The sequence below is a fragment of the Pelophylax lessonae genome (genome assembly GCF_965119305.1).
Source record: "Pelophylax lessonae genome assembly, chromosome: 1".
NCBI classification, from domain to species: Eukaryota; Metazoa; Chordata; class Amphibia; order Anura; family Ranidae; genus Pelophylax; species Pelophylax lessonae.
In genome coordinates this window covers 687,578,832-687,650,920 of record NC_138768.1, presented here as the reverse complement: position 1 = coordinate 687,650,920, position 72,089 = coordinate 687,578,832, and positions in this window count along the sequence as shown.

Genomic DNA, 72,089 nt, shown 5'->3' with positions numbered 1-72,089 from the left:
TGTTATTTTTTCAAAATTGTCAAATTTTTTTATTAAAATCGCAAAAAATGAAAAGCGTAGAGGTGATCAAATACCACCAAAAGAAAGCTCTGTTTGTGGGGAAAAAAAGGACGTAAATTTCGTTTGGGTACGGCGTTGCATGACCGCGCAATTGTCAGTTAAATTTGCAGTGCTAAAATTAAATTCTGGATAAAATGAGAATCACAATTTATTTGCTTAGAATAAAGATCACGATTCTCGACATAACATAATCTTTTACATTATACAAAAAAATTGGGCTAACTTTACTATTTAGTCTTATTTAAATTCATTAAAGTGTATTTTTTCCCCAAAAAACTGCATTTGAAAGACTTCTGTGCAAATGCAGTTTGACATTAAAGATTGCAGCGATAGGGCTTTATTTCTGTAGGGTCTCTGCTAAAAAAAAAAATATATGTAATGTTTGGAGGTTCTAAGTAATTTTCTAGCAAAAAATACTGATTTTAACTTGTAAGCAACAAGTGTCAGAAATAGGCTGTGTCTTTAAGAGGTTAAACTACCCTCACTTACAGATTGAAGTTCACTCCTTTGATCTAAAAGAACAAAATTATACAGACCTGGTCGCCTGACAGGTCGCCTTCCATAGAGAAGCTGCGGACCCGTTCTAATAGGAGCGACACAAGTCGCTCCGACTTAGAAAAAGGGTCCGGAGCTTCTTTGGGGCGACCTCGGAGCGACCTGCATAGACTTCAATGTTATGAAGTCCGTGCCGGCCGCTGCCGGGTGCCCCGGCAAGTAGCGTCGCCCCAGTGTGAACGGGGCCTTAACAATGTTCATAAACATTTGGGAAGGCTCTTTTTTTTTTGTTTGACAGCTGTGAGTGAGCAGAGAACAGCTCTGTAAAAATTGAGGACACGCAGTTTTAAGATCGTGGGGGGGGTGAATCATGAATTTTTAAAGATTAACCGTGCAGCTCTAGGGAGTAGGGCCGAGCTTTGCTCTGTCTCTTTTATTGGACACAAAGAGCAGGGCTCGGGAGCGAGCACGTACAAGTACCCCCATGGAAAGCAGCTTGTTATGGTGGCATTTGATTGGGGGTGGTTGCCAGGAGCGCTGGCGGGGGAGACTCGAAAATTGGAGGATCGAAATTGCACAGAGCAGGCAAGTACGACAGGTTTATTATTTTAAAATAAAAAAAAAAATAAAAATGTAAAGCTTTATAATTACTCTAACATAAAAACACATTTAGCGCTGGTTCACATACACGCAACGCTACTTCCCGGGGCGACCTCCGAGATCGCGGTGCGAGCAGCGCGCCACGACCTCGGAGCGGCCGCCACGGACTTCATAACATTGAAGTCTATGGCGGTCGCCTCCTGGTCGCCCCAAAGAAGCTCCGGACCCTTTTTCTAAGTCGGAGCGACTTGTGTCGCTCCTATTAGAACGGGTCCGCAGCTTCCCTATGGGAGGCGACCTGCGGCGACCTGTGAGGCGACCATGTCGCCTCACAGGTCGCCTTAGTGTGAACGGGGCTTAAGACTTTAGAACCACTAAATTAGTTTAGAATAGTCAGAATAAATAATTTTGGATTGGTTGTGGTTGTTTGCCATTTTAATAAAAAAGCTTTACAAACACCTTCATGTAGTCCTTTGGAACTCTTTACACCAGTCAGTTGCGGTTCGGTTGTGCTTTTTAAAAGTCTTACATGCTGCATTTTAGCAGCATGTTTGGTAGAGATGCACTAAAATTTCAGCCCCCCGAAACATATCGGCCGAAAATGGTGTTATTGGGATTTTGTCGATGAAAAAAAGGTGCCCGAAAACACACGTGATATTTTGCCACAAATTCACAGCGATTTTGCTGCAGTTTACTTTACCATGAATTTGCTGCGATTTTGCCACGTTTTTTCTGTCCATCATGGTCAAGGGTGCCTCGAGACTGTCCATCATGGTCAAGGGTGCCTCGAGACTGTCCATCATGGTCAAGGGTGCCTCGAGACTGTCCATCATGGTCAAGGGTGCCTCGAGACTGTCCATCATGGTCAAGGGTGCCTCGAGACTGTCCATCATGGTCAAGGGTGCCTCGAGACTGTCCATCATGGTCAAGGGTGCCTCGAGACTGCCCATCATGGTCAAGGGTGCCTCGAGACTGTCCATCATGGTCAAGGGTGCCTCGAGACTGCCCATCATGGTCAAGGGTGCCTCGAGACTGCCCATCATGGTCAAGGGTGCCTCGAGATTGCCCATCATTGTCAAGGGTGCCTCGAGACTGTCCATCATGGTCAAGGGTGCCTCGAGACTGCCCATCATGGTCAAGGGTGCCTCGAGATTGCCCATCATGGTCAAGGGTGCCTCGAGACTGTCCATCATTGTCAAGGGTGCCTCGAGACTGTCCATCATTGTCAAGGGTGCCTCGAGATTTTTCATAATTTTAAAGGGTGCCTTGACTAAAAAAAGAGGTTGAAAAACCCTGGCCTACGATCACAAAGGATTAAAACACTGAGAAAAAAAAAAAAAACAAAAAACACACGCAATGCATCTACAAGGGATAGAGCCTGATAAATAAATTGGTTGAACAGGGTCTTTATTGTGTGTAAAACCCGCATCCATGTAGCTCATGAGAAGAGTATCCCCTAACATAAGGTTAAAGGAGAACCCCACCATTTTCAAACAAATAACCCACCAAGGACAAAAAGCAAATATTCCTTTTTTTTTTTTTTTGCTTTGAAGCACTGGGATCAATTCCCTGCCTCTTCCAAATTAGGTCTGTAGACAGGCACTGACCTTCAGCTACAGGAAGCATCAATGGACTACAAGAGCGATGACATCACAGCACTGATGCTCTACTGAGAACTGCAGTCACTCTGCCACGGAGGCAGATAGGACTTGATTTTTTTCTTTGTCATTCACAGATTGCTCTGAATAAATAGAGCCACGCACAACCACACCCAATTCAAATATGGCAGCAGATGGTTAGGCAAACTGCCAGATATTGTAAGGGGCCGCGTTAAGTATGGATGCAACATGAAATATGGTCAGAAAGATGTAATCTGATTGGGTGTGAGAAAACTCTCCGTATTAAAATAAATGGATTTTTGTAAGATCTTACCGTAAAATCCTTTTCTCTTAAGCTCATTGACAGACGTAGTCTTCTTGATTCTCAAGAGCTGGGTTATGTTGTCTCCGCAGGAGTAGGACTAGGCAGAAAGACAAAACGTTCTGGCTCCACCTTAGGGGCAGTCCCTGAGGGTATATCCTCCCTCTCTCTGCTACAGGGAATCAGTTCTGTTTAAAGCAGTACAGAGAATTTAACCCAACCCAACTCAATGATAGAGGGGCGGGTACTACGTCTGTCAATGAGCTTAAGAGAAAAGGATTTTACGGTAAGATCTTACAAAAATCCATTTTTCTCTATCGCTCATTGACAGACGTAGTCTTCTTGATTCTCAAGAGCTGGGACATCCAGAAGCAGTGCCACAAATGAGGGGTGGGATTGACAAAATCAAATCCAATCTAGAAGGCCCAACCGGTGCCAAACTAGAAGTTTTAAAGGCTCATTATAAACAAAGAATGAGACTAAAGAAAAAACCCTCGAGGTAGACCACTGGTCTCCTCAAATTGCGGCCTGCAAAACCTTGCGGCCAAACGAGGCATCAGACGATGCCATTACATCAACTTTATAATGTTTAGAAAAGGTATGCACCGACGACCAGGTAGCCGCCTTGCACACCTGGACCACTGACGCCTGATGGCGAAAGGCCCATGACGCACTAAGTGCCCGAGTGGAGTGCGCCTTAACAGGGAACGGGGGCTCCCGACCCTTAATAGAATAAGCCTGCACTACCGTCTGTCTGATCCATCTGGAAATGGTCGCGGCAGATGCAGGCAACCCCTTTTTGGGTCCATCTGGGATCACAAAAAGTGAATCCGTCTTGCGAAATGAGTCTGTCGTTTTCAAGTATACCCTGATCGCCCGAACCACATCCAAGGAGTGTAAAGCAAACTCTCGCGGATGACTGGGCTTAGGACACAGGGAAGGTAATACAATTTCTTCATTCAGATGAAATTCTGAAACCACTTTTGGTAGGAAGGATGGATTCGGACGAAGAACCACCTTATCTCTATGAACCACCAGATATGGTGAACGACAAGATAATGCGGCCAGTTCTGACACCCTGCGTGCAGAAGTAATAGCCACCAAGAAGGCCACCTTCTGGGACAACGTGGGTAGAGGAATCTCCCTAATATCTTCAAAGGGAGGCTAAATTAAGATCCCAGGGGGGTAACGGCGCGTGCACTGGCGGAGCCAGATGTCGCACCCCCTGGATGAAATTCCGCACCAAGGAATGAGTAGCCAAAGGCTTCTGAAAGAAGATGGCTAATGCTGAGACCTGACCCTTGATAGTACTCAAGGCCAGTTTCTGCTCAACCCCTTGTTGCAGAAAAGCCAATATTCGACTAATCGAATAAGACCGAGGACGGAACCCCAAAGGTTCACACCATGCAATGTAGGACTTCCATGTGCGATGATAAATCTTTCTGGAAGTCGCTTTCCTTGCTTCAACTAGAGTAGGAATAACTGAAGCTGACAAACCTTTGTCCTTCAGCACCTGGGTCTCAATAGCCAGGCCGTTAAAGCCAGCGATCGTAAAGCAGGATGGAAGATCGGTCCCTGAGACAGTAGATCCTCCCTGAGAGGAAGTCTCCATGGGACGTCCGCCACCAGTCTGACCATGTCGGCGTACCAAGCTCGACGAGGCCAGTCCGGAGCTACCAGGACTACTGGGATTCCTTCCTCCTCTATCCTGCGAAGAAGTCTTGGCAGTAACGCGAGAGGAGGGAAGGCATATATTAGCTGGTATTGCCCCCACGGGGCGATCAGTGCGTCTGCGGTTTCTGCTAGAGGATCGCGGGAGCGAGCCACGAATCTCTGAACTTTCCTGTTGAATCGTGATGCCAACAGATCCACATCCGGGGTGCCCCACCGTAGGCACAACTGGTGGAAAACGTCTGGATGGAGGGACCATTCCCCCTGATCCAGGGTCTGACGGCTGAGATAATCTGCCTGCCAATTCTCCACCCCCGGAATGAACACCGCAGAGATTGCTGGAACAAATCGTTCCGCCCAGCGAAGAATGCAAGCCACTTCTTTGGCCGCTCGGACACTCTTGGTGCCCCCCTGGTGATTGACATAAGCCACGGCCGTGGCATTGTCCGTCTGGATCCGAACCGGGCTGCCCTGGAGCTGCTCGGTCCAGTGAATCAGACAAAGTCTGATCGCTCTCAGTTCCAATACATTTATCGGTAACCTGGATTCTTCCGGGGACCAAAGTCCCTGGACAGATAACTGACCGAGAATTCCTCCCCATCCGGATAGACTGGCATCCGTGGTCACTATCGTCCAATATATTGGCAGAAATGACTTTCCCTGGCTGAGCATTGGAGACCGAAGCCACCAAACCAGAGACTCTCTGGTCTGTTTGCTCAATCGTATCTGATTGTCCAGGGATTCCGGATTCCGATTCCATCTGAGAAGAATCTCTTGCTGAAGAATTCGGGTATGGGACTGGGCAAATGGGACTGCTTCGAATGAAGCCACCATCAACCCCAGAACCCTCATGCAAGTCCGAAGGGAAGACCAGTTGTTGGACAGTAACAACTGGACTGCTGATTGAATCTTTCGGAGTTTCCCTACCGGAAGAAAAACTCTTGTCCTGACTGTGTCTAGGATTAGACCCAGATATTCGAGCCTCTGGGTGGGAACCAGAAATGACTTTTGCTGGTTCACCAGCCACCCGAATTCCTGTAAAGAACTCATAGTAATTTCTATGTTTTGTAGCAAGGTCTGAGGAGACTCTGCATGAAGCAGAAGATCGTCTAGGTAACCAAGGATCGATATACCTCTTTGGCGCAGAAGTGCCAACATTGGGGCCAACACCTTTGTGAAGACCCGCGGAGCCGTGGCGAGACCGAAAGGTAACGCCACAAACTGATAGTGGTTCTCCTCTACGGAAAAGCGTAGAAAACGCTGATGTCCTGCGAAAATGGGAATGTGAAGATAGGCGTCCTTGATGTCTATGGACGCTAGGACATCCCCTGGATGCAGGAAGGCTGCTACCCTGCGAATGGACTCCATTCTGAATCTTCTTATGTTGACGAAAGAATTGAGTGCTCTTAAGTCCAGAATTGGACGCACTTTGCCCTCTTTCCTGGGTATTGTAAACAGGTTTGAATAAAACCCTTGAAACCGTTCTGTCCAAGGAACGTGGACTACCACTCCTTGTTGTAGTAAATCTGTGACTGCTCTCCGCAGATCTTCTAAACGATCTGAGGATAGTCGGATATTGGAAGGGAAGAATCGCGCCGGTGGGAGAGATCGAAACTCGATCTTGTACCCTGACCTTATGACTTCGCAAACCCATTTGTCCGGGATTCTGGAAAGCCATGGATCCGGGAACCGGCGAAGACGTCCCCCCACCCCAGTTATGGGTGGGGGCGCACCTTCAGGCTTTGGGTGGTTTATCTTCAGGTCTGGAGGGGGCGGGCTTTTGCTTGCCCGACCAACGACCCCTGACGCCTCCTGCAGGAGCTTTGGAGGACTTAGTTTTTTCACCCGCTGGACGAAAAAACCTCTTGTGAGCAGAAAAAGAAGGCCCTCGTCTTTGACGAGTTCCTCTACCTTTAAAATTTTGCGGTAAAAAGGTGCTCTTTCCACCGGTGAGATCCTTAATGATCTCATCTAAGTTGGCTCCAAATAGACGCTCTCCTGAAAAGGGATATTAGCCAATGCTTTTTTGGAACCTTGGTCGGCTAACCAACCTTTTAGCCACAGTGTACGCCTGAGAACCACTGCTGAGACTGATGCTCGCGCCATTAATGGAGTGGCGTCTAACGCCGCATCACACACAAACTGTAACCCCTGTATCATTTGTTCCAACAAATCTGATACCGCCTGAGGGACCTCTTCTAAGTCCCGGCGTAACCACTTGGTCCATTCAGTTACAGCCTGCGAAACCAGACCAATAGCTATTATAGGTCTGAAAGCTGATCCAATCAAGGAAAACATGGTGCGAGACATAGCTTCTATCTTGCGATCCACTGGATCTTTAAAAGACGGAGCGTCTTCTAAAGGAATAACCGTGGCTTTATTCAATCTAGCAATTGGTGAATCCACCACAGGTGGTTCTGTCCATTTCTTAATAAGGGTTTCCTCAAACGGATAACGCCTGTCAATGCGTTTAGAAATAGTAAAAGTGCGTTTTGGCAGACGCCATTCTTCTTCGATTGGATTGCCAAAACATTTGGGCAATGGAAAAACCTTCGCCACTTTGATGCGTTTTTTAGTCCCAAAAGGGATTTCAGTTTCAGCTATTTCCGATGGAATACCCTGTAACCTTAAGGTCTCTTGAACAGATACAATGAGTGCGTTTACCAACGCTTCCTCTCGGGCTATGGCAGATGCCGAAACATCTTCCTCACTGTCTGAAGAGACAGGACCCGAGACACCAATCCCAGATGAAGTACCTGCAACTGCAGAAATAGGCTCAGAGTCTGAATCCGAGGTTTCAGATAATAAGGGGTTAGGCGGGGGTCGCTTTCTTGCGCCCTGTCCCTGACAAGCCACTTCCACCCGGGACACAAAAGTTTCCATAATAGCTGACAATGATTCAATTGTCAATGGGGTGCTGGAGGATCCCGCAGACCCCTCGAGGGGATCCGGAGGAGATACATGAGTGGCAGGGTCCATGTTAATACAGGACACCTTTGCCAGCAAAATAAAAAACTTTTTTTTTTTTTTTTTTTGTGTGTCTCCCCCTAGCGCAATAGCGCCCCTCAGAGTACCTGCTTCTCGATCCCAGAGAGAGAGAGAGAGGAACCCCCAAGGCTCACCAACCGATGCAGTGCAGTTTCCAACCAACTGCAGTCAGCGTCTGTCTTACACAGACTGGAAGGAGCTGTTTGCTTTTTCCCGGGTAGAAGGCGTGGCTCCGCCCCCTGTGTACGCCTTCCGGCGTTCCCAGCCCTCCACGAGGTAGCTGGGCTCACAAAACATGGCCGCCCCCATAGAAGAGACATAAGACTCCAAAAACATGGCGGCCGGCGTGACCTGAGGACATACATGCATTCGGTCTACGGCAAAATGGCGGCGGACCGCCGAAATCGTCTTCCCAGCACATCCACCTGCACTCTGCTAAGAGGTGATATATGGATCTACAGAGATACACTACACATAAGGTAGGATTATACCTCCTATGTCTGCTGTAATGTTACAGTCTGCTGGGTAGAGTGTTAGCTCTTAAACCAAGTCCACTTCCCACAAACACATGCTGTATTACAAGGGGGACTTGTAAGTATCAGATATATACTGACCATATATGGAGGGGCCCATAATACATACTGCCTCATAACGAGGAAAAAAAGGGAACGTTTACTCACCATACCGAACCGACAGGCACCCTCTCTTCACAATACCCTCTCCACCGGGGTGGGGGTTTGTGGACGCCTCGACTCTCTGGTACCTGGCGTCCAAGCGAGACTTTTAACTCGCAAAGTCAGTCTCTTCACTGGGACTCCGTCGCGGCCGACCCAGCGCGGAGCTCTGGTCTGCACGCGCTCGTAGGCAGAAACCGGGGTGACCACTGGATCTCAACATCCAGCCCGTCGCCCGGCCCCGCATACTTACTTGAATATGTCGCGGCCGACCAAGCGCAATGCCATGGTCTGCGCGCGCTCGTAGGCCGGCTGGGGTGACCACAAGTGTCGCCCAGTCCGGCATTTTTGCTTGAAGATCTCACAGGAAAAAAACACTGGAGAAAACTACCTAAAAAATGTCTTTTTCTTAAAGAAAAAAAGTCTTGCCAGGACCAAAAGATCCCAGCAAGGAACTTAGGTCCTTACTCCTGACTAGACAGAAAAAAACTGATTCCCTGTAGCAGAGAGAGGGAGGATATACCCTCAGGGACTGCCCCTAAGGTGGAGCCAGAACGTTTTGTCTTTCTGCCTAGTCCTACTCCTGCGGAGACAACATAACCCAGCTCTTGAGAATCAAGAAGACTACGTCTGTCAATGAGCGATAGAGAAAGGAAGGTTGTGCTTCTTGTCTGCATGTCATGGTTTACTTTTCAATTTTGAGCAGACTGTCCCTTTAAGGTATAAGATATCAGACTTCTAGAAGGAGTAACACACTGGAAGGGAGATAAAAGTAGAAAGCCTAAAGGGCCAAGACAAATAAGATTCTGTCCATTACTCCCCTATCCTTCCCTAGCCCAACTATACCATTTGGATTATTATTACTTTTGACAACTTAGCCTTTTAGAAGGAAGCTGCCAGACATGAGCTGTATAGCATACATACCATTCGTGATATCCCTTCACCACTGCTAACTCGTGGTTTTTTATCATTTCCCTCTGAAATGTATAAATAGCCACAAATAAAGAAATCAACAAACAAACATCACGTGTATGTACACATGAATCTATGGGATTAGTGAAGAAAACAAATGTTTCATACTTCAGTCAGCCATACATTTACTCTCTTAAATCCAGTTAAATAGAATAATTTCACCTTTGGCAAGGACTAAATGTCACGCAGAAAGCATAATGATTTCTAAGTCACTAGCAGAGAGCAAAAAGCACAGACAAAGGGTTAAATCAATTCATTGTATGTACTCTGTACTGATGTCTTACATGATGACCTTGTTACTAGACATCCTTAGTTATCATACCTAGTGTTTTTGTTTGAGTACATTCAGCAAAGTCCAGAAACTCCTGACAAATAGTACACAGAGATTTACATCTTTACAATTGATGGGCATGTTGATGCCTTGGGCATATGCAACATATTGATCTTGCATATCCAATTTAAATAGGACACATACATGCAACATCCTTCACCCTGTCTGCAGGGGTTTCACTAAATAAATACGGCTGTCCATTATCAATTTTGCATTATTATATATGGAGCTATTGTCTTATCTAGCTACTTTAGATCAACATAAATTTACATTTCAAAAGTTCAGGATTAATTTCTGCCTGTATAGATCAGAGTTCACTGAATGTAAGGAGCCAGCCTATGTTATGGCAGAGGACTATACCTCCTTGAGCAACGGAATGAATATTAAAGTCCTATTCCAAGCACCAGAAAAAAAAAAAAATACCCTTGCAGTGAAGCCTCTCCACACAGGGGGAGTTAAAGTGATTGTAAAGTCTTTTTAACCACTTTACCACCGGAGGATTTTGCTGTCTTACGTCTGGGCCACTTTTTGCGATTCTGCGCTGTGCGACTTTAACTGACAATTGCGCAGTCGTGCGACGCCGTACCCAAACGAAATTTACGTCCTTTTTTTCCCACAAACAGAGCTTTCTTTTGGTGGTATTTGATCACCTGTGCGATTTTTACTTGTTGCGCTATAAACAAAAAAAAGAGCGTAAAATTTTGAAAAAATAATATTTTTCACTTTTTTTTTATATGAAATCCCCCCCCCCCCCAAAAAAAAAATGTAAAAATCAAAATTTTTTAAAAATTTTGGCCAATTTGTTTTCTGCTACATATGTTTGGTAAAAAAAAAAAATCACAATAAGCGTATTTTGATTGGTTTGCGCAAAAGTTATTGCGTTTACTAACTAAGGGAAAGATTTCTGTCATTTTTGCTGTTTTTTTTTTTTTTAACGAGTAATGGCGGCAATCTGCGATTTTTTTTGTGGGACTGCGACATTGCGGCGGACAGATCGGACCCTTGACTGACATTTTTGACACTTTTAGGGGTACCAGTGACATTACTACAGTAATCAGTGCTATAAATATGCACTGTTACTATAAAAATGACACTGGCAGGGAAGGGGTTAATTTTATTGGAGAGGGAGGGGTTAATGTATGCCTGGTGCTTACTAACGTATGTGGGGGGAGGTGACTGAGTGACACAAGGAAAGATCTATGCTGAACCCTGCAATCTGTCACTGTCTGTCGCTTAGGAGATCCGCCCGCTTTGTTTACACAAGCGGGCAGATCTCCAAACTTGATTCCCCGACGATCAGGGAAGAGCGGCGGTGATCACCGCCGCTCCTCCCCTGGCCCGACTCTCGCTGTGACTGAATACAGTGGGAGCGAGCCTCCGGCAGCGCGCGGGAGCGAGCCTCCGGCGGCGCGCGTGCGCCGCCCACAAGGGGAGGAGTCCAGCGACGTAAGTCTACGTCGCTCGACGGGAACTAACCACTTTGCCGCAGTAGAGCTCGAGTGAGCGGTCGGCAAGTGGTTAAATAACATGTTATACTTTCCTCCTCTGTTGCAGTGGCGTTGCACAGAGCAGCTTGAATCCTCCTCTTCTCGGGTCCCTCTTCCCTGCTCCTCGCCCCTTCCTGGCTAGTTCCCCCACAGCAAGCAGCTTGCTATGGGGGGTACCCGTGCCGAACTGCAGCTTCGTGTGTCCATTCAGACACGGAGTTGCTGTTTTATCCTGCCCCTTTCCTCATTGGCTAACAGACTTTGATTGACAGCCGTGGGAGCCAATGGCACTGCTGCTGTGTCTCAGCCAATCAGAAGAGAGAGTTCAGGATGGCGGAGGGACTTGTGGACATCACTGAACAGAGACGGGGCTCAGGTAAGTATTAGGGGGTGCTGGGGAGGCTGCTGCACACAGAAGGCTTTTTATTTAACCACTTCTGGACCGGGCCTTTTTCTGACACTTGTTGTTCACAAGTTAAAATCATTTTTTTTTTTTTGCTAGAAAATTACTTAGAACCCCCAAACACTATATATTTTGTTTATCAGAGAGCCTAGAGCAGGGATCCTCAAACTACATCCCTCCAGCTGTTGCGGAACTACACGTCCCATGAGGCATTGGAAAACTCTGACATTCACGCACATGACTAGGCATGATGGGCATTGTAGTTCCTGAACAACTGGAGGGCCATATTATGAAGACCCCTGTCCTAGAGAATAAAATGGAGATAGCTGCAATATTTTTTATCACACTGTATTTGCGCAGCGGTCTTACAAGCGCAATTTTTTTGGAAAGAATTCAGTTTTTTTAATTAAAAAATAGAAATAAAATGGACTAACTGTTTTCCTAGAATGTGAAAGATAATGTTAAGCCGAATAAATAGATACCCAACATGTCATGCTTCAAAATTTTGCACGCTCGTGGAATGGCGACAAATATTGGTACTTAAAAATCTCCATAGACGACACTTGAAAAAATTTCTACAGGTTAACAATTTTAGAGTTACAGATGAGGTCTAGGTCTCAAATTATTGCTCTCGCTCTAACGATCGCGGCGATACCTCACGTTTGAAAACTGTTTACATATGTGAGCGCGACTTGCGTATGCGTTCGCTTCTGCGCACGATCTAACGGGGACAGATCGCTTTCATTTTTTTTCCTATTCATGTTATCTTTTATTTTTACACTGTTTAAAAAATAATAATTTTGATCCCTTTTATTCCTATTACAAGGAATGTAAACATCCCTTTTAATAGAAATAAGCATGACAGGACCTTGAATGTGAGATCTGGGGTCAAAAAAACTTTAGATCACATCTACACTAAAAAATAAAATAAATAAAATAAAAAAGTCTTTTTTTTTATCTTGAAAAAAAATGGTCTCTTTAAATCCGTTGCTAGGAAGCGATGTATGACGTCGCTGCGGTCCTCCAAAACCATAAAGTCACTCGACTTCCTGCCTGAGGGGACAGCAGACCAGATCGTTTTCCACGCTACCGGCGGGTCTGGTAAGCTGGGAAAACGACCGGGAAGTGGCGGGGGGGGGGGCACCTCTCCCGCTGCCCATAAGGGTGATCCTGCAGTGAATCTGCGGCTGGAACCACTCTTACGTTGAAAGGCGGACCGCCCCGTGGTTTAAAAAAATACCAGGATTGTATTTATCATCAAAGGACTGACGTAAAACTGCGGTGGACGGTCCGTAATTGGTTAATGCATAGAATGTATGAAAGAGGTTGTAAACCCTCTCTTATAACTTGTACCTATAGGTAAGGCTTTAATAAGGCTTACCTATAGGTACTGTAAATATCTCCTAAACTTGCGCCGTTTAGGAGATATTTACTTTTAATGCAGCCAATGACGTCATCGGCTCATGCGCTCTGAAGGAACAGCCACCCATGCCGTTCCTTCAGAGCCCCATGCAGTGAATGGCAGCTGCCGCGCATGCGCGGGAGTGATGTCATTGCGCCTCCGGCCAATCAGATGGCCGGACAATGCGAACGATGACAGCCGAGCATGTCGGCTGTCCTGTCGCTGAGTGGGCAGCACTGCGAGGCTTCGTTCTAAGGTGTTTCATGAGCTAGTATATCTCTAGCAGTGTTTATTGAGTGAATTTTATAGATGTGACAGTACATATTTGCTTTGCAGCTCCTGAAGAAGCAGATAAGGGAAACATGTCGCGCAACAAGCATTGTTGACAACATAAAAAATAGAATATCTCACAAAAGTAATTACACCACTCACATTTATGTAAATATTTTTTTATATCATTCCATGTGACAACACTGAAGAACGCCACTTTGCTACAATGTAAAGTAGTGAGTGTACAGCTTGTATAACAGTGTAAATTTGCTGTCCCCTCAAAATAACTCCACACACAGCCATTAATGTCTAAACTTCTGGCAACAAAAGTGAGTACACCCCTAAGTTAAAATGTCAAAATACCTGCTGCATTTTTTGTCAGTTAAAAAAAACTGCACCAAAAACGCACCTCCCCGTTGAAATGCACTAAAAACTCACTAATAAAGCACCCATGTTAGGTTTTTAAAACATTTTTTCAGACATGTGACCTATGAAAAACAAACCATCAGCACAGTAAAATCGCGGTAAAGCCACAAACTCGTGGCAAACTTGCGTGCGATTTCAGCACAATTATCGTCATCTTTCTCTGTTATCAGCAAAATGCCAAAACCCCCATTTTCAGCCACCAAAATTTCGGTGCATCTCTAAGGCCCCATGCACACACACACACAGGGTGTTTTTGCAGCTGCTGTTAGAGGAGTGTCAGACTTTTTTTTTTTTTTTTGCAGCTTAAAATCGCCCCTCCATGTTATTCTATGGCCTCGTGCACACACAGGGCTTTTAGAAGCTCCAAGTTTCATAGGCGTTTTTGAGCTGCAAAAAAAACCCAGGACCAGTGCGTTCTGGAGCTGCAGCGTCAAGCAGTAAAAACGTCTGATGCTGCTAATGGCTGATTAACGTTGCTTAACGTTGCTTATACAGCGTTAAGCCAAGTTATATGTTTTTTTTTTTAAATCAATGGTTCCCTATGGGAGCCCATTGATTTGAATGGAAGTCACATCACAAGTCGGATCAGGATGATCCGACTTGTGGTGCGACTTGCGCTCTGAGAATCTTGAGGGAGAATTGCACGCCAAAATGGGAAGAAAAAAATGGCATGGGGTCCCCGCAGGTTCCAAACCAGGCCCATCATGTGTGACATAAAGGGGTGGGGTCTCCTGATGATGTCACTGGGAGGCCACACCCCTAATGGCTATATAACAAGCTGCGCAGACTCAGAGCCGGCATAATCACCGGAGACATCGTTGGAAGAGGACCGGAGAAGACCAGAAGAGCGGAGGGGAGAAGACCAGATGAAGATTTTTAATACATTTTTCAAAACGTCTCCTGTCATTATTTACATACACTGCCTTTTATGGGGTGAATGGGTAGGGGTACAATGTACCCCATACCCATTCACATAGGTAGGGGGTCCGGGATCTGGAGGGCCCCTTGTTAAAGGCGGCTTCCAGATTCCGATAATCCCCCTGCACGCAGACCCCCCACAACGATCGCCCAGGGTTGTCGGCAAGTGGCCCTTGTCCTCATCAACATGGGGGCAAGGTGCTTGGGGGTGGGGGGGGGGTGCAGAGCCCCCCCTGCCCCAAAGCACGCAACCCCCCCCATGTTGAGGGCGTGTGGCCTGGTATGGTCCAGGGGGGGTGGGGCCGCTTGCTGGTCCCCTCCCCTTTCCTGGCCTGCCAGGCTGCATGCTCGGATAAGGGTCTGGTATGGATTTTGGGGGGACCCCACGCCGTTTTATTTCCGGCGTGGGGCTCACCTCAAAATCCATACCAGACCCGAAGGGCCTGGTTTGGAACCTGGGGGAGACCCCCACAACGTTTTTTTTCCCATTTTGGCGTGGAGTTTCCCCTCAAGATTCTCCGAGCGCAAGTCGGATCATCCTGATCCAACTTGCGATGCGCCTTCCATAGGGAACCATTGATTTTGAATGGAGGCAGAAATAACACGCTGCTAAAAGCAACGTGGCCAAACGTGCAATAACTCCAAAAGGGAAAGCAACTAAAAGCACGTTTTTACAGCTGCTTTTTCCTGGCGTTAGAAGTGGCTCTGCAGCTTGTTTTTTCTGACGCCCTGTGTGTATGGGGCCTAATTATAAATGCAATCCGTGGTGCTCAGGTGCTAGGACAAGCTCTTGTAGACTCTTCCTTCAGCTCCCTGCTTGTACCGTTATACAGCTGAAAGTTACAGAGATGGAGGATCTCTCAATGGAGTATGTGTGCAGTGAACACCGCACCTGTATTTCATTGAGAACTACAAGTCCGTCTGCAGATAGGACTTGTATTTCACTCATTCAAGGAACTCTGAACGAATAATGAAGCAGAACCCCTGAATGCTGTGAGAAGGGGACCTTTTTGGGGGTAGGGGGACTCAGTCACCATGTTATACCCTAAAGCACTCTAATACAGCATTGCCCACACACTATAGTTCTATTTGGCACATTTTTTTTTTGGCGGGGGGGGACACCTGGTTTTGACAGTTCTCCCTCCAGTCTTCTTGGACATGTCCAAGTCTCAGAAGACTGCGAATATTCACAAAGCACAGCACAGTGGGTGGCCAGCTGTGAAGCCGCAAGCTGTTCGTTTTTGTAGCTGTTGACTTTTAATTTTTAGAAATATGTCTGGAGCTCTTCTTTAACCATTTCACACCCACTCTTTAGCTAAAAAACGGCTACAGTGCGGACCTCCAGTTTGGCAGGACGTCCTCCCATGTGCATGCCTCCGGCGCGTCCCTTGAGGTGTGCTATGTGAACGTTGTGTGCTTTGGACACAGCAGATCACAGATCGGGATAAAGGGCCAATCATAGCAGCCCTTACCATGTGATCAGTCCATTCACAGCTGTAGGGCTGCAACTAACGATTATTTTGTCTGTCGACTAATCTAGCGATTTTTTTTCCGATTAGTTGACTAATCTAACGATTATTTTTATTTTATTTTTTTGCTTGAGTGTTCTTTTTTTGATTAGCTAAGCCCCCCTTCCCAGTACAGACCCCTCAGTAAGCCCTCCTCCCAGTACAGACCCCTCAGTAAGCCCTCCTCCCAGTACAGACCCCTCAGTAAGCCCTCCTCCCAGTACAGACCCCTCAGTAAGCCCTCCTCCCAGTACAGACCCCTCAGTAAGCCCTCCTCCCAGTACAGACCCCTCAGTAAGCCCTCCTCCCAGTACAGACCCCTCAGTAAGCCCTCCTCCCAGGACAGACCCCTCAGTAAGCCCTCCTCCCAGGACAGACCCCTCAGTAAGCCCTCCTCCCAGGACAGACCCCTCAGTAAGCCCTCCTCCCAGGACAGACCCCTCAGTAAGCCCCCCTCCCAGGACAGACCCCTCAGTAAGCCCCCCTCCCAGGACAGACCCCTCAGTAAGCATCCCCTCCTAGGACAGACCCCTCAGTAAGCCCCCCCTCCTAGGACAGACCCCCCAGTAAGCCCCCCCTCCTAGGACAGACCCCTCAGTAAGCCCCCCTCCTAGGACAGACCCCTCAGTAAGCCCCCCTCCTAGGACAGACCCCCCAGTAAGCCCCCCCTCCTAGGACAGACCCCTCAGTAAGCCCCCCTCCTAGGACAGACCCCTCAGTAAGCCCCCCCTCCTAGGACAGACCCCCCAGTAAGCCCCCCCTCCTAGGACAGACCCCCCAGTAAGCCCCCCCTCCTAGGACAGACCCCCCAGTAAGCCCCCCCTCCTAGGACAGACCCCCCAGTAAGCCCCCCTCCCAGTACAGACCCCCCAGTAAGCCCCCCTCCCAGTACAGACCCCCCAGTAAGCCCCCCTCCCAGTACAGACCCCCCAGTAAGCCCCCCTCCCAGTACAGACCCCTCAGTAAGCCCCCTTCCAGCACAGACCCCTCAGTAAGCCCTCCCACCTAGTACAGACCCTTCAGTAAGCCCCCTTCCAGCACAGACCGCTCAGTAAGCCCTCCCACCTAGTACAGACCCTTCAGTAAGCCCCCTTCCAGCACAGACCGCTCAGTAAGCCCTCCCACCTAGTACAGACCACTTAGTAAGCCCCCCCCTCCCAGTGCAGAAATAATACCACCAAAAATACCACCAAAAGAAAGCTCTATGTTTTCTAAAGACAATGATAAACATTTGAGTAGTGTTGCATGATAGCACGAAAGTCATTCAAGTGCAACAGTGCTGAAAACTCAAAATTGGCCTGAGTAGGAAGGGGGTGAAGTAGTAAGGGGGTTAAAATGCGACTTATCTCTGTGCAGCCTTTTGGGAAAATCAGTGAGCCAATCACACAAGCAGGAAATGACATTTCAGAAAGCGGTGCCACATAAGGACATGGTAGCCGTTCACTACAGCATTCAACCCGTAAGCATTTGATGACAACCACAGGAAATGGTTTAAGTGACAATGGGCATCATTTGGAAATGGGGCAGCACTTGATCACAGAGCTGATTTTTTATTTTTTTTTTTAACCCCAGCAGCTCATTAAAATGTATCATATCATAAACTGGAGTTGGGCTTTCATTTTCAGATCCCTGTCCCTAATCTGTATGGACTGGATTTGTCAGGGGTCTAATAAGATCATGTCTTCATAAACCCTGCTATTGTCGTGCTATGCCATCACATACAGGGCTGGCATCATTAAAAATAGATCACCTTGGGTGGCTTTAGGACATTTTCAAATCAGTAATGTGCATTTTTGGTCTAGCAGGAAAAGGGTTAAATGGGGGAGAATATAACACCGATCTTAGTACTTTCCATCTTCAGTATAACAGCATTTGGTGTGTGTACAGATCACTAAACACTGCATAAGATCAGAGATCGCTGAAGTATCTATTCCACTTATCTGCTGTCAGTGAAGCGAATGGCTCTAAAAACTCACTCCACAACAAAGCATCATTACACCCTTCTAATCAGGTCCGACAATGTAATGCAATCTCATACACACCATTTTGACGGCCAAGTGACTGTCTGCAACTCCAATCGTCCTCCACTACACTGTATTACACACGTGCAGTTCACTTCCGGAAAAAGCACTGTGTGACCTAAACTACTGTCCCACAGCAACATGAGTCTCTCACAAAGGTTCCGTTTCCAAGCAGTAGCAGCCGAGTGTATGTATAAAGAGATACTGAAGGCTGTGGGGTTTAGAGAGGCTAAACCTACTTTTAAATTCTCTCTCAATATTAAAGGCTAGACTCTTCTAAGATATCTTTTCTCAATATACAAGACACAGCTTTCTTAACCACTTAAGCCCCAGAAGATTTTACCCCCTTCCTGACCAGGCCCTATTTTGCGATTCGGCACTGCGTGAGTTTAACGGACAATTGCGCGGTCGTGCGACGCTGTACCTAAACGAATTTGGCGTCCTTTTTTTTCCCACAAACAGAGCTTTCTTTTGGTGGTATTTGATCACCTCTGCGATTTTTTTGAACATGCGCTATAAACAAAAAAAGAGCGACAATTTTGCAAAAACAACAATATTTTTTATATGAAATTCCCAAAAAAAATATGTAAAAATAAAAAATTTTTAACATTTTTGGCCAATTTGTTTTCTGCTACATATGTTTGGTAAAAAAATCGCAATAAGTGTATTTTGATTGGTTTGCGCAAAAGTTATTGTGTTTACTAACTAAGGGAAAGATTTTTGTCATTTTTGTTGTTTTTTTTTTTTAACGAGTGATGGCGGAGATCTGCGATTTTTTTTTTTTGCGGGACTACGACATTGCAGCGGACTGATCGGGCCCTTGAATGACATTTTTTACACTTTTGGGGGTACCAGTGACATTACTACAGTAATCAGTGCTATACATAGGCACTGTTACTGTAAAAATGACACTGGCAGGGAAGGGGGTTAACTTTATTGGGGAAGGAGGGGTTAAGTGTGTCCCTAGGGACATGCTTCTAACTGTGCAGGGATGTGGCTGTTTGTGTAACAGCAGAGATATACGATCCTACATAGCAGGACCGTATGATCTCTGCTGTTACACAGGGGAGAATGACAGGCGGCTTTGTTTACATTAGCCGCTTGCCTTTCTCCCTCTGTAACTGACGATCGCGAGTGACCAGCGGACATCGGGTTCGCCGGTCACTCGCGCTGAGGTGTCCGTGAACGAGCGGGGGCGGGAGCACGCCTCCGGCGGCGCGCGCTCCCGCTATTGGCTCACAGGCTAGTGACGTATATATACGTCACTTTGCCTGCATGGGGCTGACCGCCGCAGTATATGTACTTGCGGCGGTCTGCAAGCGGTTAAACACCTCAATACTGGGCACTTTCACTCCGTTCCTGCCCAGGTCAATTTTCAGCGCTGTCCCACTTTGAATGATGATTGCACGGTCATTCAACAGTATATTCATATAACATTTTATAACCTTTTTTTTTTTTTTGAGACACATAGAGCTTTCTTTCTGTGGTATTTAACCACTTTAAGACCGGAAGGATTTGCCCCCTTAATGACCAGGCCACTTTTTTTAAACTTGGCACTGCATGAATTTAACTGACAATTGCACGGTCGTGCGACGCTGTACCCAAACAAAATTTACGTCCTTTTTTCCCACAAATAGAGCTTTCTTTTGGTGGTATTTGATCACCTGTGCAATTTTTATTTTTTGCACTATACACAAAAATAGTGACAATTCTGAAAAAAAAAATCAATATTTTTCACATTCTGCTATATGACATTCCCCCCAAAAAAATTAAAATCAAAATTTTTTAACATTTTAGGCCAATTTGTTTTCTGCTATATATTTTTGGTAAAAAAAATCGCAATAAGCGTATTTTGATTGGTTTGCCCAAAAGTTATTGCGTCTACTGTCTAAGGGAAAGATTTGTCATTTTTATTGTTTTTTTGTTTTTTTTCTAGTAAGTAATGGCGGCGATCTGTGATTTTTAGCGGGACTGCGACATTGCGGTGGACAGATCAGACCCCTGACTGACATTTTTGACACTTTTGGGGGGACCAGTGTCATTACTACAGTAATCAGTGCTAAAAATATGCACTGTTACTGTAATAATGACACTGGCAGAGAAGGGGTTAACATTGCGGATTGGTGATCAAGGGGTTAAATGTGAGCCTATGGGAGTGATTCTAACTGTGGGGGGGGGGATGGCGTGGCTTCTGAGATGACCATAGAGACCTGTAATCCTAGAAGGATCACAGGGGCTCTATGATCATTCCAGGGAGAACTGTCAGCTGCCGGTGGCGCGCACTCGCCCTCTAGCCTCCTGCTCGCGACCGCCGTACAGTTACGGCGATTCGCGCAGGAGCGGCTGCATGCCGCAGTACATCTGCGGTGTGAGGTCGTAAAGAGGTTAATCACCATTGCTTTTTTTTTTTTGCTAAATAAACAAAAAAAGAACAAAAATATTTCGGTTATAACATTTTGCAAATAAGTAATTTTTCTTTTTCATTGATGTGCGCTGATAAGTTTGCACTGGTGTGCACTGAGGGGGCTGCACGGATGGGGACTCGTAACCTGCACTGATGAAGAGGTACTGACGAGGCGGCACTTATAGGCAGTACTGATGGGCACTGATTATTAGGGCACTAATTATCATCAGTGTAAATGCTGTACTCACTGTGCCTTGTCATGTAGGTTCTCCTTTCCTGTCTCTGTGAGGATAGGAGAGCCGATAACCGACAAGACTCTTTACATGTGACCAACTGTGATTGGACACAGCAGATCACAAGTTAAAGGGCTGCTGTAATTGGTCCTTTACCCCAATCTGTGATTCGCTGTACCCGATCACAGACACTATGCAGTGCGCATTCTTGGGAGGGCGTCAGAACTGGAGAGCCATGCTGTAGCTGTATATCCACTATAGCGCAGTGGGCAAGTGGTCAAAAAAAAAAAGTTATATATTTTAGGCTACCAATCAGTAAATGTGGTGGAGAAGCATTTGCTTTCTTCTTGTAGGCTTTCTTCTCTCTGATTTCATCTGGTAATCTAGCCAATAACATACCTCCTGTATGTCCTACTCTGGACTAATAAGCACAGGGTGCATCTTTGGACAGCAGCATTGTCCATCTGCGGGGAAGGGAGTGTTAGATGGGCTAGCAGATTTAGATACAAATTGAAGATGAACTTCAGCTCACACTTTATAAACAGTTACAGCAACAGTTTTGTTCATTTTGGAATAAAAGTTTTGAGTAAATAAATAAAAGCTGATCATTGTAAAGACCCTTATCAGTGGTAAATGGTTTGTCTCAACTCTCTAACTGCATACCTCCCAACTTTTGAACTTTAGAATGAGGGAGACTTAAGAAAGGAAGTAACCTGCATTGCGCACAGTGCGGTGCGGCAAAGTGGGTGTGGTCACATTCTTGCCAGTGGGAGGGGCTTAAGGGGCATTGTTAAACAAAACTCGGGCTTCCTTGTACCTAAAAAATATGCTTTGATTATTGTTTCACAAGCAAGAGTCTCATGGATATATACTAACCCCAACACAATCATTATTCACAGGGTGCAAGGTTCAGGAGAGTCCTACATATAGAGTGCAGGGTTCTGGAGTGCGTTATTCACAGGAAGCAGGGCTCTGGAGTGAGTTTTGCAGGGTCTAGGAGAGCACCAGGTTCAGAGTGCCGGGTTCAGAAGAGCGCTAGTTAAATAGTGCAGGGATCTCTAATGCATTATGCACAGGATGCAAAGTTCTGGAGTGCATTATCCACAGGTGCAAGGTTCTGGAATGTGTTACGCATAGATTGTAGGATTCAGGAGAGCACTAGGTATAGAGTGCATGAATATGGAGTGCATTATTATTATTATGCACAGACTGCAGGGTTCTGGAGTGAGTTAGGCACAGAGTGCAGATTTCGGGAGAGTGCTAGGTACAGAGTGCAGGGTTCTGGAATGCGTTATTCACAGAGTGCAGGGTTTAGGAGAGCGCTAGGTAAGGGTTGAGGATAGTGCTAGGTACAGAGTGCAGGGTTCTGGAGTGCGTTATGCACAGAGTGCAGGGTTTAGGAGAGTGCTAGGTATAGGGTGCAGGGTTCAGAAGAGCACTAGTTACAGAGTGCAGGGTTCTGGGATGTGTATGCACAGGGTGCAAGGTTCTGGACTGCATTACGCACAGGGTGCAAGGTTCTGAAATGCGTTACCTACAGGGTGCAGGGTTTAGAAGAGTGCTAGGAATAGAGTGCAGGGTTTGGGGTGCGCTACATACAGAGTGCAAGGTTCTGGGATGTGATATGTACATAGTGCAGGGTTCTGGAGTGTGTTATGCACAGTGTGCAGTTTTCAGGAGAGCGTTAGGTACAGAGTCCATCCATCCACATCTCATTACAACACCCCTTCTCAGCAATAACCTCTGCACCTCCCCCCCAACACAATTCCTCTCCTCTGTCCTAATCTTTGCCTCCCCCCCTCCCCAAAGCTCCATTAAGTGCACACTCAATTTCAGCCCCAGAACTTTAAAGACCAGGTAGGAGAATGGGGATCACCCTGCAGCTCACCAAGCGCTTCCCTCCCTCCTCTCTGCCCTTGAACATGCTGCACTCTGCCAGACCAGCACTTGACCTGAGTGCAGACCAGGGAGGCTGTTGTGTGAGCCGCAGGAGAGTTGTTACTTTCGATTTCAAATAGAGAATCCGGGCTTCTGTGTTTTAAAGTGAAAGTGCCAAACTGTGAGCGCAGGGCTAACCCAGGCTGAAAAACTATGATGCAGGACAAACCTCCCGTATAGTGGGACCTCGGGACAAAGGTGAAGAAGCGGGAAAGTCCCCCCCAATCTGGGACTGTTGGGAGGTTTGTAACTGCTATTTCTGCTGGACAGCTTGTTGAAAAACAACCGACTAGATAGATCACCAGGTAAAAATAAAAGAAAGAAAGTCTAAAAAAGAAAATAAATGCAACCACCATGTCTAAGAATAGGTTAGCTGCAAGAGAATGTTTGCTTTTGGTTTTAATAATATTTAAGGCCAGGGTTAGAGAATTAGTAATGCTTAGTTCTCACAAATGTATGGGTGCGATAAGTGGTCTTGAAGATTAAGGGTATATCATTGTGTGTTTTAAAAGACACGAGAAAGCACTGAGATCATTACAATTATTATTATACTGGATTTACAGTATATAGGGCCAAGAGTTTGTGCAGTGCTTTACAAAATAAAGGGACCCAGTACAGTTACAATTCAATACAGGAGAGTTAGGAGGCCCCTGCTCATTATAGTTTGCAATCTAAAAGAGAAGGCCAAGTGATACAAAAGACAATAGATGTATAAGAATGAGCTGATGGAGAAAGTAAAAGTTCAGTTTTAAAGTGGAGGTGGGATATGTCTCCCTAAAGACATGGCTTAAAACATGCCCCTGATAAGAAGTTAGATCCATTTAATTTGTATGTAGATATACAAGGGTTTATTAGGAAAGTTAATATTACAAAAAAAACTATTTGTGAAAAGCTGATAATAGGAATATTAATGAAAGTAGGATTTATCTACATAGTGGGCTCAAAAATAAATCCACCTTCAATCCCAAATGTGGATCGAACCACTTTGTGGACACTTTTAAATTACTCATAGAACAGGACATTAAATTAATGAAGAAAAATGGAATAGACCAAAAGAGGATATATAGGCAAGGATACGTGAATTAGAAAACATTAAAAATGGGGTAATCCCCCCAGCGGACAAGGGGGGGGGGGGATTGTAATCCTCAATAAGGAAGATTATTATTAGGAACTCGATAAGTTGGTTGTCAGCGAGTCTGTGGTAGTGAGCCCTTATAGATCCCCAGCTCAGTATTCCCGAGGGCACGGAGTCTAAGCCCCAGCCTGCTTCTTCACCAGGGCCCCTGATGGTGGGAATGGACTTGCAGCAGACTGGAACCAGGTAGCGGCCCCCCAGGTAGGCCCAGCTGAGGATGTGGAGACCGCTGGCGTGTGCAGAGTAAACAGGAGACTATAAGGATATCCAAGAGACAAGCCGAGGTCAGGACAGGCAGCAGACAAACATAGACAGAGAAACGAAGCCGCGTCGGTACACAGGAAATCAGATACAGAATATCCTGCTGTATTGATGTACGGTGGGACACCAGATCTTCTCATATTTAGAAAGGGGGTGGAGTGAAGGGCAGTGAAAATCGGATATAAGAGTGACAAGCCTTCCCATCTCTGAAGACGTCAGTGTGCTGACGAAACGTGTAAGCTGGAACGCACTTAGTGACGTCACGTGGAGTGGAACGCAAGCCGGAATCACCGCCGTCCACTACAGCTCCAGCTCGTGACCAGTCACATACATGGCTTTTAAATATTTCTGTTACCATTCCAGGCCCCACAAATTAGCCCACATGCGTTCACCTGACAGCTAAGAATGTTGTATTCTGTGGCTGGAGGTACATTAGGCATTCACAAGATAAATAAGTAAGTGTCGCCCATTCCAGGCCCCACAAATTAGTCCACATGCATTCACCTGACAGCTAAGCACGTTGTGTTCTGTGGCTGAAGGTATATTAGGCATTCACAGGATACAGAAGTAAGTGTCGCCCATTCCAGGCCCAAAAAATTAGCCCACATGCGTTTACCTGACAGCAAAGAACGTTGTATTCTGTGGCCGGAGGTACATTAGGCATTAACAGGATAAATAAGTAAGTGTCGCTCATCACAGACCCCAAAAATTAGCCCGCATGCCTTTACCTGACAGCTAAGAACGTTGTATTCTGTGGCTGAAGGTACATTAGGCATTCAAAGGATACAGAAGTAAGTGTCGCCTAGCCATTACAGGCCCCAAAAATTAGCCCACATGCGTTCCCCTGACAGCTAAGAACGTTGTATTCTGTGGCTAAAGGTACATTAGGCATTCACAAGATAAATAAGTAAGTGTCGCCCATTCCAGGCCCTAAAAATTAGCCCACATGCGTTTACCTGACAGCTAAGAACAGTGTATTCTGTGGCTGAAGGTACATTTGGCATTCACAGGATACAGAAGTAATGCCTCGTTTCCACTGAGCGGAACGGTTCAGGTCGGTACAGTTTGGAAGGGTTAGAATGGTCCGGTCTATTCAGGTGAGCGTTTCCACTGCAAGTCGGGCCACCAGGGACCATGCGGGGTTTACACCAAATGAGGTGTTTGTTTTGCTCTTTCATTTGACGTGAGCATTGAAGTTTTCCTGTCCGCCAATCAGTGGAATGTATCGTGGGACGCCAGTAGCTCCGCCCTAACCGTACCGTACCATTTTCTATGGCCCTACATCTGAAGCAGGACCAGGAATGGTGCGGTTTGCTTCGGTTGTATGGGCCACTTTCATAATGGAAACACTCAAATTAGCGTACCGTATCGAACCGACCCGAACCGATCCGCTCAGTGGAAACGAGGCATAAGTGTTGCCCGGCCATTACAGGCCCAAAAAATTAGCCCACAAGCATTCATCTGACAACTAAGAATGTTGTATTCTGTGGCTGAAGGTACATTAGGCATTTACAGGATACAGAAGTAAGTGTCGCCCGGCCATTACAGGCCCCAAAAATTAGCCCACATGCGTTCACCTGACAGCTAAGAACGTTGTATTCTGTGGCTTAAGGCAGTGTTTCTCAACTCCGGTCCTCAGGGCACACTAACAGGCCAGGTTTGCAAGAAAACTGAAATACATCACAGGTGATATCATTTGCTGCTCAGTGATTGCAGTATTCTAGTGTGCATCTCCCCAAGGTAATACTTAAAGTCTGGCCTGTTAGTGTGCCCTGAGGACCGGAGTTGAGAAACACTGGCTTAAGGTACATTAGGCATTCACAGGATACAGAAGTAAGTGTCGCCCGGCCATTACAGGCCCCAAAAATTAGCCCACAGGCGTTCACCTGACAGCTAAGAACGTTGTATTCTGTGGCTGGAGGTACATTAGGCATTGACAGGATAAATAATTGTCGGCCATGAAAGGCCCCAAAAATAAGGCATTCAATGGACATAAAATGCCTTTTATGCCGCTGTATTTACCGAAGACAAGGACCATGAATTGTTATGGGTGGATGGCGGTCTGGCAGATATTTGTGTGTGGTCTGTCATGAGGAATTTTAATCAAACATGGTCTACTGGTCACATGTCTTGAATTCCTCTGAGATCCATGCCTCATTCATTTTTATAAATGTTAGGTAGTCAACACTGTCATGAGCTAGGCGAGTGCGCTTATCGGTCACGATCCCCCCTGCTGCGCTGAATGTCCTTTCGGACAGAACACTGGACGGGGGGCAAGCCAACAGTTCAATTGCAAATTGTGCAAGCTCTGGCCAGAGGTCAAGCCTGCCCACCCAGTAGTCCAGGGGTTCATCACTCCATAGAGCGTCCACACCGGCCGTTAACAGAAATGTCACAGCTGTCGATGGTTCGGCTGAAAGAAGGATCTCATATCTGAAGTGACCAAGACATCTTCAAACCGCTCTCTTCTTGCAGGTGCTGTTGGATTGCTACCCGCAACTGTCTCTCTGTGACTGGAAATTCCTCTGCAAGCGCACGTAAAAGCAGCAAGACCTGGAAGTGCTGCATTCTGACCGCCCTCTGTGATTGTGGTAACATTTCCCCCATTTTTTGTTTGTAGTGGGGGTCTAAGTACGTTGCCACCCAGTTCTGGTCCTTGGCCTTTATGCTTTTTATACGGGGGTCCCCCTTAAAACACTGGAACATGAAGGCCCCCATTCGCACTCAACTGGAAGTGGTGTAGTGGCCTGCTTCCAGCTCATCATCCAGGATAATGTCGTCCTCGTTCTCCTCCCCCCATCCACGGATAACACCAGGGATCCCAGAAAGGTTTAAAGCATGCTCTTCTTGCTCCTCCTCATCCCCCCAGCACCATCCTCCTCTGACTCCTCTTCAGACTCCTGTTGTTGACTTGTCTCAGATGGAGTAGCACCCACTGGGAATTCATCCAACATTGCAACTTCCTCATCTTCCTGCTCCTCGACGGCTTGATCAATGACACGACGCAATGCACGCTCCAGAAAGAAGGCGTAAGGTACGATGTCACTGATGGCGCCCTGGTTGTGTTTGACCAGTTTGGTGATCTCATCGAATGGCCGTAGAAGTCTGCATGCGTCGCGCATGAGCAGCCACTGGCGAGGTGAAAAAAACCCAAGCTCCCCAGAACCTGTCCTGCCGCAGGGTTCGTACAGGTAACGTTAACTGCACGTTTCTGCTGGAGCAGCCTATCAAGCATATACAAGGTTGAGTTCCATCGCGTCGGGCAGTCACAAAGACACCTGATGGGCAGGTTGTATGGCAGGCTGAATGTCAGCAAGGCGAGCCATGGCTGTGTAAGATCTTCTGAAATGGCCCGAGATTTTCCTGGCCTGCCGCAAGATGTCCTGGACCCCAGGGTATTTGGCAACGTATCGCTGCACGACCAAGTTCAGGACGTGTGCCATGCATGGCACGTGTGTAATTTTGCCCTGTTTCAGCGCGCTCAGCAGATTGGCACTGTTGTCGCACACCACTTTACCAACTATCAAATTGAGCAGTGTCAGCCACTGATCTGCCTGTGAACGCAAAGCTGAAAGGAGTGCAGGACCAGTGTGGCTCTTGGCTTCCAGGCACAACAGACGCAGCACAGTATGGCAACGTCTCACCTGGCATGTTGAATAGGTTTTTGGGATCTTGGGCGGCGCAGCGGAAGAGATGGTAGCAGCGGAAAAGGAGGAGTTGGCCGAGGAGGAGAGGGGGGATGGAGTAGGAGGAGGAGAAGAAGAGGTAGGCCTGCATGGCACTAAAACCAAATCTACACGGGTGCCACGGGGTACATGCTTGACAGCCGTCAGAAGGTTCACCCAGTGGGCAGTAAAAGTTATATACCTTCCCTGACCGTGTTTGCTGGACCACGTGTCTGTGGTCAGATGTATCTTGGCACTGACACTGTGTGCCAGAGATACAGTACATTTACTTGCCGCTGAACATGGCCATATAGCTCTGGAATGCCCTTCTGCGAGAAATATTTCCTTCCTGGGACCTTCCATTGTGGTGTTCCAATGGCCACAAATTTCCAAAAGGCCTCCGAGTCCACCAGTTGATTTGGCAGTAGTTTGCAGGCTATCAGTTCCGACAAGCCAGCAGTCAACCGTTGGGCAAGAGGGTTATCCGGCATCTTCATTTTTTTACGCTCTAACATTTGGGCCACGGAAGCCTGCCTTTTTCCAGAACAACATGAGGACAGCATGATAGAAGGTGGAGTGGAGGACAATTGTGAGGAGAGACGAGAAGGATAAGAGACTGGACGGTGAGAGCCTGGAGTGTGGCTTTGTGGGTTCTGATGGCGTTGCTCCCACTGTGCTCGGTGATGGGAGTCCAGGTGCCTTCTTAAGGCGGTCATCCCTAGGTGAGTGTTGGGTTTGCCGCGACTTATGCATTGACTGCAAAGGCTGCAGATGGCAACACTATTGTCAGCAGCGGACACATTAAAAAAAGCCCACACTGCGGAGCCATGTGCCGGCGTCCTGAGAGCGCCAGATGTGACTGTACATGGTTGATGGCTCGCTCCTGATACATTAGCAGTCTGCTTTGTCCCTCCTGTGCAATGTAAGTTACGCGTGCTTCTCCGCCCTATCTGCTGGTCCATCTCTCCCTCTGAACTCCCCTCCTCTTCCTCTCTTGTGGGTGCCCATGTGACGTCCATAGACATGTCATTATCGACGTCACCTTCCCCACCACTAACATTCGAGATCTCAGAGTAGGCAGCAACAGCGGAGACCAACCTCCTTTGGCTGATCTGGGTACTGTCGTCAGACTGCTGGGTGGCGGCTGTTGCTACCTCCTCTTCCTGATCCGATGCGAGGAATGGCTGTGCATCGCAAATGTCTTGTGATGGATAAAAAAATAATTCCAGTGACTTAAGCGGAGGGTATATGGTGGTGTTGGTGGTGGTGTCTTTGGGGGTGCACACAGCAGAGAGTGAAGAGGGTGCAGATAGAAAGGATGAGGAGGGTGCAGAAGAGGAAGGCTGAGTGAGCCACTCAACCATGTCTGGTGCGTCCTTTGATGTAATCGAACGCACCTTCTGAAACTTCACATTTTGGCTCCGGCCTACTGCTCCTGCCCTACCCCTACCACCCCTGCGTAAGGGCCTGCCTCTTCCTCTGTCTGTCATTTTATAAATTACCCTGTGACAAAAGTCTCTAGAGAAGCGCAGTATATGCGGAAGAAGGTATATAACACCCCGCTTCAATCTGTGGTTTTGGGGGCCACTGGTCTATCACACCAGTTCTACAAAAAATTGGCCAGTAACTGTTGTCACTGTGTTTAGCACAGTTAACGCAGCAAAAGAGGCAACATTTTTGCAGGACACAAATACACTGTTATGAAAGTATACTGTTAGATAACACCCGCTTCAATCTGTGGTATTGGGGGGGCACTGGTCTATCACACCAGTTATACAAAAAATTGACCAGTAAGCTTGGCACTGTGTGTAGCAGAGTTAACGCAGCAAAAGAGGCAATATTTTTGCAGGACACAAATACACTTATAAAAGTATACTGTTAGATAAAACCCCGCTTCAATCTGTGGTATTGGGGGGCCACTGGTCTATCACACCAGTTATACAAAAAATTGGCCAGTAAGTTTGGCACTGTGTGTAGCAGAGTTAACGCAGCAAAAGAGGCAATATTTTTGAAGGACACAAATACACTGTTATAAAAGTATACTGTTAGATAACACCCGCTTCAATCTGTGGTATTGGGGGGGCACTGGTCTATCACACCAGTTATACAAAAAATTGGCCAGTAAGTTTGGCACTGTGTGTAGCAGAGTTAACGCAGCAAAAAAGGCAATATTTTTGCAGGACAGAAATACACTGTTATGAAAGTATACTGTTAGGTAACACCCCACTTAAATCTTTGGTATTGTGGGGTCATTGGTCTATCACACCAATTATAAAAAAAAATTGGCCACTAAGTTTGGCACTGTATGTAGCAGAGTTAACGCAGCAAAAGTGGCAATATTTTTGCAGGACACAAATACACTTATAAAAGTATACTGTTAGATAACATCCCGCTTCAAACTGTGGTATTGGGGGGCCACTGGTCTATCACACCAGTTATACAAAAACTTGGCCACTAAGTTTGGCACTGTATGTAGCAGAGTTAACGCAGCAAAAGAGGCAATATTTTTGCAGGACACAAATACACTTATAAAAGTATACTGTTTGATAACACCCTGCTTCAATCTGAGGTATTGGGGGGCCACTGGTCTATAACACCAGTTATACAAAAAATTGGCCAGTAAGTTTGGCACTGTGTGTAGCAGAGTTAACGCAGCAAAAGAGGCAATATTTTTGAAGGACCTATATACACTGTTCTAAAAGTATACTGTTAGATAACACCCGCTTCAATCTGTGGTATTGGGGGGGCACTGGTCTAGCACACCAACTATACAAAAATTGGCCACTAAGTTTGGCACTGTGTGTAGCAGAATTAACGCAGCAAAAGAGGCAATATTTTTGCAGGACACAAATAAACTTATAAAAGTATACTGTTAGATAACATCCCGCTTCAAACTGTGGTATTGGGGGGCCACTGGTCTATCACACCAGTTATACAAAAACTTGGCCACTAAGTTTGGCACTGTATGTAGCAGAGTTAACGCAGCAAAAGAGGCAATATTTTTGCAGGACACAAATACACTTATTAAAGTATACTGTTAGATAACACCCCGCTTCAATCTGTTGTATTGGGAGGCCACTGGTCTATCACACCAGTTATACAAAAAATTGGCCAGTAAGTTTGGCACTGTGTGTAGCAGAGTTAACGCAGCAAAAGAGGCAACATTTTTGCAGTACCCAAATACACTGTTATAAAAGTATACTGTTAGATAACACCCCGCTTCAATCTGTGGTATTGGGGGGCCACTGGTCTATCACACCAGTTATACAAAAACTTGGCCACTAAGTTTGGCACTGTATGTAGCAGAGTTAACGCAGCAAAAGAGGCAATATTTTTGCAGGACACAAATACACTTATAAAAGTATACCGTTAGATAACACCCTGCTTCAATCTGTGGTATTGGGGGGCCACTGGTCTATCACACCAGTTATACAAAAAATTGGCCAATAAATTTGGCACTGTGTGTAGCAGAGTTAATGCAGCAAAAGAGGCAATATTTTTGCGGGACACAAATACACTTATAAAAGTATACTGTTAGATAACATCCCGCTTCAATCTGTGGTATTGGGGGGCCACTGGTCTATCACACCAGTTATACAAAAAATTGGCCAGTAAGTTTGGCACTGTGTGTAGCAGAGTTAACGCAGTAAAAGAGGCAATATTTTTGAAGGACCTAAATACACTGTTCTAAAAGTATACTGTTAGATAACACCCCGCTTCAATCTGTGGTATTGGGGGGGGCACTGGTCTAGCACACCAACTATACAAAAAATTGGCCACTAAGTTTGGCACTGTGTGTAGCAGAATTAACATAGCAAAAGAGGCAATATTTTTGCAGGGCACAAATATACTTATTAAAGTATACTGTTAGATAACACCCCGCTTCAATCTGTGGTATTGGGAGGCCACTGGTCTATCACACCAGTTATACAAAAAATTGGCCAGTAAGTTTGGCACTGTGTGTAGCAGAGTTAACGCAGCAAAGAGGCAATATTTTTGCAGGACACAAATACACTGTTATAAAAGTATACTGTTAGATAACACCCCGCTTCAATCTGTGGTATTGGGGGGCCACTGGTCTATCACACCAGTTATACAAAAAATTGGCCAGTAAGTTTGGCACTGTGTGTAGCAGAGTTAACACAGCAAAAGAGGCAACATTTTTGCAGTACCCAAATACACTGTTATAAAAGTATATTGTTAGATAACACCCCGCTTCAATCTGTCATTTGGGGGGGGGGCACTGGTTATAATACTTTTTTAAAAGTGCTTTTGTCACTCTTTGTAGTTGTAGTATCGCTGCAGAAACGCTCACCACACCAATCACAATGCTGCACAGTGCACAATACAAATCCACTATAATATGTTTTCTATATTAGAAAGTATATTATAAGTGTATTAAACCCCTATATAGTGCACACCAGAGAATAGTACACCAATACCAAATACCAGTCCTTGAAAGGACATTTGTGGACCTATAACAGAGTGATCTTTGTCACTGACAATCTGTCCCTGCTGCACACAGCAAACCTCTCCCTACACTGTCAAAAAGCAGAATGTAAAATGGCAGCCAGCTCAGGTCTATTTATAAGGTAGGGGGTATGTCCATGTGCTGAAATGTCTCAATTGGCTGTCCTGTTCCACCTGGTGGATGTGTCAAGGGTCAAAGTTCTCCCCAATGTAAACTAATACGGCCGCCACAAACAACGCCATATGTTCGCAAGATCGGCGAACTGCGAACGAGCAAAGTTTGCCGCGAACCGACCGACGGGTTAACTGCAAGGCCATCTCTAATTACTGACTGTTTTAACCCATGGATGGGTAATAAAAGTTTTATACATACTGCACTATCCGGAGTTTCTCTTCCCTTTGTCTTTCACCCGCGCTGTGAGTGAGGAAAGCGGGACAGATCACCATACCTGAGTGGAGTGACTACACGGGAGATTCAACACCAATCTTGGTCAGGGTGACCACCTAAGCGCTATATGGTCTTGATGCTATACAATAGTCAGGACGAACAACATCTGGTGAGTGACCCATCTATAGCCACCTTTGGATATTGATCGGTGAAGTCTATACACCACATGGCTGGCGGGGAATATTGCTTCTAGCACCTGCACTTTAATTTTGCAAAATAACTTTATTATCTTGCACAAGAGCTTTATCAAGTTTTTGGACTTTTTATCATTGTCACAAATCACCTATCGCCATTATTTATTTATTTGATACATTGCAATTATATCTATAGAGACACAGAGCACTAATATTGTCATCATTCATTCAACTATGCACTTTATATAAATTTATGCAATTATTGCATTTATTGAGTATTTATATATTATAAGCAAGCGCTGTAGGTAACCCCTATAAATAGTGGCTAATTATTCATTTCACTTACTTTGTTGTCCCTCCGCTGCTGCATTTTCACATATTCACTTAAAGAATCACTGTTTAGTTTACAAGTTCTTCTTGTGGTGTGAGGGATATACCATAGGTATATTTATTGACATTACCTAATGGTGCACGGGCACACGGGGACATTGACACTTTAAAACATTTTTTTTCCTATTAATTTAATTTTATTTTTTCACTGTTCCTTTAAAAAAAAAAAAAAATAAATCTGATCATTTTTATTGCTGTCACACGGAATGTAAACATCCCAGTGACAGTGGCAGTGACAGGTACTCTTTATGGAGGAATCTGGGGTCTAAAAGACCCCAAATCCCTCCTTTGCACCTAAAAGTATTCAAAAACGCCATAATCTGCATTTCTGAATACTGTCACTTTTTTAAAATTGGCCCCATTGGCAGCCTATTAAATCGGAAGTGATGTTTTGACGGGTTACTTCATCGGAGTCCAGCTTCGTTCGGGACTCTGACCAGTCGGCGGATGTACTGACTGGTCGCTCAGTTCTCCCGCGGAGTGGCGGAAGGCAGTGGTGGGGGACGTGAGCGACTGCTGAGCCGCATTAGTTGTTATCACCAGAAAGCCAACCGCCAGCTCTAATAAACGGTAACGGGGTGATGCCTCTAGCTGCCTCTAGCTGCAGGCATCACTCCAGTACAACCACTTCATCAAGCTGACGTAGAGGTACGTCTGTTTGTGGGAAATGGTTAAAGGTATTACACTTACAAACATCAGTAGAAAAAAACAGCATGTCACATGAAAGTTTTAAACAATCACGATGGCCAGGGTCTCTTTCTAAGGTCTTAGGGACCAGCTCATGGAAGGTTTCATGTGAGGCTAAACTAGCCACAACCGGAAGACAAGACAATCACGAGGGTGTACCGCTAATACAGGAAGTCCCTTTCGAGTGGTATCTATCTCCCATTGATCCTAGGCCACTGGCCCTAGCCGATCCTGAGGAGGAGAGTACCCCCAATGTAGTTACAGATAGCCCCGAGGTCCTGCCAGTGAAGGCTGCCAGTCCTGCTGATGTTTTGGACCGTTCCGAGGGTGCAGCCCCCAGCATGATGAAGGGGTATAACTAGCCCTTTTGATCCTCAACCACCAAAGACCCAAGGCCCCAATCAGAAACCCAATATGGAACAACCATGGACAACTCCCTGAAAAGTACTCTGATTATGTTGTTTAAAATTCTACTGTTATTGATGTAATTATGTTCATGCAGTTATGTATTGTTCTTTACTGTGTTGCGATGGCGAGGACCGCATCTGTCATAAAGAGGGGAGTGCGAGCAGGTGCAGTCTGTACTCCCCACTGCTGGTGGCACTCGACCAAAGGGGAAGAAAGTTATGAGGAACTTAGTTCCGCTATGATTTCCTCCGAACAGATTTCTGATTGGATGCTGTGACTCCAGTGACCCCATGTGACTCTAGCGGCCATTCTGGGTCAGGCAGAGTCTGTGTAAGACTCCAGCTCCCAGGTTTGGTGCACTTTATGCAAGTGGCTAGTGTAGGGACAGGTTGCCCATCTGGCAACAACAACACCTCGAGGTAGGGAAAGGTTTTAGAGGAGTAGGGACAGTGCAAGGACTACATCGACATTTCTTCAGGATGCCTCCACTTTTGCTGTAGACCAGCCAGGCCGCATTTTGCTTCTTATCATAGACGTTGTTGGCAGATGCTTTCATAGTTCGTAGGTGTAACGCTCCTGTGTTTTTGTAGTAGGCTGGATTTGCAGCTGCAGAATCTCCACTCAGTAGTCATGTAGAGATGTGTTGAATAACCAGATCCAACTCTCCAGACTCATCACTGTGGGCTTGTCAGCTTCAGCATACAGATATACACACTCAATAAGATGTTCCTGGAGTGATAGGATGTATATAACAGTATGAAGATGATGTGCTGAAGGGACAGGTGTGAACAGTGACAGAGATGGCAAGCACTTGATAGAAATGTTCAGGAGAGTATTAGATGGTTTTAGGTAGAATGCAGATAGGTTAGTAATCGAGTATGGTAACAGGTGGTAAGGACAGCAGATGACAAATACAGGATAGACTAACCTAGTGCAAAGATAGATGGTAGTAGACTCAAGAGCTAGCAATCTATGTAACAGTGCAGATGATATAATTAGTATGCATAGATAGTAACAGTCCTTATGTGCAGAGGTAGATAGCGTAAGTAAGGTTATGGAGGATTCCCCTGTGGGGTACTTATCACTAGTAAAGTTAGTAGTAGCAGGGTCCAGTAGTAAGGGAGTGATCCAGTAGCGAGATACAGGGATCGGTAGCGAGGTTCCGGTCTGTTTCCAAGTAAAAGGGAATAGCTGGAGGTTCCGGTAGCAAGGTAAGCTTGTAAGCATGTGGACACACGGCAGGTTGAACGAACGATGTGAGAGAGAACGCCGGCGGTTGAAATAGCCGCTCTGCGGCACTCGGCGATGACGTCATCCGTCTTAAAGATGTATGCGTACCACCTATTTAGAACGGTGGGATGCATATTTGAAAGAAAAGTGGAAAATAAGGGTACCAGAGGTACCAGAATCTTACAGTAGGTGGCTCCGGATGTGTGTGCCCACCCGCTGGGTCTGAATAGGTTATGTTGAACCATTCTGCAATATAATATGATTGTCTAACTTGGACTTTGTGTGTTTATTGCCTGCCACACTATGCTACACCTTGCTCAAAAGCAGAGAAGTAAAGAGATTTGTGAGTCATTACCATAGAGGTGTTATCAGAGGCTATAAGCTGAAACTGGGAAAGGGTGTAGATAGAGAATAGAAGTATCCAAGGACAGAGCCCTGGGGAAGCCCTACAGACAGAGGAGAGCAGTAGTTGTAGAGTTGTAGGTGAGATAATAAAGGTGAGAACAAACAAAGAGCATAGTCTCAGAGGCAAAAAATTTGAAGTTTTTGAAAGAGAAACAGGTGGTCAACTGTATCAAAGGCAGCAGAAAGGTCTTGAAACATGAGTACGGAGTACTAACCCAGTGGTTCTCAATTCCGGTCCTCGGGACCCACTAACAGGCCAGATTTTAAGTATTACCTTGGGGGATGCAGACTAGAATACTGCAATCACTGAGCAGCAAATGAGATCACCTGTGATATAATTTAGTTATCTTGCAAACCTGGCCTGTTGGTGGGTCCCGAGGACCGGAATTGAGAACCACTGTACTAACCATCTCAGTAAATGGTCATGGTCAAAAGTGAGATTGATATTTCAGAGGGCGCAAATGAAGGGGGGTGGGAATAAAAGTTAAAGTGTGTAGATTTCAGATGGTGCTAGAGGAAGTGGGGTTGCGTTAAGTAGATGCATGCACTATGTATAGGGTTCCACCACAGTTTAGAGTTTTTAAAAGATATTAGCCTGGTTGAATAGATTATAGGGAACTAAGGAAGCAGTAGAAAAAGGGTATAGATAACTGTTTCAGAAGAAGTTGCTCAGTGGTTAGCACATCTGACGAATCCTGATCCGTACACTATGGTGTTTGCTTGTTTCCAGGTTTGAATCCCAATCAGGACACGATCGAGTTTGTTTGTTCTCCCTGTGTTTGAGTGGGTTTCCTCTCACACTTCAAAGACATGCTGGTAGGTTAAATTTTTAGGCCCTATATCTGTGAGACAAGAACTTAAGCACAGATCTGGACAAAACACACAAAGCACGCCAGCAGTCAAGTAAGAATACTATACATGCCTCTTATATTTAGGCAACATATCCTTATCCTTGAGCTCGGCTTTAGCTTTTATGCTTATTTATTTCTGAAATGTTGCTGTTGGAAAAATTTTACATCAATTCCTGTCCAGGAGACAACCTTTTTACCAGACAGAAAATAAAGGAATCCCTCTTACAGAGCCTCCTTACAGGAGTTCTAATCCCTCTCCACTCCATCCAAAACGTCAAATCTTGGTTCATTTATAGTGCCTGCTCCAGCTGGCGTTAAGGGATATACGGAGGGAATTTTATGTTGACTGGGGTACATGACATCCTAAAGCCATAGCCCTGAATTTACTCACCCTTGACATCTGAGGATCCGTCAGTAAAACAGGCGACACATACAGCAATGTTGTATCATGGTGCAAGCAGAAAGTGAGTGATAAATGATAAACCTTTTCATAAGAATATATATGCACTTACCACATTTTATGCGTATTATTTACCTCTAAAAGCCTCCCTTGCTGTCACTCAACTATTCCCTTTCGAACCTGGCTACTATATAACAGTTTATGCAGGGAAACAAAAGGATGGGCAGGGAAGCTAGGCCAGCACAGAGCGTAAATACCCACTCATGGAAAAGAAGAGGACTATGGCATGCAAAGAGTTTATAGCTGCGGTCATCATTCGAGTAAGGGAAGATGTTTTATACAGCATTTACTTCCTAGACTCCATCTGCCCTTAGCCCAGGCATGCAGACAGGAAGTTGTTCTTAGCTGAGAAAGCTCCTCCCTCTTTTTTTTTATAAATGAAAGATCAATAACATAAGGTGAGTGGCTATCTTTTTCTCTCCGGTGGTGGAATTCTCTTTTTAAGCACTTGGAATTTTTGGTGGGGTCAGTTTAAAGATTTCTTTGACATCCATCATTTGACACTGATTGATACGTGGATGCACCTTTTGTTAATGCATTTTGTGTCTACATATACATTTTTGGAGGTTTATATTTAATTATTAATCAACGTGATATAAGTACACTGAAATTTTTGATTGCAATTATATACCTTTGATTAGAAAAATGGAGTGTTTTTGATTAGTGAGGCACCTTTGGTATTGTAAGTTTATGAAATTGGGGATTTTGAGTGCTGCATCTTGCCCCGTCTTTGTTTTGCTGTTGTTGTTTTTTCAGAATCTACTAGGTGATCATAAAGTTATTTGTTTTTTTGGCTTTTGGAATGAAAAAATTGCTAATGAGATGTATATCATCCTTTTGGCCTAGGCCAGAATCCAGGAAGCAACTAAAGCAATGTAAAAAAAAAGAAAAGTTTGAGGCAAGTACTGTAAATTTGATATACTTTCCTATCTATAGCAGCATAAGGATTAAAACATTTTTTGTCGATTGATAGAGTTTAGTTCAGCTTTAAGTGAGTGATATTATCACTTAACGTGTATTCTTTCCTTCTCAGAAGCAGAAGCCAGCTTGAATGATGTTTTGTATTCTCCCTCAGCTCTGTGCAGAAAGGAGACAAAAGGTTAAATTTACTCATTTATAATGCATGTGTTAAGTGCCATAACAATTATTTGAAGCCATTTAATGGCTATTTTCAGTTATCATTACTCAAAGTAATAGTAGTCATGGTATGTAATGATCATTTTATGTTAGTGAATAGTGCTTTTTCTCTCTGGGGTGCTAAAGGATAGCAAACCTGTCACTTAACAAAGTGAAAGTTTTCTTTCATGTAATCTAGACAGAGCCTTTGTTATTTGACAATTTTATGTCTGTAATCAGCACTTAGCTTAGGCAGGAGGTAAAAGAGACTCTGTGGAGCTATTAGCCTACACTGAGCTGACACCTCTGCTCTGAAAGACGATACAGCACATACAGGAATCCCTGAAAAATGAACGTGCGCAGCTCTAATATTTCACCAACAGAGATTTAAGCAGACTTTTGCCAATTTCCAGAGGGTCTACAAAAAGTTGTTTAAAAAGTAAAAACGCTGTTATTTTATTTTATTTTTTTATCTTGTAAAATCCCAGCCTAGGCTAGAATGATGTTGCAGGGCCTGGCACCTGCGGAGACACTTTGCATGCTCGGGATCCTGTAAAATGCCTCCTGGAATGTTTGACATATATATCCACAACCAGTTTGTGTGAAAACTCATATCTGCACATGTGCCACAGAGTCTATGATATAAAAATGGCGGACCTGTGATATGTCTGAGCATACATTGGGATCTGGTGCATGGGTATGTATCACCCTCTAGTGTGCTGTTTGATTAGTTGAGGCAAATTTATTTTTGACTCATGGTTAGCTCGTGAGTCTGAAATTGGGTCAGGGTTTACTGCAGAGATAAACAGGGGTGACCAGCGCTATGGAGTTTGTAACAGGTGTGTATTAATTATAAGGTGTAAGCTGCCAACAACCAAACCCCTAAGGGTTGAAAAGCGAAATAAGTGCAAAAGGGATGAAACGGCGCTACCTTTCAAGTGATTGAGTGCCAAGTGAATAATATACCAGGTAAATAAATAGTGTATCAAAATAGTGATACTTATATATGTTGTATTATAAAAATAAAAATAAAGTGCACAAGTGACTTGCGGTCTGGGAAATGACCAATTTTTCTTGACCCCAGAATAATGTGCAATATTGAAGTGCAAAGTGCTAGTGCAATAAATCAACAAAGAAAAATAGAGAGACAATGAATTGTATTCCAAAGGAACAAATGTTATACAGTGTGATTAAACCAGTGGTAAATTGTGCTATTTAACTTATACATTTTATAGTGACATAAATCAAATCAATAGATGGGGAAAAAAATCTTCTTGAAAAAGAGTATTTGTGCAAACAAAAAGAAAAAATTCCAATAGGAAGCCAACCCAAATGAAAGAAATTCCAAATGAGTGAAAAAAACTTGGGTTGCATCCACCAGTGTGACCACTAGATGTCGCACCCTATATACAACCTGCTTTTTGCAGCTTCCGTGGAATAGGGAATGTAATGCCCAGGGGTTCCTCCGGTAGGATAAACGTTTTGCAAGCTTTCTGATTCCTATAACAGAAAGAGAGAAAGGAAACCCCATGGTGCTGTATATAATGCAATCGAGAATATTGAGGGTAGTAACTCACAGGTTAGGCTGTCCGTGATCAGTAGTTTTAGCCGGGAAGCTTCCGCGTGCCATGGCCCTGGCTCCAAGTGCCGGAAGTGACGTAATGACGTAATAGACTCCACCCTACGCGTTTTGTCAGAGGACATCTGCTGGAGCGGGGTTTACTGCAGGTCAGGCTGGATGACTCAAAGAGGCAGGTCTCTAGTACCTCCCCCTAGGCATGGAAGTTTGGGGAAACTTCTAGAAGTTAATGGGCAAAGGCTAGGAGGGTTATAATACATACTTTACGGAGCTTGGCCAATCCCCAGGCAATGTTCTGGCAGGGTGGTTGAGTCAGCCCTTAAATATGGTGGAGCCATGCCAGAAGGGGGTCGGGTGAAAGATGGAGTGCTGAGAAGGCTGTCGGTGGCCTTGGAGGGGTCCTCTAGATCTAGGGGGGCCTTTGTCTCAAAGCTAGGCTAGGGCTGGCTTATGAATATCCATTCAGCATTACTTTTTGAACAAGATTCCTGCCTGAGAGCAGTGGGAGCAATGAGGACAGAGCAAGTACATCAGCAAACCCAGGGATTCACAAGGGGAGAGACTGCCACATGTAGCAAGCTTTCAAAGAACAGCATTGTGCTTAACCCTTGTCCTGGAAAATCTTTGGAGTAGCTGGGTGGGCTGGTAGATGTGCAGCCGGGAGGGCTGTTACTTCCAGCAGGCGGTGGAGCTGGGAGCAGTTCTACAGGAGGAGAAAAGATACTCCTGCATGCAGCTTTTCAACATTCTGTGATATTTTCTAAAGGGGCTGAAAGCTCCTGTCCATAAGGGACTTTGCCACTGATCCAAGAGACTGGATGTTTCTAGCAAGAAGAGCAGTCTAGGATGTTTTCTCTGTACATAGGAAGGAAGTTGTCCTTATCCGTTGTTCTTCAAGTCAAGTTTGGCAACCCATAATCACTATACCCAACCCAAGTTGTTTTCCCCAATAAAACAACAAAAACAACCCCATGGACTGATATCTTGTGTCTGGGTGAAAGTTGGAAATGTGTGTTAAAATTAGTGTACTCCGCGCTTATGGTAATATACTTGGATAAAGGATGAAAGATAGGCTACTGCCTCCCTAAATATAGTCAGAGACTCTATAAGGATAGAAAGAAGGTGTGGGATTTGGCGCTGCCCAATAGTGATGATATAAATGATAATAAAAATATATATGTAATGATATGTATGATAAATATGAGGAGTAAAGATGAAGTGAACTTATGTACTGTATTAGTCAATAAATAACTAGTATATAGATGCCTGTAAGTTATGTGTGCACTTGTAAAATATAAAGAATGTATATAAAACACAGCTATAAACACAAAAAAGTATAAAATAATATAAAGTTGCAAAATATATATAAGATAAATCACTATTATATCAAATATTCAATATGGTGGCAAGTGCATGAATGCCAGTGCAAAATAAATAAATAAATAATAAATAATATATAAAGTGACCAAGTGATAATAAATATACAAGAAACTGCAAATAATGTTATGTCAGATGCTCAATCAAGTGGCAAGTGCATAAGTGCTCATACCATGTGAACATAAAGTGACCAAGTGCTGGTAAATGATCAGGTAAATATGCTGTAAACAAGGGTAAGTGATGCTGTAATAATCAACAACAGTGACTTCAGTGAGTATAAATATCAATGGTGAATATTTCTGTTTCTTGAGTTGTAAAGCTGTATCATATTTGGAAATGTATGTTTGTAATTCCTTCTCTTTATCCTTGTATTATTTAAGTTGGGAGTATGGTAATAGTGAGGTTTTCAAATCTGTGATGAGAGCCTCAGTATTACGTAGCTTGATTTTCTCCTTTTAATGATAAGAGTCAGGAGTTCTGTCTCGCACCTATTGAAGAATACATACCACTCGTCAGCGAGTAGCCTGTCTTCTAATCCATCATTATCACATCCCATCTTAATCTCCTCGGTGCAATTTTTTCTTTTAAATAAATTTCAAGTGAGGATATATCCCACCATACTCTCAATTGTTTCTCTAGTGCATGTTTTAGTTGTTTAAAAAGACCGTCCATATCTTGTCTGTTAGCCACCCTTTCTTGGTTAAATATATCCTCTATGTTAATGGTCTTATCTAGATATCCAAATATATCCGTAGCAGCAGAGTTGGTAATTCCCCTAGGGGTGTGGATAGATTATAATTAGCGTACTCCACGCTTATGGTAATATACTTGGATAAAGGATGAAAGATAGGCTGCTGCCTCCCTAAATATAGTCAGAGACTATATAAGGATAGAAAGAAGGTGTGGGATTTGGCGCTGCCTAATAGACATTGATATTTATACACACTGAAGTCACTGTTGTTAATTATTACAGCATAACTTACCCTTGTTTACAGCATATTTACCTGATCATTTACCAGCACTTGGTCACTTTATGTTCACATGGTATGGGCACTTATGCACTTGCCACTTGATTGAGCATCTGACATAACATTATTTGCAGTTTCTTGTATATTATTATCACTTGGTCACTTTATATATTATTTATTTATTTATTTTGCACTGGCATTCATGCACGTGCCACCATATTGGATATTTAATATAATAGGGATTTATCTTATATATATTTTGCAACTTTATATTATTTTATACTTTTTTGTGTTTATAGCTGTGTTTTATATACATTCTTTATATTTTACAAGTGCACACATAACTTACAGGCATCTATATACTAGTTATTTATTGACTAATACAGTACATACGTTTACTTCATCTTTACTCCTCATATTTATCATACATATCATTACATATATATTTTTATTCTCATTTATATCATCACTATTAGGCAGCGCCAAATCCCACACCTTCTTTCTGGAAATGTGTGTTGCCTGGCTGTGCAGGAATAGGGGAACCAGTTTTTCAGGAGGCCGTGCTACACATATATACACTCCACGGGGTTTCTGCAAATTCAGTAGCAGAGACTCCTGCATGTCTGCACATGCTCTGGAGCGCCAAAAAGGATGGTCGTGTTGCAATAAAGCACCAATGAGGGTACTTCTGCTTCAAGCAAACAACGCTGGACTCCTTGCGCTAATCTATGTTTTTTTTTTTTTAAGACAGGTACAAGTGTTCAGGATGATTGAGCAGGGTTAAGTTCCTTTTTTTTTAATTATTAAAAATGCCTGTTTTTGATGGTTCCCTTTAAATAAAAACATTCCTTTCCAGAAATGCCTTTTTGTTCTTGCTTTCTTTTTTTTTTTTTTTTTTTGCCTTTCCATGTTTGGTATTAATTCATGTGAAAACATGCTTACACAATCCCATATTAAGATCACTGTTAACAGACATGCATAGATAAGAAAGTTTATGATGGTTGATTGTACCCTTAAGATGTTAGCAAGTACAGTAAAACCTTGGTTTGAGAGTAACTTGGTTTAAGAGCGCTTTGCAAGACAAGCAAAATTTTCAAATAAATTTTGACTTGATATACAAGCGATGTCTTGATATACAAGTAGCCTCAAGTCACAGCGGAGTATAAAAGAGAAGAGAGGCGCCTCTAAGTGTAGCAATATGGTTAAATTTAATGAAGGTATAACATTTAGCAACTCACATGGTTGATGATTGGAACAGGCACGTCTAAGAATGCAGGCATCCGGGGTAAAGCTGTCCACATAGATCATCCTCCACACCGCCATCTACGTCATCCCTTCCATGCTGCCCTTCGCTTTCAGATCGCTTTACTGAAGGGTGGTTTTCCCGGTCAGGATTACAGACTGGCAGCCGGCGGTGCAGAAGATAGTCTATGTGAACAGCTTTACCCCAGATGCCTGCATACTTAGATGTGCCTGTTTTATTCATCAACCATGTGAGTTGCTAAATGTTGTACCTTCATTAAATGGAACCATATTGCTACACTTAGAGGCTCCTCTATTCTCTTTGATACTCTGTAGCTCCTGCTGGATTTTGCTTCTAATCCCCTTATGGAAGCGACTATTTGTGGATGGACATTTTATGGTTACACAACCTATAACATTTCTATAATCTTTTTATATGAACTATAAACTGAAGGACTTATGAATAAATGGTTGTGGAACGAATCATCTGAGTTTCCATTATTTCTTATGGGGAAATTCGCTTTGATATAAGAGTGCTTTGGATTACAAGCATGTTTCCGGAACGAATTATGCTCGCAATCCAAGGTTTTACTGTATGTTGGCATAAGTTATAATGTGATATGACAATAACATCATCAAAACAATTATAGACTACCATGAGCATTGGTTCTCTCTTTATTCTAAAAATAAAATAGCTTTATCACTTTAAGTATAACTAAAGTCAAAACTTTTTTTTAGTTTTGGATAGAGTGGAGAGGGATTAAAACAATTGTCAGTTTGAATTGCTGTCTGTGCCGCCATTAGGTAGGTTCACCATATCTATTTGTCCTGTATACTACTATTATTGAAAGTAAAAGTAAAAGAAAGACCCCAACATTTCAGTCGTCCCCAGAAAAGATATAGAGTGGAAATCTTCCAATGAGGACCCTAGTTCTTGTGGCCTGGGGGTCCCCTAGAAAGTCACTTTATTTGCAGGGATTTCCTGTTACTTCCTGTTTGGCTATGGGACATGAAGTGAAGGGAAATCTCTGCAATGGGACACAGATGGCGAAAAAAATCTGACTGGGGTTATAACCCTCCCTTATTCTATCCAAAATGAAAAAAAAAATTGCCTATAGTTCTACTTTATTATTTATTAACCACTTTACCGCTGCTCACTAGAGCTCTACTGCGGCAAAGTGGCTCTTGTAGGTCTGACGACGTAGACCTACGTCGGCAGACACTCTCCCTCCTCGGCGGCTTGCTCCCGCTGTATTCAGTCACAGCGGGAGTCGGGCCAGGGGAGGAGCGGTGGTAATCACTGCCGCTCGTCCCCGATCGTCGGGGAATCGAGTCTGGAGTTCCGCCCGCTTGTGTAAACAAAGCGGGCGGATCTCCTAAGTGACAGGCAGGGTCAGATTGCAGGGTTCAGCATAGCTGAACCTGCGATCTGTCCCTGTGTCACTCAGTCACCTCCCCCCACACACGTCAGTAAGCACCAGGCATACATTAACCCCTCCCTCTCCAATAAAATTAACCCCTTCCCTGCCAGTGTCATTTTTACAGTAACAGTGCATATTTATAGCACTGATTACTGTAGTAATGTCACTGGTACCCCCAAAAGTGTCAAAAATGTCAGTCAAGGGTCCAATCTGTCCGCAGCAATGTCGCAGTCCCCCCCAAAAAAAAAAAAACGCAGATCGCCGCCATTACTCGTTAAAAAAAAAGCACCAAAAACAACAGAAATCTTTCCCTTAGTTAGTAAACGCAATAACTTTTGCGCAAACCAATCAAAATACGCTTATTGCGATTTTTTTTTACCAAAAATATGTAGCAGAAAACAAATTGGCCTAAAATGATAAAACATTTTGATTTTTACATTTTTTGGGGGGGAATTTCATATAAAAAAAATGTGAAAAATATTGTTATTTTTTCAAAATTGTCGCTCTTTTTTTGTTTATAGCGCAAAAAGTAAAAATCGCACAGGTGATCAAATACCACCAAAAGAAAGCTCTGTTTGTGGGAAAAAAAGGACGCCAATTTCGTTTGGGTACGGCATTGTATGACTGCGCAACATCAGTTAAAGTCGCACAGTGCCGAATCTCAAAAAGTGGCCCAGACGTAAGACAGCAAAATCCTCCGGTGGTAAAGTGGTTAATGAAGCAATCTAGACTACCTAAGGGCTCTTTCACACGGGCGCTCCGCTTGTCCGCAAATCATCCTATTTTTTTGCGGATGATTTGCGGACATAATGTAAGTCAATGGCATTGCGGATGTCAGCGGAATACCATCCGCTGACATCCGATTTTCTTCCTTTCAGTTCTGTTCCGTTTTTTGGAACGGAACAGAACCCTATTTATTCCTCCGTGTAAAAAACGGAAAGGAAGGAAAATCGGATGTCAGCGGTGTCATCCGCTGACATCCGCAATGCCCATAGACTTACATTATGTCCGCATATCATCCGCAAACGGATGGGATGATATGCGGACACACGGAGCGGATGACACAAGTGTCATCCGCTCCGTGAAAAAAAAAAAGTCCCGCAGCGGATAAGAACAGCGGAGCGGCCGTGTGAAAGAGCCCTAAAAGTATATCATTTCATGGATTGTGATTTGTGAATGATACTTTTAAGATACCAAGATACCTACATCCCAAAGTCATGTAAAAATAACTAGGACCAAGAACCTACCGAAGGTCCTTGATATCTGAGGGCTATCAGGGGACTTTTAATGGCATCGTAACTCAAATATGTCACAACTTAACTTTTGTAAAAAATATATATATAAACACTTTATTAAATGTTTCATCTAAAACATCTTAGATATACAACCAATATCATTAAAAAAAAGAGAGACTGGCAATATGGATAACAATATACATATTAGACTGCTTCTTATTAATACATTCTACTGGGTGGGGCCACAAGGGCTCCCCTCTGCATCCATGCCCGACATGTTTCGCTGTTTGCTTCTTCAGGGGCAGATGTAAATGAATATATTCCTCTGTTATCTATAATGTATCATAAAACATGATGTTAGTCACCTGTACATACATTTAATAGTTTAACACCAGTGAAATCCTCATGCCGGCAGTGCCCCACTCATGCCCCATCCAGACCCAGCAGATGGTAAAGCCCAAACCAGAGAGCATGCAGTACAGGAAACATACTCACCCGGACGTAGGGGGCTCTTTACTGTCAGAGCAGTAAGGATGTGGAATTCTCTTCTGCAAACAGTCGTATCAGCAGGGAGCATCGATAGTTTCAAAAAACGATTAGATGGGCACCTTAAAGACCACAACATATAGGAGTATGCAATGTACGGTTGACAGCAAGCACACACACACATCATGGGTTGAACTGGATGGACTGATGTCTTTTTTCAACCTCACTAACTATGTAACGAGTGCGGGGGTAATATATACAGATAAATATAGTATATAAAGATAGTATATAAAAAGTTGATGGTGCATCTACGATTGTTTAGATTTTAAGAAAAAGAAATGGAGTACAATGCTAAGGCTATAAGGCCCTGAGACCCCAGAGTTGATATAGGGACGAAGCTGTTAACTGGTGAACCATTGTGCTCCAAGTAAAAATGTGTATATATATATATATATATTTTTTTTTTTCACTGGTGTTAAACTAGTTGATTTTTTGTTTTTTATTTCATTTTTTTTCCCTCTCCCCTATCTCCATTCTCGCCCGGGCAAAAATTACATCTCCTCCACTCTTCTGGGATATTCATGCCAAATATCTAATGGGGCATCAGTTTTAACATAATGACCCTAGGAGGACAGACCTGGCAACAGATCATCAGACAGCTTGCTGCCTGAACCAGAAAGAGACTGTCGGCTCTCGTTAACCCCCCTGGTGGTCTGATTATGTCAGAATTATTGTGCTAAAAGTGGTACATTGTTTTGCATGGAAATATGTTGTTTTATATTTTAGACCTGTAATTCTTAGGAATAACTCACTTAAATCTGTCCAAACAAGAGTCTAGTAGACATCCCGGGTATGATAAAGTTTGAAACACGAAATCATAAATTATAATGTAATAATAATAATACATTTCATCAAATTCTTCATTGTTTTTGAATTGAAGGTATTTCATTATGAGGGAGAATCTGTATTCTGACATGACCGTGCCAAAGAATGGAGTGGCAAGTAATGTATTAGTTGTCCAATACCACTTCTGCAGGGGTTTCCCCACCACGCCCTGAAGAATTATTAGGCCCATAAATTTCCAAATGTCATCTTTGGTCACTGGTTCCCACTCTCTGCATCCTGCAAACTTCCAATGCGTAGCGCATTGTTGCTCTTTGTACCGGTTTGTCTCGGTAACTATTTTTTCAATAACCTCATTGGTCAGAAATAATTCTAGGTATGCCAAGGGGTTGTCATGATCGACGTCAACTTTCATACCAGGTGCTCCAGCAAATGGGAATCTTGGGGGTGCTGCCTGATCCGTACCGCAGTCAATAAAGCGCCAAGTCCGCACATCGCTGAGCTCAGTCGCAGAATCGTCGGTGTTGTCACTTTTAGTACCTGCTGATGAGTTTTCCCACGAATCGCTATCGCTTAGTTCTTCAAATATTTCCGATTCACCGTCGCTGTTTTCCAGTTCGTCCAAAAGCGTTTTTGAGCTTAAAGAACGCTTTTTGGACGCCATGGACGTTATCAATTTTCCAGGCACAAAGTACTGCAAAAAGTACAGGCAGGGCACTGGAAAAGACACTAGGTGAAATGGCATGATGCAAAGTTGTAATCCCAACAGATTACACTGTATCAAGTAATTTTTATTTTTTTTTATCTCCGCCAGTTTCACCTCCCTGCGACGTGGCGCTCGCAGGGAAGGGAACCGGAAGAAGGGGTCGGCAATGGCCGAACACACAGCCATTGCCGACAGCGGACAGTGGGAGGATGGCTCCAGGAAGGCTGGAAAAGGTGAGTTTCAATCTTGGTTAATCTCTGGGTTATCGCTTTTGGCACTGAATATTAACCCCGAGCGGAATACCGCTAGGGAGGTTAATTAAAAAGTAGGATGGACCTATATGAATATGTATTTGAAGACAACCCAGTGGACAAGAAAATAAAAAAAAAAAAACATAAGATGGAATTTAGATTCTCCTTAAATCTTTAAATATATTCTTTAATATATTTGAATCTATTTCTAAAGCTGGATGGGCGATAAATATACAAAATAAATGATAAATAACCATTGAAATCACACAACCAGTTTGAAGTGCTAGCTGTGCCCATCCCACTTTAAAGTAACATTGTGGCTATTCTATAGATATTAATTTGCTTACAAGCAGTAAAAAATACTCTAAAACATTCCCCACACAGTTCTGAAACTCAAAATTTCACTACCATTTTCTTTCACTAGATCATTTGTTCCCCCTGCCAGAAGAGCATTGAGAACCTGCCTTGCATCTAAATAAGAATGAAAATGTAATACAGGAGGAGGAGGAGGGGGGGATGAGATGGCATTACACATTTGAGGCGTATACACACTATATAGTCAGTTAAAAAAACTCACTGTGTTCTTCACTGTTTACTCACCACCAGGGCTCTGCTGCCAAGGGTTCTCTCTCTTTCTCCACTCTCCAGGCACAAACCCTGCCTCGGCAGTGTCTGCAGTCCAGGCTCAAAGTCCTGACACACACATGACCTCCAGGTAATGACCCCACGCCCGGAGTGCTACTGATCGGAATGTCACGACACGTGACTCTGCTCTGCCACTGGGGAGGGGAGAAAGGCAGAGCAGAGCTCATCATGGGAGTGATGGCACTGATGAGAGGGACCAGCCAGGGACGGATGAATCGGACGATCACCACTTTCAAAGCTAGACTGGACTGGCACCAGAGAGTTTCTAAGAGGGAGAGAGACTGTCAGGTCACAGACTGTGACCTGTCTGTCACTGATCATAGAGGCACAGGCTGCCTCTGTCAGGTCTCCGGAGACTGTCCGGACTCGGGAGACATTGATATCAGGTCTGTTCCTCAGTGCTGCCGCGGCGCCTACACTCAGTGATGGTCCAAGGCGGCTGCACAGCACAGGAGGCATCAGGACTTGGGGGATGGGAAACCAGCAGCAGGGCACCCTAGGCAGCAGTGCGCCCTAGGCGGCGTCCTAATTTGCCTAGTGGTAGCACCGGCCCTGTTACCATCTCCATAGGTAGGAGCAATGTTAACTGATGAAAGTTGGCATAGTTTTTTTTTTTTTTTTCAAATTCTTTATTGAAATATTCAAAAGCAACAAAAAACAAGAGTCACATATGGGAACATTAATAAGTGCAGTATGACAGAAACATAACTGACTGTAGGTCAGTGAGAAAAGCATTATCGAGCAAAAAAGAAAACTTAGATGATCAGCATTTCAAAAGGAGAAACAGTAACAGGACTTACGTAGTCACTTAAGCTTGTAGACCAACACAGTGCGGTCACCATGCACATCAGCACAGGCACAAAGTTGTGGGTCAGAACATCCACATAAAAATGGGCATCGAGGCATACATGCCTCAGTATGCAGTGCTTAGGGTAAATACACAGAAAAAACCTTTCTCACTGGGAGAACAAAGTGATGGGTAAAAGTCACACATGGGTAGAATGAAGTTATATAGTGTATGTGAAGGGGAGAGAGGGGGGACATGGGGGGGGGGAGGAAAGGAATGGTGGGGACAGGGGGGGGGTAAAGTGGCATTAAATAAGACAGCAGTTAAGTGGGTAAGAGGGACAGAAAAAAGGGAGGGGAGCATGAGGGGTACCGGGTGGATCCCGTGCGGTTTTCCAAGTTCGCAGTGTTCAAGGTTCAGGCGGCATTCTGTAGTGCCCTGCCTTCATCCGAGAGGATGAACATATTCCAACATCCCCAAGTCGCCGAGTATTGTTCCCTCCTGCCCTGCGAGGTCATCACCAGGTCCTCAAAATCATTAATTTGTTTAACTCTGGACAGCCAAAGCGGTATCGAAGGAGGGGTCGTGGATTTCCAACACAAGCCAATGCACCCCTTAGCTGCGTTGAGGAGGTGGTGCAGGACCGATTTCTTATAGCGTTGTGGGGGGATGGTTGTACAGTGCAGCAAGAAGAAGGCGGGGTCGTCCTGGAGGACAACATCAGTCACATTTTGGGATATTTTCTGTACGTCAGACCAGATCTCTTTAGGCGGGGACAGCTCCAAAATATATATAACTGGTCCCTGCTTCCTACAATATTTGCTTGGACTGACTCATTATGCAGTTTATTATACAATTATACTTATCTTGATCCTTCTATATTTCTAGAGGCAACTGGTCCCTGCTTCATATAATATTTACTTGGACTGACTCATTATGCAGTTTATTATACAATTGCACTTATCTTGATCCTTTGGATATCACTTAGTGATACAAACAATGTAATTATATACTCCATTGAGATGCATATTCATTTATTTTCAGCCTATACTTCGCTATCAAGCAGAAGCTTCATTTTCCACAATCTTGATTCCTCTCCTGTCTCCCCAATGTGTTCGCCAATGGTTCAAGTCCTGTCAGCTCCCGGGTTAGACCATGGCAGCCCCCGCATCGTGAGAGCACGCATCCACCATCTATCTTTGGGTCATGTGTGAGTGTGATCTTTTTCATTTCTGTTCATGTACAGATGTTACAATATCACACTCCTCAATCATATATAGTAACATGTTGTTTACTGTCTCGTTCATTTTTAGACAATTTATCTCATATATACTCCTGATGAGTGAGCTTACTGAAGACTCACGAAACGCGGTGAGTTACTACAATATATGAGTGTAACCCACATTTTTATCGATATTGTTATTCATGTGTATTGTTGATGCTATTATGCCGCATGCCCATTGTGTTGTTGTTTTATTGTTGTCATCATTCATATGCAACTACATCAAATAAAAATTGTCATTTTTTACCATCTTTGTACTATGGTCACTGAATGTACATACCTCATTCAAAGTCCCACCCCAAGGGCACCTTCTCTCTTTTTGCTCCAAAATATATGGAGCATGGTACCTCGGTCTCCTAGGCAACGCCAGCATCTGTCTGATGCCTCAGGAAAGAAGCCGGCTAACCGAGCCGGAGTGTAATACCAATGCGTCATCAATTTGTAATTGGTCTCCTGGAGGCGCGTGCAAATCGAGGAGCGCAAAGAAAACCGAATAATATTTGTGCGCTGGGTCGCCGTGAAGGTCTTCTGTAGTTCCCCCTCCCACTTCAAGATACCCGGGAGGACAAAGTCCCCCGGCGGCTCCAAAAGTATGGAATAGAGCTGGGATAGAGCTGGGATAGGGCATGAGGTAGGGGGTGTCCCCCGAAATAAGAATCTCGAGGGGCGTCAGTGGTCTCTCGAAGAGTGAGCGTGACCCCAGCCCTCGTAGAAAGTGCAGCAACTGAAGTGCCTGCCACCTGGAGAGGGCAAACAGGCCACTCTCAGCTGTCAACTGCATTAGGGAAGGATGCCCCAGTGTCAAGAGCACCCGAAACCTCCCTCCATCACAACCCGTCGGGAAGGCCATGTTGCCCAGAACTGGAAACATGGGCAATTGCATATTCCGAGTAGCCCCAGAGGCCAGGATCTGGGAGCAAATCCAGAGGGTCGGGCCAATAAGGGGGTGCCGCAGAACCCGATCGGGCACCGAGCTCAAGCACCACAGTGCACCCGGAAGATGGGACAAGGGACTGCCCTGTCAGGTCCCGTTAACATGGTTACCTGGCAAAGATGAGGAAGTCATCAACTCTGTGTAAGCTCCAACAGCATCCGACATGGACCTCACTAAGTTTCAGGGGTCCTAGGGCACTAAAGATAACAACAAAGAGTGCCTGCTTTACAACGAATATACAGGTTTACAAATGTTTTTATTGTAGAAAGAGCTGCTTTAATTTTGTTTTAGTCTTGCCTAATTTTGATATGTCCTAATGAACTGTGAAAATTACTCCTTGCAGTGTGTTTTAGATATCTTTGAAAGAGCTGCCTAGTTTTAAATTAAAGCTACAGTATAATCCAGGCAGATATATAAAATAAATCAATAAAATAAAATACCAAGTAATACAGCTATGTATAACTAAACAAAAATGTGTTATTACAGCTAACATAAAATCCTGAATTTTACTGTACAGCTTCATTTGGGTTGAGTAGAAAGGGCACTGAAGGGTAACCAGATGCTAAAAGGGAACATGCTGACAAAAGGAGAGCAAAATGAGCAGGAGGATGAGATCATAAGTTAGCTACTGCTCATATATTGTCATATCACCAGCTGGGGGCAGGCATGTGACCTAGTTGTTTTATAGATTATGGCTCAGCTGTTTGGCAGAGATATATACAGTAAATGTCAGGATTGACTCTACTCTGGCAGTTAATACAACTCTCATATGTATTGTTGATGTATGCCAGTGTTTTTGCTGTGGAATTCCTCTGCTGCAGATATGAACACATGGCACAGCCTTTCTTGTTTTATTGGAATCAACAGGAACACAGAGACAGGAAATTACATCAAAATGCTGTGGTTCCACTAGGACATTCATTTATCCAAGCATTAAATAAAATACTACCTATAATCAATATGATTTTTTTTTTTTTATTAATCAGACGTAACATTACATGGGACAGTCTGTTTAAAGCGGAGTTCCGGCCACAAATTTTTTTTTTCAATGAACATACCCCCGGGACAGTCAGGGCTAGTGCATTCCACAATGGCTAGCCTCTGATTTGTCCCGGTTCACACTTACCTTTTAGAAGAAATACTTACTTCTAAATTTCTTCTCCAGCGCTGCCATCTCAGGTGGGGGCAGCTTGAAGCCAGCGCGATCCTCTTCCGCATCCTCTTCCGTCCTCTTCGGTCCCACGATGCACTGCGCCGGCCCCGCCGTCACTTCCGGGTCTGCAGCGTCATCCCTGCACAGCTTCTGGGCATGCCCAGAAGCTGTTTAGCAAGGTATGACGCGCCTGCACCGGAACTGACGTCGGGGCCGGTGCAGGCGCATTGATTCCTGGGAGCGATGACGTTCAGCTCCCAGGAATCATTGCAAAGCGGAAGTGACGACGCGGGCCGTACAGCCGAGGGAGGAAGTGGAAAGAAGGTGAGTATTTTTTTTCTGCAATTGCAAGGTACTACCCATTTCTTTTTCAGGTGAGTTATAGCAAGCGGACGGCCCAAAATCGACTTTAATAGTTTTCACAGACACATAAAATCATGTTGTGTCTGAGTGGATATTTCTCAAACAAATGCTGTTGGATACAATGGGAACTTAAGATACCATTGTTGTACTCAGCTGACAGTTTTCTATTGTCTCTATAGCTACAGTAATCAAGTAAGGGCATGTATGATACCAGAGTGTAGTGATCGACTGATATCGGATTTTTGTTGCCAATACCGACATTCTGACCATTGAATATCGGTATCGGCCGATATTTTTGTACATTTAAAAATCTTTATTTTTATTTATTTTTACACTTGATAGGTACTGTTGTGGAGGGATCTGGGGGTCTAAAAGACCCCTATCCCCTCCTCTGCACTTAAAAGCATTCAAAACAGCCATGTTTGGCTGTTTTGAATGCTGTCATTTTTTTGAATCTGCGCCGAATACCCAGAAGTGATGTCATGACATCACTTCCGGGTTTTTACATGGAGACCCAATCAGAGCCAAATAAGGCTTTGATCGGATCTTCGGCGGCCGTGCAGGTAGGATGCCCAGGTCTCCCTGTGGGATGGGATACCCGGACGAGCTGCGGAAGGCAACAGGTGGGGGGGAAGTTCCCTCCCACTCCTTGTAATGACAGCCGAGCGGCTTCTCAGCGGTTGTCATTACAAGACAGCCGACCGTCGGCTATGGACGCCGGGACCGGGATAATGCCTCTAGCTGCAGGCATCACTCCAGTACAGCACTTTCCCGAAATATCAGCAATATCGGTAACCTCCTCAGGGAAAGTGCATATCGGCCCTCGATATATCAGCTTTGCCGATAATCGGTCGATCCCTACCAGAGTGCAATCTTGAGGTAGAATTTGAGAGTGCCTCTCTGATTCAAAACTACACAGAAGTTTTTCTATTGTTCGGTAACTATAATAAGCAACCTGACGTATAAAAGGGTTGTCAGGCATAAGCCTGACAGGGCTCCATCATGCCTTAAACATCAAGAAGAAAAAGTCTGTACCAGCCAAGAAGAAGATACCGGATTTCCAGCAACTGCTTATAGAAGCTTTGGGTCCTCTTTGCCAATAGAGATCACCAACTGTACAGTAACTGGAGTTAAGTAACTTTTAAGCGTACTTATACTGTGTATAGACCATAGTTTCTGTTTATTTGCTCAGCATCTTGATTGTTATATCTGTCAGTCTTTTATGTATTCCTAATATTGTAATAGTTTTGTATGTACAGCATTTTTATATAGCAAAAGCACATTTATACACTGCAGAGGTCTGGGCTTTCTTGATTATACCACAAAGTAACCTTGCTAGATAGAAGCAAAGCATAACAATTGGGGGCTCGTCCAGGATTGCTTTATAGTCATCAGAAGCAGATCTGTTTTTCTGTGGTGTGGTGTGTTGTGTAGCTTGTGCTAGGTAAAAATGTTGTGTAAGCTGTCTAGGAAAAGAAAGGCTGCAGAGGATTCGGGTGTCAAGAAGGAAGTGCACAGCTTGCCTATCTGGGCCAGAGACAATGAGTGGAAGCCTCTTGCTAAATAATTTGCAAAGTATGCTTCTCCCTTGAATAAGACTTGGGGTGATAATGTCTCAGATCCTTTTGTAGATTTTAGCTTTAAGGGGTTGGATTTAAGTAAAGCAGAGAAGAGGACAGTGTCCACAGTTGCTTCAGAGTGTGTGCGTTCAACTGCTAGTTGGGTTGATAATTTGCAAGAGTGGTGTGCAGTCCTCATGACCAAATTAATGCCTTAAGGAAATGGATGTATGTACAGCATTTTTGAATAGTAAAAGCACATTTATACACTGCAGAAGTCTGAGCTTCGTTGATTATACCGCAAAGTAACCTTGCTATATAGACACAAAGCATAACAATTGGGGGCTCACCCGAAACAAATAGGGGCACGTACAAAACACTACCACCTAGAGACAGAACTACTAATTACAATGAAAATAGTTGCCGCAATTAACTTTTGTTTATATGCAGCCCCTAATAAAAGCTTTAATAACTTGAGGAAAAAAATTCTAAATCTTTATACTGACCCTGGATATATAATATTGTAATGATATCCAGTGGTTGCTACTGCACACAAATCAGTTCACCTTTCAAGCCCCGTGAGTGATACTCTTTTTTGGTTAATATTACCTTTAAAATGTTTTTTCCTAAAGCTGAACATTTTAAAAATATTTCTCTATAAGAAATATGTCTATCTTTTTTATTCCTTTAGTTCTCCTTTGAACCGTCTGCAGAATTGTGTTGTCCATTTCACAACATTGGACACACATTTGGACCCCTTATTCTAGATGTGGCCATACAAAATAATTTATCTAGATGATTTTGTTTACTTTTGCAGCTGCCACTTGGCTTTGACTTGCACTGTTAAATGTATTGTTATCCCAAATCCTTCTCGAACTCTTTTTTCTGTTCTTCAATAATATATCAGTATCCTGAGTTTTAATGATTCTACACCATGTTTTGTTGTCAGACAAAATGGCCACATTACTTAAAATGTCATTTGAAAGATAATCAAAAAAAACTGACAAAAAAATTGGACCCTAACACCAATCCAAGTGGTAAGCTATTGCTAACTTCCATAGCTAACCATCATAACCTGGCACTTCTGGTAACAACCATCAGGTCTCCACCCTTTTGATAGAAAGTTCTGGACAGGGGTCTTAAAACTTCACTCTGAGCAGCATAAAAAATTAACTATATACTACCAAAGCTAAATGTTCATTTGTACAGGAAGAAAGGAATAAGCTGAAATTCTCACCTTATTCCTTGCTTCCACAGAATTCCTCTCCATGAGAACCGTGCCCCAAAGCCTCTTCCCTTTGGTGCTACGGGTAGCAGCTCTTTGATTTCCTCAGTACATTGCAAGGCCAGTCTGGATTGTACATTAGGATGCTAATAGGGGGGGGGGGGGGGAGGTGTGCAAGGAATATGCTATGAATTGTGCATCTTTTTTCTTAGTCCCGCTGCAAAGTACCAAAAATACCAGTTGATCCTGTCAGTTAGGCCCACCTAACACAGCTTTCTGTGATGGTGTAGTAATGATACTGCACTTATACTAAATTTAGAGCTAAGTCTCCACTCTCCTGTTCTACAGGGAGATGAAAAAAAATGTTGCAGTGGTGTTGCGATCAACATTGTTACTGCTGATTCACAAGCTTGTCAATTCAACACCTAATTTTTTTGAAGCTTGAGCATCACAACTGGATTTGGTAACTATCCATCCAATGTTCAATATTTCACATGGTGCTCCAGGTTGGATTGGGCTTCATACTCTAAAATCACATTTCAGGTGCTGGCTCGGCTTGCTTCACACAGGGATGCAAACTATTCTTCCTTGTTTAAAATAGCCAGCAGGATCAAGTTCTCTTTTGACATGTTTCATGTTAGGCAGTAGGCACACCCCTTTCTTAGATTTTGATCAAGGTGTCATTGCCCAAGTTCCTTTGGTGGAACTGCTTCAGGGCTTATATCTAAATTATTAAGTGTTTCTATACACAAAGAGGACATTCTTGAGTTCTGAATGTCTTTCTTTTCAGCCAGAAATGACACATAGAATTCCCAAATTATTCCCTTTACCAAGAAAAATGTTTGACTTCTGTGGACATCATAGATTTACTGTATACTTGCATATGCCCAATTTTACAGCACATTGTTTTGCTGTGAGACCCCTACACTAAAAGATGACCCGACTTTTGTCATCCCCGTTGCAGGATAATTGGATGACTTCCTGTTGAGGGAAAAGCAGGCTTTGGCTTTGGCTTCTGTTGGACAATGTGGCCTTGACTGTCAAAAAATTGCAGCTCAGGTGAATCCTGAACTTTTAATAATTTCAAACTCATTCTTTAGATTATGTAAGTCAAGTTATGGACACAGCTCAGGCAAGAGTGTTTATTGTGATGAACATCACACTTTGCCTGGACCTAGTGGAATTGTCTCCACCTCCAGGTACTGTGTCACCGAATGTGAACTTTCTGACTTCTCAGTTAAACAAACTAGACAGGTTTGTCTCCATGTACAAGGATGATGTAGTGGAATCAGTGGATATTCTGATGATTCTATTTGTTTGGTATACCCTGATATATGGTTTTTCTCTCCAAAAAATTCTTCCTTGTCTACTTTAGAGGATCAAGACAGAGGGCATGTCAGTGATGGGTATTGACCTGGTAAGACACACCATCAAGATCTGCTGTCCCAAGGACCAGTTTGACATCTTACTTCATGGGTCACTGGCTTTAATGGCATGACTGTTGAAGCCCTGTTTTTTTTGAGTCAAGGGCAAGTCTGAATTTGTGTTTCATATGATGCTAACTGCCAGGACGGCTACTTCCTATAAGGTCTAACAGCAGACATGAAAGGGATACTTCATTTAGTGTGAGTCTCTGGGTTTCCTCTCTAGGAATTTCTATGTTTTACAAATCCTCTCTTTCAAGCAGCTGAATCTGGACCATCATACTTTTCAAAGGTCAGTCCTGTTTCATTGTTCTTTCACTTCCTGATTTTGAACTTTGTACAGAGGATCTGTCATATAGCTTCCGCTGTTTGTTCCTTGTGACTCTGTGGGATCTGAATCTGGATCTCTCTACACTTCAAAGATCAGCATGTGAAAAAAATAACATACATTCCCCTCTCTACTTAGGGTTGTGGTTCTTGTAGCCATCACTTCTATAAGGTGCCTACACAGGTGGCATTATCCTGCAAGAAATAATTTTCTTGTTTTCCATTGGACCCAGTGGTGTTGAGGCTTAAGACGTCCTTCTTGCCTAAGGATGTTCCTACCTTTCACCTCAACCAGGATGTTGTTCTACTGTCCCTCTGCCTGGTCCCAATCTGCTACACTTGGAAAATATTTATTTTCTGTAAGTATGGATAGCAGATGAAACTCCCCTGCCTCTTTACAATGCAAAACTTGGTGCTTAAAGTTTATCTAAACTCAAAAATCAAAATTTTATATATTGCAGCTTACCAATCCTTGAATGTGGTAGTTGCATCAATTTTCTGTTTTTAAGGATTTTTTACATCTTTATTTTCACCAGATGATCTGCTCAGTAAAACACTTCCCGTCTTAGGATGGCTCTTCTATCTGTGGAGGAGCAATGGAGACATCCTTGAACAGAAGCTTGTCTGGAGAGGGTAGTGTTAGATGGACAAGTAGATTTAGATGGACTTCACAAAAAGTGACTAACAAATTAAAGCTTAACTCCAGCTTACACATTTTTGGGGCTCTTACAGTAACAGATTTTTCTTTTTGAAGTAAAGGTTTTAACTGAGTAAGCTTTTTCTTGTTGATAAATAACAGCTTTACGGATTTACTGGCTGTAACATCAGGTACAAAAAAAAAAAAAAAAAAAAACCTAAAATGAAAATGAATGCACCCACCACATTTAAGCATGATAAATTGCAACATAAAACATTTTTGTTTCAGGGTTTGAATAAGCTTTCAAGCATACCACCACCAGGTCTAAACGCTGTCATGTGGGCAAGGGAGTGGGGAACATACACTGGGGAAGGTCAGGGCAGATTAAATTGAGGTGGCTGGGATAGTAAAGGAAATATGAATACAGGCTGCTATTTTATCCTTTAGCAAAACAATCCTGTTAATTGGACTTGTATGGGTAAAATACGGTAGTTACGTTCAAAGTTACATATGTAGGTTGATTTATTCACTGATTGTTTGTAGATTTTGTCATATAATAATTACATTAATTCATAAAGAGGCCTGTGCTGTACTAAGTTTATATTGATATTATTTAAAGGTGAGGTGAATACATTTTTTTGTAGTACTGGCAGCAATCATCTTATAATTTATTTTTGGATTTTTTGTTGAAAAATATTTATTTATTTTCAGTTGCGCTGATTAGGATATATACACATGAAATTTGAATACAGACTGCTATTCTAGCCTTTAGAAAAACAATCCTGTTAATTGGACTTGTATGGGTAAAATACAGTAGTTAAGTTCAAAGTTTTTAAAACCTTTTAAAGTTATAGTCTGTCCAAGAAATGAGCACCTTAAGGGATGCTGCAGTTCTTTGGAATTAACATATATGCAGGGTCTGATTATGAACCCCCTCAGCAACCATACTTTCTGTTTTTTCAGTTATTGTACCTTTCTACTTCTAGGTGTCACAGGGATCAGTACATGGCTCACTCTTATTCTCAGTCTACAATGTTTCCCTAGGGAAAAATGAATTAGTAGCTTTAGCTTCAAAAATAATCTGTATGTTGATATAGCTTAACTGTACATTTCTGCGTGTGAACTCTCGCCCTTCGTGGTATCAAACGGTAAAGTCTGTCTTTTCTCTCTTTCCTTTACTAATGAACTTCCTATACCTTAAATATGCAAAACTGAACTATTACCAATTCCATTTTAAAGTACCATCCTCTTTTAGTTAACAATGCAATTATCCTTGACAGTTTTATTTTTCACTATCATTTGCCTTCCCACCCCACATCAAAACCATGTGATAATTATGCCAGTTTCAGCTTAAACAAAAATACCTTTATCTTGCTTCTATATTTTACTAATGAAACTATAACATTTTGAATCTTTGGCTAATCTTCCCACATCTAGACTGTAGAAAGTTATTACTAGCAGACCTACCACTTACAGAACTAGCATTACTCTAGGCCAGCTTGTCTCAACCCTTTTACCCTGGAAGAACTCTCAAAATAATTTTGAAGTCCCTGGGAACCCATGCTAAAAATTATTACATCTACATTTTACAAGAAAATTATAATAAGTAATTTTAAATAAAAGCATGAAGAATATGGCATACCTAGGATATTTGACACCCATAGCTGACTATTTAACACCACTCCCTTGCTCTGTACAGCAGTAATAATCATGAAAATGAAGAATAATGGCTTCAATGAATAATAAAGAAGCAGTCTGTGAATATTGTTGTGTATCCCAGACTTGTAAGTGGTAAAGTGTTCCCTTACATGTGGTAGTGAGTGGGGAAAAGCCCCCTTGAACTGCTGTTAAGTGTAGAAGTGACCCCTTACATTCCATGTTAATGGGAAATTTCTCCCTCACATTTAAAATCATTGCAAATTGGAGATCAGTCTATAATTGATCATTGCTCAAAGGAATCCCTAGCAAACTCTGGAAGAACCCTAAGGTTCCTGCCCTGGGCTGTCATGAATATAGTTCCCAGATATATTTTCTTTGACAACCACTAATGGTGACTCCACCCTCAGTTCTTCCCTGTACTGGTTAAAGGGCACTTATACCCCCTTCCTGCCCAGGCTAATTTTTAGCTTTCAGCGCTTTGAATGACAATTGCGTGGTTATGCAACACAGTACCCAATCAACATTTTTTGCACACACACAAATAGAGTTTTCTTTTGGTGGTATTTAATCACCAGTGGTTTTTTTTTTTTTTTTTGCAAAAGAAACAAAAAAAGACTGAACATTTGGAAAAAAAACCCCCAAAAAACATTTTTCTTAGTATGTTATTAAATTTTGCAAATAGATAATTTCTCTCCACTGATGTGCGCTGATGAGGCTGCACTGGTGGGCACTGATAGGCTGCACTGATGGGCACTAATAGGCACTGATGAGTTGGCAATGATGTGCACTGATAGGGAGCACTGTTGGGCACTGTTGAAGCTGAACTGATTGGCACTGATGAGGTGGGACTGGTGAGCACTGATGAGGAGGCACTTATAACGCTGCACTGATAGGTTGCGCTGATAGGTAGCACTGATGGGCTCTAATAGGCACCACTGAAGGGCACTGATAGGCAGCACTGATAGGTGACACTGATAGGTGACACTGATGATGAGACACTGATGGGCACTGTTTGGTAGCATCGAGGAGCACTGACATATGGCACTGGTGGGCATTTATTGGCAGCACTGGTAGGCATTGATAGGTGGCACTGGTGGGCACTGATGGGCACTGATAGATGAAACTGGTGGACACTGATAGGTGGCACTGGTGGGCACTGATTGGCAGCACATTGGTACAGATTAGGACCAATGTCCCTGTAATAGAAGCTGGGTATCGGCTTTCTTCTATTCTCCTCACGCTGTTTTTGAGGAGAAAAAAAGCAGATAACCAGCTTCTGTTTCCTTCGGTGATAAGCTGTCATTGGCTGAAAGCTTATCACGTGGTAAAGGGCCACTGTGATTGGCCCTTTACTCTTTTCTGTGATCAGCCGAGCCCTCCCGGCACTGGAAGCCTGCGCTGTAGCTGTCTTTCGGCTATAGCGTGGGCAGAAAGTAGTTACATTCAGGCATCTTGTACTCAGATACAACTCCCTGAGGAGTATTGTTTCTACCCATCTCTCTTCCCTTCTTCTCATATATTTTGAGTGCCACCAGATCAGGGCCATAGATCATTTTTTTTTCCTGGGAGGGGGGGGGGGTTCAGCCTTGGGCGCCTAGAAGACAATAATTAGGCAGCATGCCTGCTATGTTGTAATACATTGTGGATGTGGCACAATTGGAAGGGGCTTAAAACTTGAACCTACACGGGAAAATATGCAACAGTCCTTATACTCCAAAAATATGCTTTAATTACTGTGCTAAAAGTGATAATACAACATGTACAAACATCAGCACATTCATTTGAAAATATGATACTCCTACCATTAAACATGCTTTTCTACACAAGCTAGTTAGAAGAAGAATTTATCCAACAGAGACCACTGAGCAACCAGCATCTATTGTACAATATAGCATAAACAGTGCAAAGGTCAGGAGCATGTCATATACAGCCTAGTGTATGCAGTCCCTTTCAGGTAGAACTCTACTGGCAGCAGCAAATCCCTGTTACAGCAAACAAGTGTAATTAAGGTGGCCAAAGGCCAAATTAAGTTGGCCAAAGGCCTCTCACTACATCAAAGTTGGAGAGGACCTCTTGATGGTGATCAGCCTCACTACTCTGTCCTAACCAGGTGAGAGGTAGTCAGCAATGATATGGGCCAACCTCTTAAACCTGGTGTCCACATGGTCATCTGGTCATCTGGCTCAGCAGTGCACCTCCTGATGGCCAATCCTGTAGGTTGGATGAAGGTGAAAGAGCAGGCCACACTATCCCTATAGCACAGTGGGTGGTAAAAGTCTAACTCCATGTTTATGGTGGCTTTAAATAGTTTGGTCAAAATTAACATTTTCTTTTGCCAATAGATGTGCTTGCCATTAACGCTGTATAAGCATTATATACAGCGCTCTGTTCCAGAAGGGGGTATTTAAAAAGAAGCAGTGTCACCTCCTGACTGCCTCCCAGGCACAGGTGTAAACGAGCCCAAGAGATATAGAAAAACAAAAATAAACTAAATTAACTAATTAGAAGGTACAGTATATACCATACATGGCTTATGCCCCAGAAGCTGGAAATGTCTGAAATAGACACTGCTACAGGGATCTCCACTTGCTTCCAGCTGAGCAGCTGGTCTGCTACATTCTGAACACAAGAGGTCGGCCACTCAGCAGGGACATCATTCAGAGAATGCTTTGCACTTTCTGATTCGAAAGCCGTCTCTGATCAGATGAGGTTAGGCGAACCGCTGTCAATGTAGCAGGCACCACACTGCCAATGAGGAGGGAGAGTCTCGAGCAGCCGAGAAACTGCAACATCGCTGTATCGAGATGGGCTCAGGTAAGTATGAAGGGGGCTTCTGCATGCAGTAGGTTTTTTTATCTTAATGGATAGAATGCATTAAGATAAAAAAACCTTCAGACTTCACAGCCACTTTAAACTCCCTTTAGGCTGCCTGGGCAGAATTTGCTGCAACCATCAAAGCCCATCTTACTACTCCTAATCTATTTTGGGAAACTGGCAAGGCTTTTCTCAGAGGGTGCATTATCTCCTATATCTCCCAATTCAAAAAACAGTATTGTCTTTAATACTAACAGTCCAGCGAATCTCTTCGTCTAACTCATCTTGCCCTAGCCCAGAGCCATACCCATGCTAACAGTTGAGCCTGGCAAGCAGCCAAGTGCACTTTTGATTGTTGGGCCACACAGCCAGAAGCAACAAAACAGCCTTATTCAACTCTTCAATTTCACAGACATGGCTACAAGTTGGGCAAGCTCTTGGTGGAAAAATGCTCTGGCCTCCATATGGGTGCTTTACGATTCCCCGCAGGATCCATTGTCAATGTGCCCTCTGAGACTAATGTTCTTCTCACCACATTTTACACTTCCCTTTACTCAGAAGACCCTATTAACACTGACGTGGCAGACAACCTACATGCAGGGATTAATTTACCTAAAATTACCTCTGCCCAGCTAGAAAGGCTAAACGCCCCTATCACCTTAGACGACATCGGATTCACAATTAAATCTTTGTCAACAGGAAAGGCCCCGGGACCCGATGGCTATACTAATTTTACAAACTGACGATTTCATTTATCCTGAACACGCTACATGTCTACTCACCTCCAACTTAATTTCAGCGGAAATTCCACTAAAGGGCATACTATAGAGCCACTGTCAAGAAGTTTAAACTTTCTGTTGGGGATTAGCGGTGTCACGATTGGAATCAAACCTTCCGCTCAGTATTTTTTACTGATGACATTCTGCTTTTTTCTACCAACCCGCCCTCTGATTTCACTAAGCTTCAAAGCTTGTCTGTGACCTTCTGTGCCTGCTTGGGACTCAACACATCTGCATTCATGAGTTGGTTCACATTGTCCCAATTCTGTATAGCCAAACAGTTTATAACCTATCTCGGTATACACATCACGAACCAGACTCTCTTTACAGTCTTTACTACCTTCCATCAATTGCAAAGATTGTACAGGAGTTGGAAGCATTGGCGATCCTTCCTCTTTCACTCTTTGAGACATGGTTTAATTTTCCAGATTACTTTACCCCTTGCAAACTTTGCCTATTTTGCTGAAGCACTCCAATGTGCAAAAAATCCATACTGCCCTACCTGCCTTACTTTGGCATGGCAAGAAGCCTCACATCACGCTCCAAAAACTGTGTCTCCCCAAGAGTGAGGGTGGGGCAGGGCTCCCCAATATAAGGTTCTATAATCTCTCATGTCTTCTAAGACAAGTTCTAGACTGCCTATCCAGGATATCTTGCTAGACCAACTACATGCTAGAGAGCGCCCTGGTGGCTCCATTCAATCTCCAAGCAGTCCTTCACTCTAAACTTCGATCATTACCTACCTCCCTAAGATCCCAGATTGTTAATTATAGATACCATCATTGCTTGGAGAGAAGTGCGGAGACTTCTTGGACTACCCTCTACCATCTCCCATTACCTGCCTATACATGGCAATCTCATGTTCCTGGAACAAAATGGAAAAGAGGGAAATTACCAGAGGATCTGGGTACTGGGTAAATGTGTATGCCAGCAACGTATTGGGTACCGACTCACCGAGACAGGTGGCACCCATCCCTTCAACTCCCGAACATGGGAAATCTGTCAAAGAAAATTTGGGGAAGACTCAAAGGAGTTTAAAAAGTGAGGAGGGGAATGAGGCAAACTGGGGTGTATCCCAAAATAGTTAACTTTATTGGTAGCAAAATTCAAAATCACAAGCAACATCAAAAATAGCAGACTACACATAAAGAGTTAAAAATAGGATAACGTTGCCACTAAAAACACACACCTGGGGTTTACCAACACACCGCATGTACACATTAAGTAATTAGGTATGACGTTATATAGTAGTTAAACTTGAGATCAGGTAGTAGTGAGTAGCAGGGAACCTCAGTGATGTCAGCTGTTATCCAGCTATACAAAAAACACTGTGGACATCTGCTCTCACCATTCACCTATGATCTATTCATGGTTAACTACTACAGGTTAAGTGACATACAATATGTAAATGGGGTCCCTTCACTAGAAGTTACAGGGCTGTGAAGCCTCAAGAATGCCGGTCCTTCTTGCAACTCTTGAAACGCTGACCTCTCTTTGGTGCGGAGAAGATGAAGACTGAGTAGATCTATCATTAGCAGACCCTTGAGACACTTGAAGAAGGGAATCAAGCCTCCAGATCAAATCTACATAGATGCCACAATTTTGTAAAAATAAGTGGTTGGGGGTGTTCCTCGATATAGTCCAAGAGGACCTATTTCATCTAAACTGGACAGGCTGGAAAGATGACAATCTGGACCGTGAGGAACACCAGGCCCTCCAGGAACTCAAGAAAGCGCCTAGACTGAATATTAAGAAAAGTGAGAGAGGAGAGAAAAGAAAAAAGAACACAACTGAATGACAGGTCAACGTATGAGAACTTAGCAACCAACTCTTTCCCCGCTATTGTGGAAGAGCTAAATTTTAAACTAAGCTTGGCATACTACGTGAACCTCATTACCATAAAAGAGTTGGAATACCTATGGGTAATGGAATTTAACACACCTACCATCTATATTATACCCAAAGTCCACAAGTCACTCCAAAACCCGCCAGGCAGACCAATAAAGGGCCCCCTGGAAAGGCTAGGCAAATACCTGGATGCATAAATAATATTGCTGCGCTAAGTGAATAAACATCAAAATAAATTGCTTAGTGTAAACTGATAAACAATGTGACCGTAAACTAAATTAATGCGATAAGCATTAATACATATTGAATCAAAAAAACGAGTGATATTGAAAGTCCCAATAACACAGTGCAAGTAAAGTGACACAATAACACTGTGATAAATAAGTCCCAATACACAGTGCAACTAAAGTGACACAGTAATAAATAAATGAACAAATCTTCATCTGTGATTAAAGTGCTGCATGCTTCACTCCAAGTGATCCACGTGACAATGGTAAGATTAGCAGCTCACCTCAAAGGAAGACTCATGAGAGTCTAAACACGCATAGGGTAAAATCACAGTCGCCTGGTAAGCCCTCATGCCACCGCCTCCAAACAATCTTTCAGGTTGTATATGGCATCGGTGAAGACATAAAAAAGGAGATCTAGTGCTCTCTGTCTCAATAAGGGGCTATTTATTAAATATGCTGAAATCACACTTACATTGTATTGCACTTAAGCAGTGCTAGCTATCTCGGCATTCAGACACTTCCTGGTACCTCCGGGATCAGCATAATGATGTGCAGGCTCCTCACTGCATGTCATCACGGGGGAGGAGCCTGCACTCCCCCGTACCTGGATGCACTCATCAAAGGAATTATTACCGAATTTCCATCATATATGCAAGATACCAGACATGTTCTAATGAAAATAGACAATCTGTTAATACCATCTGATGTCATTTTGGCTAGCATAGGTGTAGAATCCCTTTATACATCAATACCCCATTCCTGGGGCCTTGCTGCAATGGCACATTTCTTGGACTCCAGCTTTCCAACAATGGGAGCCCAAAATGAATTCCTTTTGTAACTACTGCAGTTGCCCCCATGAATAACTTTTTCCAATTCATGGGTACCAGCTACAGACAGATATGGGGCACTTCTTTGGGCGCCTGCCTATGCCTGCTTTCATCTGGGATGTTGGGAAGTGGTATATTGTTCCGAAAGGGACCTGAGCCACGCCCTTCAGTGGCTGAGGTACATAGATGATGCGCTATTTCTCTGGATGGGCAGTACTGAAACTTTAGAAAACTTTATTGGGTAACTTAACAGCTTTTTAGATCTTCTGTTTCGGATCGAACAAAGGAAACTTATTACAAAGAAGTAAAGAAAAGAGGCCACCACAAATACCCTCCTTGAGGCAAGCAGCCACCACCTCAATTCATTGAAAAGAGGGATATCCAATGGACAGTTTTTTCGGATACGCAGTAACTGTGTGTTAGACTCAGATTACCAAACAGAAGCTACACAGCTATATGCAAGATTTAGGGAGAGGAAATATCTGCACAGAACATTGAGAAGACACAGAAGAAAGGCATCCCAAAGAACAAGAACAGACCACTAAAAGTGAAAACATTTAGAGATCATGCTCAAGGCGATCAACCAGACCCTGTGAGGTTTATTACCACCTATGGCTCTCAGTGGGAGGAGGTGCACAATATCCTCACCAAGCACTGTCATCTATTGACCTGTTCACCCCAACTGGCTAAAATAGTGGGCCCTAAAACCCTCTTGGTAGCCAGAAGGTCAAAGAATATTGCAGATGAACTAGTAAGATCAGAATTTTTTAAAGTCACCCCACGTAATTGGCTCACTGACCTCCCTGAACTTAAAGGCATGTTACCATGTGGGAAGTGCCATATGTGCAAGTTGGTGGACAGAATAGCTACCTTTACCGATGCAGACAAGCGAAAAACATATCAGATAAAGCAATTTATTAATTGCAATATCACTCGGGTCCTCTACATTTTAGAATGCCCATGTCATAAGTACTACGTGGGTAAAACAAAACGCCCTTTAAAAGTCTGCATCGGTGAACATCTGTCCAGCATCGGAGGAAAAGACGACGAAACACCAATTGCCCAACACTTTGCCAAGTACCATAAAGGGCAACCAAATGGCCTGTGAGTCAAAGGCTTCTATGACCTTAACCTATCAAGTAGAAGAGGAGATTTCAATACAATCTTCCTACAGAGAGAAAAGGAAAAGATTTTTCGATTGGGAACGATCCCAAAGGACTTAACAATGAACTGAATCTTCAGGTGTTACTAACACCCTAGCTAAATGAAATTTAACTACCATATATCTGGCCCAGATCTTCTCTATCCCCACGCATGCACATCCAACTGAATGAACAAATAATAAAAATAATAAAGATAAATGACTATAAGTAAAGGAAACACACAACACAAAATAATTCTAAACAATAACTTGCTAATAAACAAAGTTGAATATATAGTTAGCTCTGTTAGGCTGGTTATATCTATTATCACTGATTTGTTTTTATTTTCCTAATTGGCTACATGATGATGACAAGTACTGGTCAACCTACACACACCAACCTTGACCCTTGAAGGGGTTAATAACTGAAAACCTAAGGACAGGACATGTCCCATTGAATACTTCACATTTGAGAAGATTCCAAAGGACTTAAAAGTCAGAATGCGGGCACGCTACCCTGAGGAAGTCCACTTCACCTAGTGGACGAAACGCTTCGGTGCGTCTGCTTCTGCACACCCCGGTTCATCTTCGCACCAGCTGTCAGCCCTTTACTAGCCATTTCCCTAATATCCCCATGCTGCATGCCGACTGCACAGCAAGGAATTTAAGCGGATCTACCACGGAGCCCGACAGTGAACTAGATATACCTCCTACCTCCAGAGTGATAACTTCAGCTCTTGCTTGATATCGTACGATACTCAGTTTGGAGAGGGAGCAAGCTAAAATGTACATGTGCGCCTGTGAAAGTTGAGGCTACCACCGGCTCAATCGAGGCTCCCATACTCCCAGCATACTCTGCATAGCTGAGAGGAAGGCGCTCTCTTGGAGAAACAGAGACCATCCCAAAATACCAGCAGCAATACCGGCTGCCAGCAGCGGGTGATTCCAGCATGCCACAAGCTATAGCACTGAAATCCCTGCCTAGGTGGTCCTGTAACCTGTAGTGAACTCTACTAACAACACAACTGTAAGTAACACACCAGAAACACTCCCCAGACTGGGATTTGCTCTATTATTATTCGTAATGACAAACTCCTCACCGTGGCTCCAGAGAAAATCAATGTATCTCTTTTTAGATCACCTCAGCTCTTTTCCAAAGCTGCCTTCTCTACATTGATACTATATACAAGAAGGATTGGCATTCTTGAGGCATCACAGCCCTGTAACTTCTAATGAAGGGACACCATTTACATATGTCACTTAACCTGTAGTAGTTAACCATGAATAGACCATAGGTGAATGGCGAGAGCAGATGTCCACAGTGTTTTTTGTATAGCTGGATGCCAGCTGACATCACTGAGGTTCCCTGCTACTCACTACTACCCAATATCCAGTTTAACCCCTATATAATGTCATACCTAACTGCTTATTGTGTACATGCGGTGTGTTGGTAAACCTCGGGTGTGTGTCTTTAGTGGAAACATTGTCCTATTTTTTAATTCTTTATGTGTAATCTTGCTATTTTTGATGTTGCTTGTGATTTTAAATTTTGTTGCCAACAGAGTTTACTATTTTGGGATAAACCCCAGTTTGCCTCATTCCCCTTCTCCCTTTTTGAACTCCTTTGGGTCTTCCCCAAATTTTTTTTAATCCCATGTTCCCCTCTACATCACACAAAGCATTTGCCTAGTGGTTTATTCACAGCCTCTCTACTGACGCAGATGTCTTGGATGGTACCCAGAGCTCCTTTAAAAAGTTTTAGGACTTGTCTACACGCTACTCTACTCTCTCTCAGAAATGCAGATTTCCCAGTATCACTAACTAACAAGCTATCTCAGAACCTGCTTCAGCTCCAGTCAGGACCCTCTCCAAGGCTCGTTCATCAAGGTAGTGCTCCGCTGAGACCAATACTCAATTTCAGATGTTTACTCATACCTCATCACACACCAAATGTCTAAGTACTGTTTTGCTCCCTTTAAACCATGGATATCTGTTCTTGGCAAGTTGACGTTCCCAAAAAGATCCTGGCGGGCCACCAAAAACTCTGTTCCTTAGTGGTCTGTGAAACACAATTTAAGATTGCACATCAAGCCTATTACCCTTTCCGCTCTAGTGCTGCAGGTCCTTCTCAATCATCATGCCCCTGGTGTACCACCTCCTAGCCAAATTTGTTTCACAGATTGTGGGAGTGTCAAGCGACCTCCTCATATTGAGATCAAGTCCTCAAGTACATCAGTCAAGTTCACCAAGCTACTGTTCCTAAAGACCCCTCGCTATGCATTTTCAGATGCGACTCAGCACCAGTTTCATCACAAACATCCAAACACAGGAACCTACCCCAATGGATTCATATCTGCCTTCTGGTGGCCGGCAGAGCTCTCATGCAAGCCTGGATTCACCCTACTCTGCCACAAATAATGGTGGTAAAGGAAGCTCTTAAGGCCCTATTCACCTTGTAAAAAATGGACACTATAATTTAGAACTTCAAATCCATGCAATGCTTCATTATCAGGTGGCATCACTTTATGAAGCATTTTTTTTCTCCCCTGGGGTGATCTCCTCACCTATGAAGCCCTTCTGCTACACTGAATAGTACCTGCATGCTGAGATCACTATTCACTGGGAAAGCTTAAAGTGCAGGACCACCTCTGACCCTATAGCCTCTTTCATTCCGCCCCCCCCCCCCCCCCTTGCCATTTCAGATACCCATTGAAGTACATATCGCCATGCCTAGCTTATAGTCTACTTTTGCAATATGACTCTGTCTTAGCAGCCTTGTTCCTACATCTGCTGTAGGGGATAGGTAGAGCTGCTCTGAGCAGACCGAGAACTGAGCGATCAGCAGTCATGTTTTTTCTCAGCTCTCAGTATTAGAGCCGATGTGGGTGTGTTTTTTTTTTCCCTTTAAATTACAATATAGATTGTGTAGCAATTGTTTATTTTTTATCTGTTATATCTTTTTGCTTTACCCTTTAAGATAATCCCTTTCCTCAGCATATTGGTAAAGGGGTTTATTGGTTTTTTAATCTGCTTAGTAAAATCTCAGTAATATCACCCACATGTATATCTTAAACTGGTCACAAATTCTGGTCAGTGTGTGTGACCTCCCCCACTCAACAGAAGTCGATTATTCAATCAACTTATGTCGAAGGGACATGTCATACAATTTTACCATGATTAGCGGCTGCAGACTCATGTATTTACATTAGCTGTATTAAAAAAGAAAACATGAAAATCCAGAATTTGTATTCGTTTTGAATAGTGGAGACAAGAGTTAGAACATCTGTCAGGATTCTGTTGCTGCCTGTGATCTATTGGGGAATTTAACCCAGCTTTCTGTGTAGCCTGTAATCTCTGCAACTGCAAAAAAAAAAAAAAAAAAAAAAAAAGAACAGTTCTAACCCTTTCCCTGCACTACTAACAAAAGTTCCTTTATTTTTAGCAATGCTGGAGAGATTGCTGTAGCTTCCTCTGAATGAATGACGACAGATAACTCAAAAGACCCCCTGTTTTTTCTTTTTTTTTTCAAGAATATGTAAACCCAACATTTCATATTTCTGATATGTGCAAGCTGTACCATGTATTTGTACTAAAAAAGTATCCTATTCTCTTTTGCTTTCTTGGTGTGAAATCCCTGGTGTTCCTGGCTGTCCCTCTGCTTTTCCATTAAACATTGACCACACTAAGCAGGCGAACACACTGTGACTCGGTGTACTGCTGCTTCTTTTCCCCCAGCTATTATTCAGCTTAGAAAAGAGAGAATGTGATCAAGGTATTTAACGACAAAAACTGTATTTATAATGTTTTTATATCTATTCACAAATGTTTTGCCTTTTATTTATAATTACAGCCATCACATGGCCATAAGCCTTGCCCCTCCTCCTGGCATAGCAAACCCCTTAAAGGGTCGGTGGCAGCCGGCAAAGCGATTAACCAGGGAATCCAAAATCCAGCCTTACAGGAATG